This window comes from Elephantulus edwardii, unplaced genomic scaffold, assembly GCF_000299155.1.
Source record: "Elephantulus edwardii isolate Elephantulus edwardi_28Jun2011 unplaced genomic scaffold, EleEdw1.0 scaffold00021, whole genome shotgun sequence".
In the NCBI taxonomy this organism is placed as follows: Eukaryota; Metazoa; Chordata; class Mammalia; order Macroscelidea; family Macroscelididae; genus Elephantulus; species Elephantulus edwardii.
In genome coordinates, this window is record NW_006399771.1 from 5,733,116 (window position 1) to 5,793,165 (window position 60,050).

General features: G+C 36.1%; 1 protein-coding gene across 1 annotated transcript; it reads right to left on the reverse strand.

The window, feature by feature from the left end:
- Positions 1–19,308: 19,308 nt before the first annotated feature.
- Positions 19,309–41,472, reverse strand: ALX1 (ALX homeobox 1). Its single transcript, XM_006882531.1, has 4 exons — positions 41,100–41,472; positions 37,993–38,297; positions 34,619–34,747; positions 19,309–19,931 (listed from the first exon to the last, which is right to left on the reverse strand). The coding sequence occupies exons 1-4, from the start codon at positions 41,323–41,325 to the stop codon at positions 19,611–19,613; spliced, it is 981 nt and encodes a 326-aa protein (XP_006882593.1). The 5' UTR covers positions 41,326–41,472; the 3' UTR covers positions 19,309–19,610.
- Positions 41,473–60,050: the final 18,578 nt, after the last annotated feature.

Sequence of the window (60,050 nt, forward strand, 5' to 3'; positions counted from 1 at the left end):
GTTATGATCTACACAGTCAAATGCCAGTCATACTGTGATTTATTCTTGCCTACGTTGTGCAGGCATTTTGTGGGACTGTCCCCTTCACAATATTATCTTTTCCCATGAAAATTATCATTCCTATTTTTATTGTAAAGGAGCTCTATTGACTTAGTGGTAATAGGTTGCACATACAAACCTAAGGGACACAGTTCGGATCCTCTAGCTGCTCCAGGAGAGAAACAAAGGCAACCCTTCTCATGTTATTTACTGCATCTCAAAACCCTTGCTGGAGGATCAACTATGAGTCACTTCTGACACAATAGTACAAAAAAACAACAGCAACCATAAAAAGTAGGATTTTATGAGCTCATGTGAATTTGGTGTGCCTGCGAGCACACGAGAATAATAGGAATGTGTTCCTTACCAGGAAGAGTTGTGATGTGGTCACAGTTACATTGTTGTTATTATTAAGTACCATCAAGTATAATATGACTTATAGTGTCCCTATGAACAACAGATCAGAACCATGTCCTATTCTGTGTCATCCTCATCATTTCTGATATACTGGAGCCCATTGCCAAAGTCATTACGTCAATTTATCTGGTTGAGGATCTTCCTCTCTTTCATCATCCCTCCATCATTCCAAGCATCTCTCCATATTTCTTTTCCAAGGCATAACCTCTCCTAACAACATGCCCAAAGTATATGAGACATCTTTGCCTCCAAGAAGTATTCTGGCTGAACTTTCTCCAAGATATATCTGTTGTTCTTTTGCCCATCCATGGGATATTCAGTACTCTTCTCTAATTACACAACCCAAAGACACTGTTTATAAGTGTTGTGAAAAAACACCTACATATAGCTCTGAGAGTAATACAAGAAGACAACAGAATAGAGAGCCCTGACAATCATCAACATCATTAGGTGAGAGAGAAGAAGGACAACATAGTAGTTAAAATGCAATGATCAGTAACAGAAATGCCAAATCTTAGAAATTACAAAAAGCTGAAAAGTCATCATTGGGTGTAGGGTATTGATTTTCAAAAGTAAAGCAAGTTCCATGAATTAGTAGGACTCCAAAGTCAATTATATCAATTTGAATTGGAAGTGAATATTTAGAGATATTAACTGGAGGTACAGTATATCAGAAAATTTAAGGACCCTGGGAGAAATAGATTGACAAAGTAACTGGGCAATGGAATTAGGTGTGTCAGAGTCAGTGAGACTGTGTCAGGATAGGGCAGTCATCAGAGCTGTGGTATAAAGGGTCACTATGAGTCATAGGCCACTCAATGGTACATAATAACAACATATGGAATAAAGCGTTCTTCTAGGTGGTATAGCACTGGTCTGTGTGTTGCTGTACAGAGGTAACTCGTGGTTGCTCTGATGCTGAAGCCTGTGAGAGTGATGTGCCAATCGTGGTAGTGGGCACCCATGGTGGACAGTGTTGGCTGGAGCTTCTCGACTAAATCAAGCCTGGAAGCAGGAGCGGCATCCACTTCCAAAATGGCTTGCCTCCGGAAACTCTATGTACGAACAGTGCTCAGGCTGTTCGTTAATAGGGTCGCTATGAGTCGTCTACAACTCGACGGCATCAAACAACAACATGGAATAAAGCAAAAATTTAAACATACAAGGCATGATATAAAAACATCAGAGACGATCTGAGATGGAATACAGAAAACAGAAAAGAAAGAGCATATCTTGTTCACGAAGATAAACCAGAAGTTTAAAACGCACTTGCAAATATAGAAGATGTGTAGAGGTAGTTTCAGGAAATTAATGATTTTGCTTTGGCCATTGAGGTGACTATGAATCATAGCAACACTACGAGGTTGAACAATAGTTTGAAAACTTGCCATAGTCTGCGCCTGTCTCACAGCCTCCCCAATGCTCAAGTCACTGTTTATATTTAAAGTTCTTCCTTTTTTAATTTCCCAGCATGCTCTCTTCTTCCAAGTACTAGTACTTGCTAACAAAATACCCAAAGTATGTAAGATAAAATGTTAACATCTTTGCCTCTAAGGAGCAACCTGGCTTTACTTCTTCCAGACTTATATGTTTATTCTTTTGGCAGTCATTGATATGTTCAATATTCTTCAGTAAACCCACATTGCAAAGATAATAGTTATTCTTAGATCTTCCTTATTAATTCTACAGAATTCACATATAAATAAGGCAGTGAGAAATACTACATCTTGGATCAGATGCACTTTAGTCTTTAAACTGATATCCATGCTCTAAAGCATTTTATAGAGGTTTTTGACAGCAAATTTGTCCAATACGACATATTTTTATTTCTTGATTGCTGCTACCATGTGTGTTAATTGTGGTTCCAAATAAAATTAAATCCTTGACAACTTCAAACTTTTCTTGACCTACTATGATGTTGCCTTTGTATCCAGTTGTAAAAGTTTTTGTTTTCTTGATGTTGAGGTGTAACTCATGTTGAAGTATATAGTCCTTCAGTAAGTACTCCTAACTTTCTTAACTTCCTGAAAGCAAGATTTTGTCAACTGCATAAAGCAAGCTGTTGATGTTGTTAAGTGCCCTTAAGTTACATGCAATTCATAGCAACCCTATGAAAAACTAATCTTAATTGTATCCTATTCTGTGCCATATACACAATCTTTTACTGAGTCCATTGCTGCAGTCATTACATCAACCAACCTAGACGAGGGTCTTTCTCTCCTTCACCACCCCTCAACCTTACCAAGCATGATGTCTCTCTCCAGTGAATAATCTCATGTCCAAAGTATGTGAGACTAAGCTTTATTATCTTTGCCTCTGGCTGCACCTTTTGCAAGACATAATCCGTTTGTTCTTTGAGAAGCCTATGAGATAGTCAGTATTCTTCTCCAACACCACATTTCAAAGGTATCAATTCATCTGTTATCCTTAGTCATTGTCCGGATCTCAGATGGATAGCAAGTGGCTGACAAGACCCTGGCCTAAATCAAGTACACCTTAATCCTCAAACTGGCATCACTGCTCCTCAATAATTTGGAGATGTCCCTGACTTTCCCAGTGCAATATGTTTCTTGATCTCCTGACTTCTGGTACCAAGTGTACTGATTATAGAACCAAGTAATGTGAAGTCATTGACAGAATCAATCCTTTCTCCAAGCATCATGATGTTGCCTATCCATCTAGTGGTAGGATTTTTTTTGTTGTTGTTGTTTTTATGGCTGAGATCATGGAAGGAGGAGTGGCATCCACTTCCATAATAGCTTGCCTCCGGAAACCCTATGAACTTGGAGAGAGGATGAAAGACACCCAAGCGTCAAGGACTCTCCTTCATAGGGTCGCTATGAGTTGCCTGCTACTCGACGGCACTTAACAACGACAACAATTGCTGAGATGTAGTTTATGTTGAAAGCTGCAGTGTTTGACCTTCTTCAGCAAGTGATTCAAGTCATCCTCAATTTCAGTAAGCAAGGTTATGTCATTTATTTAATTAATATAATCCAGGTTCTTGAAATACTTGTTCTGCATATAGATTGAATAAATATGGGGAAAGAATGCAAACCTGATGCACAGCTTTCCTGATTTTAAATCACATATTCATTCTTCTGGTCCTGTTCAGACAGTTGCTTCTTGATCTATGTACAGGTTTTTCATGAGCACAGACAAGTGTTCTGGAATTTCTATTCTTCTCAGTGTTATCAATAACACTGTCAACAACTCCAAGTGCATTTGCCTAGTCAGTAAAAAAGTTAATAAATCTTTGTAGCATTCTCTACTTATAACCAAGATCCACCTCTTCTCAGCAATGATACCATAGTTAATTGACCTCTTCTGAATCCAGTTTGAATTTCTGTCATTTCCCTGTGGAGACACTGCTGCAGTGATCCTCAGCAAGCTTTTATGTGAGTGTGATATTAGTTATATTGTCAGATAATTTCTGCATACTTTAGGATCACCTTCTTGAAAAGGAAACAAATGTAAATCTCCTCCAGACTAATTAGTTCTTTGAGAGCTGCTTTTTTTTTTTTATGAAAGTGTTGTGATTGGTTGGTGGTGGTGATGGTGGTGGCGGTGGTGTACCATTGGTCAAATCATACCTGACCCTCCAGAGGGTTTTCAGAGGCATTCATTCATTTGCACAGGAGGAGATCGCCCATCTTTCTTCCACAGAGCACCTGGTGGATTCAAAACCACTTCTTATCACTAGGTCAGCAGAGGTGAAAGAAAAAAGTGAACAAGTTTGAGAGTGTTTCTAGAAAATAGGAAGGGTGGATAGATTACTGAGTCATGTTCTATTTGGGACAAAATTCTGTGTTTGTACATCCCCACTTTCATTATGTACCCCCCCAGTGACATTTATTAGCCAAATTAGTGAATGTGATCCAATAATAAAAAACCTAACAAACAAAACCACAGTCATTTGAGAGTATTGATCAGAGAATATTGCAAACAATGAGCTGTGACTTTTAGACTAGTCAGAAAATGACACAAATGAGTGAATATATGTACATGTTGTTGATGTTGTGTACCACAGAGTCAAAACTGGCCCATAGTTGACCCTCCGGTGGGTTTGCGAAGGCAGAATTGCATGAAAGGAGATTATCTGTCCTACCATGGAGCTGCTGGTGGCCTGAGCCACATGCCTTTGGGATTACAGTGCAGTGTAAAATAAAACTTATGCACGGGTGAAGGGTTTGGGGGATTTGAAGGGCTCAGACACTAAGCACATAGGAGAAAAAAGGTGAAAAATTTTCAATAGCATATGGAAAATAGCAGAAAATTAAACCCAACCCAAAACCCAAACAAGACTTTTAGATTTCTAAGATGGCACAATTTTGGGTGACCAGGGATAAATTCTAGGATATTAACAGGGTTCCAAATGCCTAATGTCAAGGGGAAGCAAGAGTCATTGAGTTGATGCTAAAAGACACTGAAGTTATAATCTACTTATTAAAGTTTTTTAAAAACATTTTCTAAATCAACCAGAGTATAAAATTGAGTTGGTTCTGACTCACAGCAACCCTCTGTCAAGTTTCTGAAGCTGTAAATCATAATGGCAGGAAACGTTTCATCTTTCTCATCAGAGATGATGGTTTAAGGTCAGTGGCGCAACATCTTGTACAGATCAGGTCATTTAGGTCCTAAAGATGCAGCTAATAAAAATAGAGTGTGTATCTATGCTCTTAGAATTAACTGCAAGTACTGAATTGATGCAGTGTATATGACTTCCTCTCCTATTTTTTAGTCTTTTCCATTACCCTTAGGGAGCTCTTATGGCCTAATGGTTAGGAAATATGCTGTCAACCCATAAGCAAGGGGTTCAAATCTACCGGGTGCTCTTCAGGAAAAAGATGAGCAATCTCTTCCCTCGCAACTTACTGCCTCTAAATGCCTGAAGGAGGATCAACTATGAAAAAGCACCGACTCAAAGGTACATGGCAAGAGACATTTTTCCCTATTATTCCCTCCTTGCGTATTACTGAAGAAGTTCTAATCTATAGAGCCACAGATCCCTTTCCCCTTGAGGACTCCTCCTTTGCTTTTCTCAGTATTTTTCTCAAGCTCCTAAATGTATCTGGTTTTCTGGTCAGACTGATTCAGTTTCAGTATTTTACTACTTCAGGTCAGCTCCATAAAAAATAAAGAGTGTTGAATAGATGAGTGAGTGTTTAATGTGAGTGAATCAAGAAGGAGCAGAGCAGAGAGAGTGAAAACTCTGGATGAAAAGTTTGGTGAAATTCTAACCTGATTACTTTCTGGCAATAAATTCCTTAACCTTTTTTGCTTCATTGTCTTACCTGCAAAGGGACTAAGAAGATAAGAAAACTCACTCATCTTGATGTTTTGAGGATCACATTAAAAACATTCATATTTCTGAAGCATTCAAATGTGCGTTACATATATAGCATCATTTAAGGATTGTCAGTGTTATGTATTGTGTGTTATGTATTGTGTGTTATGCATTTGTGTTTTGCTCACAATCATTGAGACTCCTGGATATACAATTTTATGAGAGAACTCTAGAGGAGGGACTGTTATACTATCAACAACGTTAATGATTGTCTTGTACCCCAGATCATATGTGTGTTCAGGTCTCTTACACCAGTGCAGTGCCATCTACTGGTACTTTCTTTCAAGTGGATTTAGTGTATCTTTCATCAACAAATTTTCAAAAGCTTCTGAATTTTTTTAAAAAATGTATTGACATTTCAGACCTTGCAGTTTTCTGATACCTTTCATCCTTACTTATTTTTGGTTTGCTTATTTTTGCAAAAGTGAACTTGGCAACAGAACAGAAGGCACAAAAATATTTTAAAATAAGAAATGTCTTTTGAAAAATGCTTTGCATTTATTAGATTAATTTGGAGTTTAAAAATATCACTTTAAACCCACAGCTAGTTTTCCAGTTTCCTGAAGAGTTTACAGATTGTGTTAGAAAGGCAAATGAAATCCTAAGGCCAAAGTATTGTGGATTAGTGGAGGCTGAGCAGCCCCCATGTGGTTTATCAGCTGGGTGTACTCAAGATTCTGTCACTCACCTTAATAGTATGGGTTGGTCACTTACTGTAGGGAAAATAAGGAAGCAACTAAAATTTATTGTGCTTACTCAAGATTGACAGCTGTTCTTTTACTTAATGTTGCATAAGACCTTCAAACTGAAGAATGAGGTACAGTTAGGTCTCCTTTAGAATATATATTAAAAACAAACAAAACCCGACACCCCAAAACAAACAAACAAAAAGCCAACAAGGAAATCATAACTGACACACAAACATAGATATGTACACGTATGCTCATAGCAGTTATTCACAAAAGCAAGAAAACAGCCCAAATGCCCATCAGCAAACAAATGGATTGTGAAACTGTGGAATATTCCCACAATGGCATACTATGCAGCACTAAGAAACAACGATTTTGTAAAATACTATATGATTTGGGAGTTTAGAGAGCATTATGCTTAGTAAAATAGTTTAGTCTCATAAGACCAAATACTGTGTAAGATTACTATTGTAAAAACAGAGGGATAACGGAGTAAAATGTAAATAAATGTTCAAATGGAGAAAGGGGAAAGAAGAGGGTGGAGATGGAGGAAGGAGAGAAATCACTAACATACCAGAGGTTACCGTGCAGATGGATACGTGCAGGAAGAGGAAAGATTCAATGGGGACTTGAAAAGGTGGGGTAATGTTGAACTTGGATCAGTAGTAATTAATTACACAAACTATAATGTAAAACTGATTGCATAAAGCACGGTGTAGATGAACAAAGCACAGTGTAGCTGAAAGATTGTCTAAAACACAATATAAATGCATGAAAAATAGTACATATGAATGATTGGATACACACCAATAAAAATATGAAAAAGGGAAAACCCCCACAGTGATAATAAAAAAAATTACAGAAGATGATAAATTTGAAGGTAGGGATACAAAAGAATTTCTGAGGTTGTCAAGCAATTGTTTTCTTCAGTTTTATAAATTACCCTTGAATGGGGATTTTCATCCTTTTACATTAATCAGTTCTAACCCTGATTGTCACACTGAATGATGTCATCAAATTAATTTTATGAGTTACTTGACTCAGTCACTTGATATGATGGTTGAATATGTATGTGTTTGCTTCTCTGCTTGTTTCTTAAGTATTACTGACAGTCTCTCTTTTTGCATATAAAGAACTAAATTGAGATGGTTGGGCTTTTTAATCCCTCGTGTTTTAGACTTTTTCAGATCTTTTAATCAGAGTCAATGATTTTAAAACACAGTTAAAAGTGCTGGGTTTTGTTTTTTTTTTTTAAAAAACAACCACAAAAAAAATGCTTCTATTAAAGCACTAAGATAAAGATTATCTGCCCTGAAGAGGTTTGTTTGTTAATTGTGTTGGTCTACTTTACAAGGTCAAATCCATTTTCATAATGACGAATCTCATCTGTTCTAGCAGAGAAAGAAATGTTTTCTTTCACTTCTACGTGTGGCAAGAGTTCATTCATCTCAGTAAATTCTGAAGAGAAATCTAGCAACATCAGAGAGAGGAGTATTCAAAGGGCAACTGATGGCCAGGAAGATATATGGAATTCACTTTCCTGAGACAGACATTCAAATGGTAACAAGTGATAGAAAACAGCTCTATATTTCACCAGGATGTGTGTTTGCTCCTGATGATTAAACCCCCTGTGAGCCATCTGTGTTTAATGGGTTAGAACTACTTTGTAGCTCCAATTTTTCCTATCACTGCTCTCTTATTTGAGAGCAGAGAAGCTGAGCACCACTTTTTAAAAGTTAAGCATGTAAGAAAGTCTGCCAAGAGAACCAGAAAGAAAAGGTAAATTTATAGCTGAATGTTGTTTTAAGCATTTAGTAGTATAAATAAAAAGTGTAGATAAATGTGTACAAGTAGGCACATAAGCGACCCTCTGTTTATCTCAGTTACATTATTTGCTTAAATTTCAGAGAAGAATTAATCCAATTAGTTTATATAATGGCTAATGCTGTCCCTCAGCTGAGCTATTAAGGATGTGCATACTGAGGCTAGATGAGGGGGTGGTGATGTTTTACTTTTAAGTGAAACCTTGAGGTCTGTGCTTGAGAGGGAGGATATGTTTTCAGTTCATAGTCAAGCAGTGATTTCTTGCAGATAGAAGTCAGAAGCAAGTAGAAATTATTGTACCTGGGAGCAATATGAACTCTTGCAGTTATGAATGCTATTGAGTTGGATTTGGCTTGATTTTAAAATGCCAATGATGAAAGTTATTTTCTGTATGATTGGCTGTCTTATCAAAGCATGCCACATTTTACTAACATCTCATTCTTCTTCTCTGACTTAGAGTAGTCAGCATCCATAAGCACTCAATAAATATTTGCTGAAGTGAGTTGAACTCTGAGAACTGAGAGGTGGGGTGGCACTCATCATCCGTGTCGCATCTGGTGTGATCTCGGCCAAATTCGCGGGAAACAGTGTTGCATGAAGAATTCTTAATCTGAGAAATTGTTGCACAACTTCAAACTTTAACCTGAAGTGAGACTAGTATGTTCTCTCTAGCCATATATTTTCACTTTTAATTCGACAAATTACCATGGCTTCTCTTTCACTTACAGACCTCTCCTCCTCGACCACTACATCTTTTGTCTGACTGCATTTCTCTGTAATAATATCTTACTGGTTGGTCTTTTGAGTCCTCATGTTGAATCAGAAGACGTATCTATAAGCAGATGTTTCTTAGAGATCGAAAGACATCAGTCAGTTTCACATTGAAAGAATAAAAAGATCTAGGTAAGGAAAAGCAAACCCTCAATTAGAGTTCTGTTGATAAAATTTTGGCAAAAGTTTTGTATAAAGTGAGGCAAGCATTAGGCACACAAAGAGTTAAATGAAAAGCTCAAAAACACCACCCAATGGCTACTTTTTCTTCTTGCTTTCATGGAGTAGGGAGTATTTTTCCTGGAGTGACCTCAGCATCTCTGTTGTCTTTTTCTTGGTCAGAGATCAAGGGGTATACCAATGTGAACCCTTCTTCCCATTGAACTTTTCTGCTAGTTTTCTGCAGATGTGTTTGTAGCTACACTTTTCATTTTTCTAGTACTTTTTTTTCCCTCTAGCTGTCCTCAAATTACATATAGCTCTTACCCAAAAAGGGCATGCTGTTTTCTCATACTAGGAAAGTTTCTGTGAATGGCGTATTTTCAGCTAGATTTACTATTCCTTGAGATAAAACAAAATTGAATTTGTTCTTTACTTCCATGACCAGTATAACTCATTATAAAGTCCATATTTATTGGAATTTGTTTGTAATGGAAAACTTGAAAATACATTGAATGAAATACATTAATTATTCTATGTAGAAACTGAAAATCTGAATCAGTTATGTGGGAGAAGAATGGTCAATAAAGGAAAAAATATTTTAAATTCATGAAAAGGCTTGGTAATGAAAGAATGGAAATATTTTCATTAGTATGGCCATAACTTTTCATAACATTTACATTTTCTTGTAGATAACTCTCTTATAGAGGAAAAGCAATAAATTATTCTAGTCACATAAGATCTTATTCATCATTGAAGGTGTGGTACAAATGTCATGTCTTTTCTGTAGCCTTCCATGATCTCTAAACCATTGTAGTAATTGCTTTTACCTTTTTTCTGAGAGCTGGACAGTGAATAAGGATGACAGAAGGTGCTCGACACTTTTGAGCTGTGGTGTTTGAGAAGAACACTGACCATGCTGTGGATGGCGAAGATAATGAACAGCTTTATCTTGGAGAGGATCAAAACAGAGGGCTCTTTGGATACAGGAATGATGAGGCTTTTCTTCACATACTTTGGGCATGTTGCTAGGAAGGGCCAATCCGTGGAGAAGGACATGATGCTGGCAAGGGTGGAGGGTCTGTGAAGGAGAGGAAGATCCTCAAATAGGTGGATTGACACAGTGACTGCTGCAATGGGACCTTGTGTGTTAGAAAATGTGAGGATGGCACAGGACAGAATAGGGTTCAGATCTTTCGCTCATAGGCATCTAACAACAACCTTTTTCTCTAATTGTTTGAATCTCTTCCATAGCATATTAGAATTGTTTGTTTCATCCCTTTACCTCCCAAATAACCCAGTAGAGTGCTGATATTAAGAAGGTTCTCAATAACTATTTGACATATCAGTAAAATCTAATTTAAAAATAAAAAATGGAGAAAATGATAACTCAATAGAAAAGGAAAAATTAGATCCTGTTGGATGACATTGCATCATTATATTCCACAGATTACAAGTATTTTTAATTGCATATTTATTTCTTATTAAGGAGCACTTTATTTCTTATTAAGCATTTCTCTGTAAGGAGAGCCGGTGGATTTGAACCAAAGACCTTTGAGATTGTAGTGTAGCGTCTTACTACTGGGAAATAATTGTGCTTCCAAGCCAAAAGTACACGGTTTGAAACCACCAGGTGCTTTGTAGGAAAAAGATGGACAAACCCTTTATGCAATTTACTGCCTTTGAAAACCCTCTGGAGGGTCAGCTATGGGTCAGTTCTGACGCAACAGTATTCAACAATAGCTTAACTTGAGGACACATAACAGTAGCACTCTCTTTACAGGGAAATGCTGGTGACCCAGTCTGTAGGGAAGTGTGCTGCAAACTAAAGACCAGGCCTCACTGGTGGTTTGAAGCCATGGGAGTAAGACGGGCAATCTTCTCCCCAGCAATCTTCATCGACACCCAATGAAGGAACATCTGTGAGTTGGTCCCAATGCAATAGCAATAAGACACTCTTTAAACACTACTTTCTGTTAGAGAGACAATCTAATAAACTAACATAAACGACTTAGTTATTCATAACTTAAAACCATACTCTACAATGATCACCTAATATGAGAAAATAATTCTGATACAGTATTTTTAGCTCCTTTTGGTCATGGATCCCTCAGGCAGCCTAATGACACCAGTGAACCCTTTGTCAGTTTTCAAACGAATATAAGAAAACTTCCTGTATGCTTTTGTTGTTGGTGTTGTTATGTACCATCAAGTAAATTGCTATTCATCGCAACCCTATGTACAAGAGCCTAAAACCCTGCTCTATCCTGTGCTAACCTCACTGTCTCTGAAACACCTACTCTGATACTCCAATCACTGAATAGATCTCATTGAAAGTCTTCCTCTAGGCGAGCTCTGGTGGCCTACTGGCAAGAAGCTGCACTGAAATCCCAGAGGTGTGCGATTCGAATCCACCAGATGCTCTGCTAGAGAAGGAGGAAGAATCTCCTCCTGTACCAATCAGAGCTGATTTGACAGTACAAGTACACACATGAGAGGGAGGGAGGCAGGGAGAGAGAGAATGAATTTTCCTGTCTTGTGCTGTCCTTCCATGCTCCCAAAAATGATGTCCCTCTCCAAGGACTGGACCCTCCTTGTAATATGTCCAAAGTGTGTCAGATAGCTTCAGAATCTTGACTCCAAGGAGCAGCCTGGTTTCACCCTCTCCAGGACAAACCCATTTGTTCACTTAGCAGTCCATGGCATATTCAATTCTCTTCTCCAGCACCACAGCTCAAAGGCATCAATTCTCTTTCGATCATCCCTAGTCATTATCCAGCTATCTGATGCATAGCACACAGTTGCGAAGACCATGGCCAAGATCATACATACCTTAGTCTCCAAACTGAGGTTGTTGCTCTTCAGTATCTGGAGAGGTCCCTGACAGCTGACTTTCACAATTCAATTTGTCTCTTTATTTCCTGGCTGCTGATACCAAGAGTGCTGACTATGAAACCAAGCAAACTAAAACTGTTAACAATCTCACTCTCTTCACCATCCATAATTATGCTGCCAATTGGCCCAGTGGTGAGAATCTTTGATTTCTTGATGTTGAGCTTCAATCTATATTGAAGGCTGCAGTCCTTGACCTTCTGTTTCAGCAAGCAGGCTTGTGCCATCTGAATAAAGCAGGTTGTTGATGAATCTTCCTCTAATCCTGTTCCCACATTCCTCCTCAGACAGCCCAGCATCTCAAATGTTCTGTTCTGCATACAAATTGAAAAGGTATGGAGACAGAATACATCCCTGGTGGAAACCCTTCCTATTTTGAACCATGTAGTGTCTCCTTGCTCTGTGCTGATGACTGCCTCTTGGTTCAAGCATAGGTTTCGCATAAGCTCAATCAAATGTTCTGGGATTCCCATTCTTCTCAGAGCCAGCCATAGCTCGTTGTGAGCCAAATAGTCAAAAGCCTTTGCATAGTCAACATATTGAAATACTTTCATCATTGTGGAAGCAGAGTTGACTCTTAGCTGACCCCCCCCCCAGAAGAGTCTTGGAGGCTGTAAATCCCACAGGAGGGGAATTAACTTTGTCTTGTGCAGAGCTGCCAGTGTACTGGAACTGACGAAGAGGCCTCCTGCCTGACGACTAGCTCTCTGGAGAGTGCAGCTCTCTACAGGGAGCTCTTGAGGCTTAGTGGTAAGGAATTGTGCTGATAATGCAAATTTAGACAAAGGTATGAGTGTGAATCCACCAGCCGCTCCTCCAGAGAAGATGGGCAATCTCTTCCCTGGCGATCTGTTTACTGCCTCTGAAAATCTGATGTCAGCTCTGACCCAACAGTACTCAATAACAGCTTTCTACAGAGAACGTCACTAGAGCTCCCCCTATTGAAATAGATTCCTTTTTTGTGTTGTTCAGTCTAAATTAACTCAGAGCTGACCCTCCAGTGGGAGTAAATCACTCATCCTTCTCCCATGGAGCAGGGGAGATTTGAAATGCATGCCTTTGGGATTCCAGCACAGCTTCTTACCACTAGGCTACCAGTGCTCCATGAAACTGGTAACTGCTATAAATCAAGGATTTTTCTTGCCCTTCGACTCTTTTTATTGATCTATGTTTACCAACATAGTACTGATTTAAGTAAAACAAACCCATTAAGTACAAAATGCAGCTACATATTAAGACTTTTAAATAGAAGGTCACAAATAAAGTGTTATCTTTTCTTGTGGTGCCATTTTTCATAAGACAGTATTTTTTTCCTTTAAAAAGAAGTGCAATTTTTTAAAAAGATAATAATTCAGGAATTGTACTGTGTGATATTGATACTGTACTATGGATACTGTACTACTGATATTGTACTATGGATATTGATCCACATTTTAAATGTGCATTTTTATGTAGATTAAGTAAAATCAAGCCTAATTTAAAATAAATGGTAAGCTTAAATTATAAAGTTTGACAGGAAAAAGATACAAAAGACTGCTTACATAAAGATTTACAATAAATGTTGTATGGAAATGTGTGTTCTCCCTAAGAAAGACAAATTTTCAGGTACTGTTCTTGCACTGAGATTTGTTTATGAAATAAAAAAAGTACATTTTATTATAAAGGTTAATAAAAATAACTATTTTTCTTTTCTTCATTATTTTTATGTACCATCGAGTCAGAGCTGACCTTCCAAAAAGTTGTCAGAGGCTGTGAATCACTTGGAAGACAGTTTTCCATCTACCCCCACAGAACAGCTGGTGGATTTGAACCCCAAGCCTTTGGGTTAGCAGTGCAACTCCTTACCAGTAGGTTACCATAGTTCCCTGAAACAAAGGTCTAATGATGAATTTCATCTCCACTCATAAAATTCTAAATTGTGTCCACAAATACACTAATTTCTACCATTTGCCTACAAACTTAAAACCTAGTTCCTAGTGATATTGGTATATTTTTAGTATTTGAAGTTTCATAATTCAAAACTGCCCCTAAATAGCCCATAGAGATTTCCTTTTCCTTTTTACTCAAAACTAGACATGCTTTGATAATGTCAATAGTTGTTGTGCATTATCTAATTGAATTATTAAACATATGTGAAGATAAATATGTAAAACTTCATAAGCATATGTATTGTAATCTTGAAAAATATTAACATTTAGTATGTCTTATGATATAGTCAAAGGCATGGTAAAATATAGTTCCCTGACAAAATCGCTGGTTCTGTCTAGAGTTTCAGTAAATCTAGAGAATTAACCAGTCCCAGTCTGAGGCATCCTTTAACATTTCTGTAACACATCAATAAAACTTGTGGTAGTTCATTTAAAAATGGCTTAATAAGACAAGAAATCTTGTTTTCTCTCATATAAAATTATTATTAATATTATATCAATCTTTGAAGTTTCATGCTATAGTACTTTGTGTTTATTCAGATCACAGGTGACTGGCTGGCTTGTATAAAATGGGTTTTCAGCTAAACACAAAATACTACTTAATATATTAATTCATTAAGATAGCCCCAGTGAAAAAGTTTTGCTTTACATAACATTGTTGTATATATTATGTGCCATCAAGTCACTTGCAACTCATGGTGACCCCATGCTTTATATAATGCAAAATTTTAATCATAAGAGCAAATAGGGAGCTCTGGTGGTCTAGAGGGTTAAGAGTTGTGCAGCAAACCCAAATGGCACTGTGGGAGAAGGATGGGCAACCTTTTGCAGTAGGATTTATAGCTTTGGAAAACCCATTACAGGGCCAGCTATGTGTTTGTTCTGATTTGATGGCACAACAACAACAACAAAAATCAAATAATGTTCCTTGTAATTTTAAACGTATGATTTCTTAAAGTAGAGATGAGGTTAAGACAGCAGTAATGGAAGCAGGCGTGGCGTCCACTTCCTAAACAGCATGCATCCAGAAACCCTATGCACTTTGATAAATGCCATTAGTTGTAGAGGGCCTTCAGGCGTTTTGTTCATAGGGTCACTACAAGTCATGCTCGACTTGAAGACGATCAACAACAACAATAACAACGTTTTAATAAGATAGATATAGCTATGTAATCTAATTTGGATTTTTAAGATGGTATTCTTAAATTTTCCTTAAAATATTTGACAGTGTGTTAATTATTTTAAACATTAATTATGTTCTTGTTGTTGTTGTTATGTGCCGTCGAGTCGCCTGCGACTCATAGCGACCCTATGTACAACAGCCCTAAACTCCGCTCTGTCCTGTGCCAATCGCACTGTCTCTGGCACTCCCATCCCAATTACCTCAGTCACTGAATCAATCCACCTCATAGAGGGCCTTCCTCTCCTGCGCTGTCCCTCCACCCTCCCAAGCATGATGTCCCTCTCCAAGGACCGGTCTCTCCTCACAACATGTCCAAAGTATGTTAGACGGAGCCTCAGAATCCTTGCCTCCAAGGAGCCACCCGGTCTAACCCTTTTCAGGACAAATCTGTTTGTTTTCCTAGTAGTCCATGGTATTCTAAGTACTCTTCTCCAGCACCACAGCTCAAAGGCATCAATTCTCCTTCTATCCTCCCTGGTCATTGTCCAACTCTCTGATGCATAGCAAGTGATTGTGAAGACCATGGCCTGTATCAGACGCACCTTAGTCTCCAGAGAGACACCATTGCTCTTCAGTACTTTGGAAAGGTCCCTAACAGCAGACTTTCCCATGGCAATGCGCCTTTTAATTTCCTGGCTGCTGGTGCCAAGACTGTTGACTATGGAGCCAAGCAAACTAAAGCTGTGTACAATCTCAATCTCTTCACCATCCATCCTGATGCTGCCAAATTATCATATATGTTATTACTTTCATTAAATATTTAAAGTGAAAATCCAGGTCCACTGGTCAATTTTTAAAAAAAAATTAAATATTTTGGTCAAAAATCTTTTATAAATTATAATTGGTCTTTTAAATTTTTATCTTACCTAAAGCATTGCCTGCTGTTATGTGCCTTCTAATCAGAACCAACCCATAGCCGACCTATACGTGAGTTTTCAGAGGTAGTAAAACACATGGGAGGAGTATACATCCTATCAAGAAGCAGCTGGTACATTCGAAATGTGTGCCTTGTTTAGTTGCTGTTAAAAGTAAAACCACCAAACTCACTGCCATCATGTCAATTCTGAGGCTGACAAATTAAAACTTCCCAATAGGCTCTCCAAGTCTGAAAATCTTTACTGAAGCAAACAGTTAAACTCAAGTTACTATGTAATTAAAAAAAGCAACCAAACACAAACAATAAAAAAACAAGGGAGATATTTGAAATTATACTACAGAAATTCAATCAGAACACAGTATTTAAGATGTTAAAGGCACAAAATTAAAGTATGGCATGAAAATTTTCATCTATTAAGTGCAGCTATTTGTCCCTCTACCTCCCTTGAACACACAATGAAACAGCACACTCATAATTTATATGCACAATTTCATGAGTTTTCTCAAGGTTATATAGGTTAAGTAACTCTGTTATTTCTTTGAGATGTGTTTTCATGACTTAGGGCTAAGAGTACAATGACTTTGTTTTTTTACTTTCAAAAGACGTTTCTTAGGAAGAAAAGAATCACTATTCAATATTAATAATAAGGGAAATAAATTCTATATACTTTTAAAAATCCATAAACTATTTTCTGACATTTAACTTTATGCTTAATAAACTATAAAACTTTTTAAATTCTCACATACATCTTTTATCATGATCTCCAAACATAAACAGCATCGCTCAGAAAAAAAAATAGAACAAAATCATCTCTTAAACTATATATAGAAGAAAAATCAGTGTGAAGAGCAGTTAGGGGGTGAGACAGTCATTAGTGAAAATGTCCAAATTGATGGAACAACTTAGTGAAGTAGAAGTCCCAGCAATCATCATTTTCTATATAAAATTTAAAGAAATATTCACTAGTTTCCCACTTTTTCAATATATAAAGTCAACTTCTTTTGTAAGATGAATTCTAGTACATGAAATCTGCTTTAATGTAAATTCAGGAAGAGCAAGAAAATGTTTAAGAAGTATATTCTATAGACTCCTTGATTTAGATGTACCTTATTCTAGAATATCTAAAATATATCTCATTATATTTTCATATCTCGAATGTATAATTAAATTTCAGTAAATATAAAAGGAAATTGGGATACTTACACAGAGCGGAGATAAATTATCCCTGCAGTTTCTTAACTACAAAGTGAGATATGCATAAAGGTATTAGCAATTTTTATGGATGTTTCTGTAAAGTTTGAGAGCTCATGGAAAACACAAATCATGGTTTCATCACTCATTTCTCTTATTCCTTCAAACATTGTAGGTCTTAAAAATGTGCTAATTGAGTAATACAGAAAACTAGAGATACAGAACATCAATTAAAATGGTATTATTTGAACTGAAAAAATCCATTTCAGACACTCCAAATATTAGGTATCATAAAGAAAAAAAATCTTAGAGTAGGAAAAGTAAAATATAAAATTTAAATTTGACTGAGTTTTGATTCTCATTTAAAAAGATATGGCCCTCACTGAAAAGGACACCAACATAGTTAATGAACTATGTTAAAATAGTTAAGAAAGTAGAAGAAAAAATATTTCAGAAATTTTTAAAAAGATCATCCTGTATTTTAGATTCAACTTTTAATTCACAAATATATATTAACCACATTTATGGATATCAAAGGGGAGAAGTCAGTCTCTTTTAAAATATGAAGAATATTTAACAGCTGCCTAAACAATCCTTTGAACAAAAGCCCCTGCATGTAAGCATAATTCTCAAGGCTAAAGTTGAACAAGTTTTTCTTGGGAACAAAGCTGAAGAGAGAGAACACAGAAGCAATAAAGAACAAAGTTTATTATGAAGTCAGGGAATGTTTGTTTAGGATCTCACTCATCTCCATCATCTGCTTGATTTAAAATTTTATTACAGAAGATGTTTAATTGTTTAAAATATTCTCCCACTAGGAAGAGATGCTTACTGAATTTATGTTTTTGTGGTTTCTTCCTGAATTCAATTTTTAAATTTAATTTTTTCCCTCACCTTGTCCTTTTACCCTTTAGGGTTTCTAGGCAATTCCCTAAAGGCTCCAAGGACCACAGGAAGATTCAGAGAGAGTACAAAGAGCAGACCCTGCTCTGATTTGAGTCATGGAAGTTGTCTTCATTTCAATTAATTTACTTTGCCTTTATGAATTTAAGAGTCTTTCAAGGAGGCTGACATTTCACTCATCTGAAAAAGCTTGGAATGTGACAGGGGGAAAGGGAGGAGAAGTAAATCAAAGGGGTTAGCCATTTTCCAGATGCAATGTATTTTTCTTCCCTTCTTTGCCATCAGAAATTTTAGAGTCTCCTGACATTTTAATTCCCTGTATACAACCACAGTAGGGGAAAAAATGTTGAAAACACAATATGTCAAGAAACAATCACTTGTGTGCAGACACATATCCATGGAATACATAGATGTTCACATAAGCTGCTCTTACAAGTGATAAAGATCTGTTGTGTAAATTTATTAGATATTTGTGTAAAGTTTTATCAGCACAATTATAAAGACAAGAGAAAAAAAAATTCCTATTTTTGGTTTTGATAACCAGTTCTTGAAGTTCTCAACTCCCTCCTCCCATTTGTTTATTTGTTAAAAAGATGGTACATAAAAATGTTCATGTGACTGTCATGTTTTTAAAATCTCCCTGGAATACTTCACTTATCACCTTTAGCCACATGCTTTCAGGAAATTTTATCTTAAAAAAACCCCATGGGAACACTGGTTATTTTAGCAAAATCCTTTTGTGAGTTTTTTTGTTTTTGTTTTGTTTTGTTTTGTTTTTTTCAGAGTGAAAATTCCGTTAAATATATCAAGGTAAAAAAAAAAAACCAAAACAACAACAATAAAAAACCAAACACCTCTCTAAGGCTTGGAGATAATTTCTCAGTAAAGAAGATATGTGCACTGCATCTCTGAATCGGACAAAAATACAGCGGTAAGCTCCCCAAAACACTCTGCTCAACACTTACCTGCCAGCTTCAGTAATATCTTGGCATTTCTCCCAGTGCATTTCCTCATTTGTCAGGTATTCTTTTACAAGAGATTTCATGTTATACCGAATGAACATAAATCACTCTATCACAAAGGAACTGGTTTAATACATTTATTCTTTTAAGTTGTATGACCATATTTCATCGACTTGTACAATAGGGAAAAATACTACTAAAACAGAATTGGTACCGACTGGTGCATGGTAAACCTATTTAAGTCTTTTTGGAGTTTGTTCTTAAATTTTAATGTTAAATAATAACAACTATTTACTTAAGCTGGTCTCACTGTATATCTTGACCTTTAGCAATTCCACACACAGCAGCATATTGTGGTATCCTTTAAATATGAGAAATAAGAATGTTTTATTTTGCTATTAAACAAGAAAGAAAAAGAGTACTGTATGTTACATGGCCCATGAAATATTGGCGGTGTGCTCCTTGGCTTTCATTCGGAGAACTGCAATACTGGAAGACCTCCTTTCAAATTCTGGCTTTGTTTCAAATGCATGTCCATTGGTTGCCCCGGTAAGAAGAGAGTCAGTGAAAAAATTGTTGAGGGGCACGTGGCTGAACTGGTTCTGGTGGTTAGAAAACCCTGTGTAACTGGAGTCTGTTCGAGGCGAGTGAGAATAGGGTGTCATACAGGAGGAAGTGTCACGTGGTAACATGCATGAAGTAACCACAGAACCACCACTTGCATTTCCTGCCCACAAATTGTTCTGAATCTGGAATATATAAAACAACAAACATTACATTTACACATTCTCACTTTTGTTCTCTTACTTCTGCTAAATTGTATTTAATAAGTTTTGTTAACTACTCAATATCTGTCTCTATTGGGTGGTCTATAATTATTCTAAACACATAAAACAAGGACTGAAAAGTATTTATGTGAAATATTCTTCAATTTTTGTTATACTTTAATAAGACACCAAAAAAAAGAAAAAAAAGGAAAGAAAAACCCACACATTTGACCACATGAAATACTCACAAAACATGTTAATCTCTTGAGTATTCTTTTTACAGTCATGGGTTTTTTTTTAAAATGGATCTGCAAGATTCTGCCATGATTCATGACTACTTTATGTGCTTACAAAAGTGGTTTAAGGCATGGTTTTAAGTTTAAAGAGAGTTTTCATCTTTCTAAATAAAATGACATAGTTGCGTTTTTCTTCTAAATTCGAAAGTTGTATGCTTGGTGTGGTAGTTTTTGTTGAAAGCCATTGCTGACATTTAGCTTTTTGTTCTACCAAGATAGTTTTGATCAAACTCAATTTAGAAAAAAATAACTGTCATTTTTCCTTTTTACTTAATCCCTACAAAGCAGGTATTTCATTGTAATACATATTAACACATAAATATTTTTTCAAATATTTATTCTAAACTTGGTATAATGTGGTCAAAACAAGTATGACATGTCAAGCAAACTTAAAATGCTCAAGCACAGATCATTATCAGATAACAACAGTAGATATAGTAAAATATTAAAATATTTAACAAAGAATACTATATTAGTATAATTAAAACAATATATAATACATGAAATTGTAAAATCTGGGCCATAATTTATAAATAAATTAATCTCTGTCGAAAAATCTTTTTGCAATATTACCAACACACACATACATTTTTCTGAAATTAATATTATTTAAAAGAAGGACTAAGTGAAATTTCAATTTTATGACTTTTATTTAGGAAGTGTCTTAGGCAAGTTATTAAAATAAGGAAAAAAGAGAGCAATAATCCCATGCACTACTGAAAAAGACTGAAAATTGTGACAAACAGGACCTAGAAAATGAAAATATTGCCTATATTAGAGACTCAGAAAATAGAATTAACATACTTCTGCCTTTTTTTGCTACATTATAATCTATTTTAATTAGAACACAATTAGATATATACATATATATGTTTTCACAAGGCTTTTATTTTTATGGCAGGATAATGAAGGAAAAATCAAGAAGCTAACAAGTAATAATTTCTCACATTTATTTTTACATTAAGATTCTAGGATACTGCACATACTTACAACACCTAACCTAATTGATACTTTTAATAACAATTTCTTTTCCATTAATAGCAGGAAATATGGCAAAGAATCTTCCAGAACACATTAGGAAAAACAGTTACTGGGTAAGATCCTGTGACCAGTTTCAAAACAGAAGAGAAAACTTAAACAACTAATTTCCCCTTATTACATATGGCTTCATGGGATTGACAACATCCTCATTTCAGAATTGTTTTCAAAATTCTTTATATATTTACCAACAGTGTTAAATACAGGACATACAGAAAATTATTTGTATTATCTTGTATTCATTTTTAAAGCTTAGAGGGTTGTGTTTTAACATCGGCTCACTCTATGCATTACACTGCAGTCAAATATAAAGGTTGGTGCCAATGATCACTGAGTTATGTATTGCAAACCAAGGAAAGGATTCTTGATGTCATTACCCTGTCAAGCCAGCACTTCTAACTTGACTTTGGTGATTTTCCTCTGACATTCAATCAAACATTGTGCTGCACTCCAAAAACCACAGTCACATGTCTGACAAAAGCTCTTTCAGGAAAGGAAAAGTGAACTTGCTTGCTTATTTTTGAAAAATAAAAGGCAAAATATTGGTAAAGATTATATGCATTTTAATTTACTAAAGGATTTCTCAATTTAAAAGCAATGCTACTGGAATTATTAAAATCATATAACCATTTTCCAAATTCACACACATATACAGATTTAATTAAAACTTAGATCTTTTTCAAATAATAAATTTGTTCATTATATAGCATCAGGAAAGAAATTATTGTTTTTTCCCTTTTTTCCATCAAGAAAAAGAATCTATTTTCATAACTATTAACTATATCATACATAAACACACAGAAAATTCAAGTCTTAGGGGAACTTGGTGATAATGTAAAGACAATAGGGTTAAAAATTAAAATATAAAATGAAGTTAATTCATGAATATAAAAAAAAATCTTCCTAAAGCGATGATATTAATAATATAAATTGCAAGAATTCTCTTGTCTCTATAACATACATCAATACTTCTATTTTGATGAAAATTTATTTGGATATGATCAAACAAGTTAAAGGTACAACTTTGGATGAAAGAATTTCTAGAAAGATAAAGGTTTTTGAACAAGAGAGATGAGTGAGGGAAGATGTTTTTATGTGCCATCTAGTCACCTGCGACTCTTAGCAACCCAGTGTACAATGGCTCTGAATTCCACCCTATCCTGAACCAGTCTCACTATCTCCAACACACCTACCCCCATAGCAGCATTTCTTAGACTTAGAAGACATCCACATATTTGCTGTTTATTCACAAAGACAGAGATATACACTTTATGCAAATTCATTGGTATAGCCTGCATCCATGATGTATATATGTCTCTGTTCTCCTATTTCACTGCCCCCTTCGTTTCCTCCTACTTTTTTAAACATTCTGTTATTCTTTCAGTTGAAGACCTAGTTTATTTCCACATAAAAATTTGAGGTACTTTGATTTTAAACAAAAGAAGAAACAATCCACAGTGAATTGCATTTTTACATCCTCTAAAGCATTTCCTCTGGATGCTTAACCTGATGAGGACAATTAACATTATGGTTTGCAGTCCAGAGGGGAGCAAATGACAGGAAAATATCTTCTAACAGAACAAGAAGGCAAGCAGCCTTAACCCAAGATCACCAGTAAGGTGATAAAGTGTCCTCCCTTTCCCCCTTCACATCAACGCCCCTGTTTAGTATGAAGAAGCCAGAGAGTCGGCATCCAGTTCCCAAATCAATAAGACAGTTGATTTAATTACCATTGGAAAATGCTTGTCATTTTCCTGTAGCATCTGGTCCCCACTGGATCCTTTTCATTTCCTTCACCTGCTCCCCCCACCAACCAATTTCTGCAGCTCTGCAACTGCATCCCTGCCCATCCTCACCCTTCTGCCCCCAACCCTTACCTCCTTGTACCCCCAATATGTTTTTCCCAATTAAAAAAAAATTTATAATGTACTGTTGTAAATATAATGCTTTCTGTGTACAAAAATGTATATGCTCTATGTGCACTTTTCAAAAAGCAAAACTATAGAACAGAGTTTAAAAACTTTACCCAAGATTGCCTAATTTCAATATCAAAACCAAACAAAACCCATTCTGATGTATAGTGACCACCTAGCCTAGGACTACCCCACAGTGTTTCCAGGGCTGTATTCTTCATGGAAGCAAAATGGGACTGTTATTGCAAGTGCTGTAATAACATAAAACCTAATCTTATGAATAAAAATGATTTCTTGATCATAACCCTAACTTTATAAGGGGTTCATATACTTCAGAAAGCCAAATTAATGATTACTGTGAACTATTTCTTCATCCTCAAGCTTATCACAGTACAGGATAAACCCTTAGCATAAAAATGAATGAACAATATCTAATATAAAATTAGGATGAATACATCTTAAAGGTTTTGTAAATATTTTAGAGCTAGCTGAAAATAATATAATTAGCTTCTTTTTATTATGTGAAAGCTAGAATCAACATGTCATATAATCTTTACAAAAATCATGAAAATTACACACCTATACCTTTCTAACTGTATTTTCCTAGGTAGTGTTTCCTTATTTTCTATAAAATACTTAACTGTATTGAAATGATAGATGCATCCCAGTGGAGATTCTGGTTAGCTAAGAATAAAGTGTATTCAGGTTTATCTGAATTAAAATATTAAAATAAATAGTCATAATAATAATGCACAGATGTATTTCAGGAAATTAACTAGAATTTAGTGACCATTATTGAAATCAACTTTCTAACAAATGAGCATTCCTGTTTCTATTCCTTAGTAAGTATGAGTCCTCTTATATGTGAAAAGCTTCAAGATTAGGTAATCATTAGGTTATAATCTCCCCAATGATCTCATCCCCAGCTAAATATCTGTGATCCCTTTAACTAAACTACATGGTATGGTAGACTCTGTAGCCATCTAGTCATGCTTCTCTAAATATGCTAACACGAAAAAAAAAATATGCTAACACGGTCAACACTCTTCACCCATATAAGTATATGTTATCTATAACAAAATATAATCTAGATGTGATCTGATAATTTTAGGAAACACTGCAGATATCATCTTTGCTCTAAGCTAACTACTTCCATTTCTAGTGGAAGACAATATCTGATTAAATAGCAAGATGGTCTGATTTGTGGTTGATTAAGTCTACTGCTGTCTAGGAGCTTGCAGAATAGTACCTTTAAACTTCTACCAATTCTGTTCTTACACAGGTATTGATTTTAACATTTGTGCTTAGAACTTACAAATTATATTGTCTAAAACTGTATATTATATATTTGTCAACAGAAGAGACAGTATGTCCCTCACTGAATCACTGAAAGAAACATCTGTTGTCAGATTCTAAAATGAAAAATATGTACTTTTCCCCCCTAAATATGGTAACTAGTCTTGTTTTGGGCTTATTTCACAGACTTCTAGATTGACAGTCCCCAGAACCAAATAATTTACTGAGCACTTCTTTAGGTCTCTAACTGAATAATAATATTCAAAGACCTCACAGCCAGGAACAACATTGTTAACTAATACCCATATCTGTCTTTCATGTGTTCTTAAAAAGTTGACTGCCTTTACATTTTTTTCTCTTTTACTGTATTTAAAAGTGGAGAACCTAAAGCACATTAGAACCATGTTTTAATGTGCTTCAAGATGTTTTTAAAAGTTCTAGGGGTAAATTTCAGGGAACTTAGCCAACTGCCTCCCATTAACATAAATGGAAATTTAGCTAACTTACTACACTCCACTTTGAACATTTGCCCCTTAATGTTTTTCTAATCAAATAAAAGGTTAACACATAATTATTCCATGTCTTTGGAATTATGGGGCAGAGTTACTTTTTTCCAGTCTCTCGAAAAACTGAAACTAAATTCATTTAACATTTATTTTCATTTCAAAGGATTAAAAGTAGTAAGTATAGGCTTGAGTAAGGGGCAACCTGATGGTAGCAATAGCAAGTTTATATGTTAAGAACTCTTCAGGTAGAAATATATTTGTCATGAATGAAAGTAGTATGGTAAATCCCAGACGTGAAATTATAAATTACATTTATCTTTGAAACTTGATTATCAGTATATGTGACCAAAACTACAATCACAAGTTTAGCATATTAAAACTGATGTATATTTAAAATATAATTGCTGATTTATTTATTCTAATGTTTAATACCTTTAAAGAAAACGTAAAAGAAATGTAGGTTTGCTAGTCTTTGCCTTAGTTATAAAAGTAGTTTTGTTTGGGAGAAAAAAAATCTTAAATATTTCCACATTAGTACCACATATTCTATAGTAAAGTGGTTTAGTAGATATCAGTTCAAGATTAAATCTGAATTTAACAGAAACCCTGAACATTAAAATATATAATTTATATACTTTTCCTTAGTTTTACAGAATCTTCAAATACAGTTAATTAAATTATATTTTTATTGAAATCTATTTATTGAAACTCCTTGTCTTTCTATATACAGAATACTTCTACTTCTCACTGCCACCAACAGAATACACACATACACATTATATACATATTATGTTATACATGCACATATTTATTAGACACACAGATACACTCACATATGATTCTGATCATATGACCCCACACAACTTGCCTGCAGAAGTTAGAGCTTACTTTGAGACAGAAATCAGGAGTTCACAAAGACGTACTTGTTGTGATGATGCTACAGCGATAGTTTTTCTGCTTTATCCAATTTTGTTTCTCTTGGAAAAATGTTAATATTAATTAACTACTCTGTATATTATTTAAAACATAACTATATAAATTTATTAGCACATTATCACCATATAATTTAATTTACCATAATTTTGTATATGTTCTCTCTGAGAAAAATGCAAACATCGCTTTCTTCAAAATCAGAGTTCAATGTTGTAAAGAGACCCATTACATATTTTACTAGCATATCCCTTCCTTTTAAATTTAGAGAGATAAAATATTAATGAGAATCACATGCTAAATTACAGATATCTTTAGCTACTGACTAACTTTAACATTCCATTAATTTTTCACATTACTATGCCAGTCACTGTTACTGGTAAGCAGGAAGACTAAGAGTGCTTCTCTAAATAGCAAATTTGCCATCAGTGTACAATGTATATTGAGGTTTGGTGAACTTGGAAAAAATAATTTTAATTAAGCAATGAAAAGAACAACTTGAGATCGAAATAATGATATCTTTTAATCAATAGCTACTTACTGGATATAACAAAATTTAAAAAAATTTGAAAGATGATACATAAAATATTATGATGTAACAGCATCCATTTATACTTCAAAAATTCCAAAGGTATGGTGTTCAATACTGGAAAACTTGAATTAAAATAAGGAATTATTTGTTCATCAGAAAATGAACACATATATATTGTCTGCTTTGATTTTGTAAAAAATTCTATCTTAGAAATATATACAGATGTTTGGAAAAAGGAAGAAACCCTTTTCTATTAAAGAATTTCATTTTTAGATTTAATAGTTGAAAAGACATATAAGCTGAAGGCAAAAATATTTTGTGGAAAAATCAGAGTGTATATCAGAGTGAAAAAATTAAAAGCATCATATCTTAAAGATCTTAAAATCATAATGACAATAGAAAAATGTGTTTAAATTTTGTATTATTTCAATAAGCTTTGAAAATTCTTCAAGCCAAAGACATAAAAAGCACTAAAAGAATGTTTTAAGCATCTTGCTGGAAGTACTTTTCACTTATAGTAATTATAATCCCAAGAAAGGCATCTTATAGGAAATATCACAGATTATGTTTCTAATAAAATCTTACAAATAATTTTGATAGAAGGTAATAAAATGATAGAATCCAGCTTTTGAGCTTTTCTGAATTATCATGCAACAATGATCCCACTGTACATTTCCTAACCATTTACATATCATATGAATGTATTTCAGGGAATTAATGATATTTAATTTCTGAGTCATCACTACCTAATTAGTATTAATACCACAATCTCCCATTAAAACAAAATGCACAATATTCAGAAAAAAGGTGAAAATAAAAATTTGGTTCTTGGGGATATGAATAGTATAATTCAAATATGAAAAAATTTTCATTCACACATAATTTTAGAGGTTCCTGCTTGCTGTCATACATGTACTCTGAATTTACTCTTAGATTTCCAAGTAAAGCCATCATCATATCAATCTTAGATGTCTAAATAAATATAGAGCTAGAACATCACTTTTCTGATTTTAAAATCACTTAAGAGTTTAAAAGTTTAAAAGTATTTAAAAAATCAATTGTTTAGAATAAAAATAGACAAATCAAAGTTAAGAAACATGTCATTTTGCATACATATATTTTTTACGCTTACATATAAACATGTTTATTTAAAAAACTGTCTATGTCTCATATATTTAAATTAACAACTTTAACTTTTATAAAACTTAGGTATAGGTATATTTGAGTAACAACAGACCATCTCACTATAATTTTCCCTTGACTTTAAATATCTATACTTTATAATAAATGAGTAACCACATCATCAATATAGCTTTTGACATAATGATTGTGACATTTTTGTCCATTCCTAAATCATAGAGAAATTTTACTAAATCAATATATGCCCACCGATTTTTTTCACAGACATAATAATCATTACACAAGGTATCAAGATTATACAATGTATCAGGTATAGTTACATTATAATATTTTCAAGGGTTTTGGTATATTTGTGTCTTCAGATACTAGGGAAAAAAACAGTAGAAATAAAAATGTAATACTTTCTGCAAAGGTAAAAGTATTCTAAATACTTTTAAATTGCTAACTTATGATGGTTGAAGGAGATAGAGACTCACATTTTTCATTAGCTTAAAAATAAAGACAAACTAAAATTAGCACAGAAGCTGTTTATGGAATGAAGGGCATGGTAAGTAATATACTCAATATTTACTGAATTATAGAAATGTTAAAGGTAAGAATCATTTTTAAAACCTTCATGCTATATTATTTGGATTAAAATATGTCAAACTCTTAAAGACATATAGATTTCATCTGTTCTTAAGTTATTCCACTGATGGTAATTTATCTATACCTGGTAACGTGAGTACAGCTGTTGGTATTTTCCAATTCCAATGAACATGTAGCTATAAGGTAATTAACAAAGCAATAGAAAGCAAAATAGTTTGTCCTTTTCTATATTGGTAAACACTGGTTAAGTTATGACTTTCACTGTATATCAAGTATAACCTTATTCAGAATTTTGGTGGGAGAAAACAACATTTTCTGTGAAATTTTTATCATCATCTTTTCTTCATGAGAAAATAATTATGTGGGAGGGATTGAAAACACCCTGTAATAATGTTGCTATATATGTGGTTGTTTAAATTTAAAAAGTCTACTTAATGTAATTTTTCTTTAGTTATAATGGCCAAGACATATCCTTAAAAAGTAAATTAACTCAGATTGGATTCATTTAAATGTCACTATACAAGAGACTACCCAAGCCATTCAGCTACTGGTACAATGCAGATGAAAATGAAAGTTTGATGGCTGTGATTGAAATTGCTATTATTTAATCGGAGTTCTGGTAGCCTAGTGTCAAGAAGCTGTGCTATAATCTCAAAAGGTATGCTGTTCAAATCCACCAGTTGCTCCTGGAAAAGGATGGACAAACTCGTCCCATGTGGATTACTTCCTCTGAAAATCCACTAGAGGGTCATCTATGCATTTGAAGGCAGAAAATAACAACAACAAACAGTATGTACTAGGAAACACTGGTAGTCTATTTGGGAAGGACATGCGCTGCAATCCCAAAGACACAAGGTTCAAATTCACCATCTGGTCTTCAGGGGGGATGGGCAATCTCCTCCCATGTGATTAACTGCCTCTAAAAACCCCTGAAAGCTCGGGATGAGTCAGTTCTGACTCAACAACATACAATAACACACTACGTATGAAGTGATGCATTATTTTGTTTAATCCTCACAAACAGATTAATTTCCATCTCTATTTTGGAAACTCAAAATTCAAAATTTGTTGGTAAGGGGGTTTTCAGAAACAGTAATTCCACATGAGAATACTACTCATCATTTTCTTACAGAATAGTTGGTGGATCTGAACAGCTTGCCTTTGGATTGGGAGTACAACTACCTACCTCCTAGGCCACGAGAAACCCCTCCACTTTAGAAGGGAAAATGTTCCAAGACATTAATAAATTTCAGTTACAATTTGAACTCACAAATCCTGGAAACCCTCAAACTCTAAGATTCATCTCCATAGATTATAAAATTAATGCTCAACCATTTAAAAATCAATGTTACCTTCACAATAATAGAAACTGATAAAAATTAACCAGTTTATAGTAATACCCTAGCACCATAAACTCTAGTTTATAAATGGAGAATCTGACAATCAAAGTATTAAAGGGGCATAATAAAAAGTATTCAGCTAGTAAATAGTAACCTTAATGCTGTTGTGATATAACCCAAGCCTAAAAGTAAAGCAAGTCTACTGCTGTTTAATCAATTTTGATTCCCAGAGGCCCTACAGAACAGAGAATATCTGACCTTTATAGTTTCCTAGGCCATAATCTTTAACTAGACTGTTGCAGTTTCCTCCCATGGAGCAACTAGTGGATTTGAACTTCTAGTCTTTCTGCTATCAGCCAAGTACCTAACCACTGTGCCACCAATTCCTCTTGAACCAAGTCACCTGAAAAATGTTTCCTGGCAGTTAATTATTTTATTCACCAAAACTATTCTTTTTAAAGTGTTCTAGTTTCACCATAGTCAAAAAACATTAAAAAAAATAATATATATATATATATATATATATATATATATATATATATAAAATCCTGACAGACAGCTCATTATTTGGTAGTCTGGTTTGGTAGGTCTAGTTTGTCCCAAAAAGTGTGTGGAATTTACTACAAGTACCAGAACTGACTAGACAACAAACAAACAGAACATCACAAAGCAAGGAATTTAGTCTGTCTGGATCAGTCATGTATATCCAGTGCTAAGAAAATATTATTTGGATAAAATGCAAATCATTCTATAATTGAAATAAAAAAAAGTGAAAGGAGTTTTTCTAGTTTGTTCCTTATAAGAGTGAGGGGAAATATTAATTGCAAATGATCATAGAGCCCGTTCACAGCAGAGACTCAGAAACCAGCTGAGTTAGTGAAAATGGATTAGGTTTTGTTTCCTAATGTACTCCTTAATAAATATTTAAGTTAAGCTGTCCTTTTATTCCCATCTATTTAGCATATAATGTGCTTACCACTTGGGGATAAAAAGATGAGTTAGAAGTATATCACTATTTTAAATACATTGCAATGTGCCTGGGGAAGAGGACTTTTCTAGCTCACCTCAAAGTAAGAAAGAAAGATTTTTGATGAGTAAAGGAAGATTCCGAGAACAGTTCTTAAAAGGGATAAGGATTGGCTGAGGACAAGTGTGTTCAACATAAAGGGAACCAACTCAACCCAAGTACTGAGTTGTTGTTGTTTTTTTTCCTAAAATATCATGCATTTTAAACACCCAGTAGTTTCATTAAGCTAAACTATATGTTGCCAAATGACACTTGATAGTGTGGACTAAGAGAACTTTAAAAGGATACAATGACTCAGTGTTATAAAATGTAAAAATACACTGTCTTCAAGTATTTTACTATTGACATTAACCTTCACAGGATTTCATTTACAAGTAGCACACTGCTCACTTCCTTGTTTGCTTATTATAGAGTACAAGTAAGCTTAAAAAAAGTAGTATTTTAAATCTAAGAGTGGATTTTTTAAATATTCTATATCATTGTTTCATAACTTTATATGAAAAGGAATCATTTTCACCTTACAAAGAAGTGTGAAGTTTTAGTGCAAAATGTAAGTAATTTTTTAAAAAAATTAATTACTATTTCTATATATTACAAATATATGCAGGTGACAATGCTATCTACACGAAACAGACTTGAGGGAATTAGCTTCTAAATCATTTCTGGATTTCATGTGTTTTTCTTCCTGCCAAACTGTCAATCCGTTATTTCTAACCTGCCTGTAACATATTATAATATTCAACTATTTTATAATTATGTTTTCTATAATTAATACCAGTAATCAAATGCACTGAGTTATTAGGTTCTATTTTGGACTTTATTTCCCCATTTTTTATTTCAAGTCCCATGATAAAAGCAGTTTCCTTCAGGCTTAAATGTGGGAATCATGATATTGGCATGATTTTCTTTTTCAAAGAAATGGAAAAAAATTCATCAAAGTCACATTTTTAAAAGTTAAAATGCAATTTCTCCCCTTGACATTATTCAATACTTGCTGTGGAAAGAGACATTTGATTTTACCACTTTTTGGCAACTAATCATTAAAAGATCCACCAATATAGAAATATACTATGGATTTTACATTATTGTTTTTAATTACTTTTAATGCAATGTACAATCACAATGAACTTTGACATATGTTTTTAATGCTGTCATACTTAAATTATAAGGTAGAATAACCAATGCACAAATTATGAAAAATTCATTGGGAGTATTAATGCTAAATTCTCACTATTTGTACAGCAAAGCTTTAAATTAATCCAACTTCATTAAAGTATAACAATGCTTGTAAATGTGTAAGTTAACTGTATCATTTCTTTTTTCCCCCCTTTAACTATTATAGCACCTTATTCTGTTAATCAATAATACTTAAAACTCTAAGGCATAATAACACAAAGGCAAAACAACTATGGAGGGGGCAGGGTAAGGCTGTGTAATTGGAATGCATTCAGACATTTTAAGCCCTTACATAGACCTGCATTGGGATCAGGCACTATTCTAAATATGTTATGTGCTATTTTGAAGAACAAAGAGGTGTTTGATATAAGATAGGCAATAGCAAGAATTAGAGAATAGAGAATAGCACTAAAGTTTTAAAAGATAGTAATATACACTAAAAAGTATTTTTTAATAAAGATATACCAAAATAAAGTGTTATGGGATAAGCTTATATATAATACTGTCTAAATTCAGCTTGGAAAAAGTTAATATTCATGACTGTATAATTTATAAAGTCATACCAGTCAAGCAGCTCAAAATTATGTAAAACATATGGAGACCTACACATATTTTGTATTTTTACTTTGCTTATTCCATGTAAGTTTCCAGTTTCCTTGAACTTAACTACTGTCTTGAATAGTACCACTCAAGTAGTATGTTTCTCAGTAGCTAACTCTTAAACATTCAAAATATACTTACTACACTTGGGAACTAGATTACCTGTGGTGAAATCTAAACTTTACCAACGGTGAAAACAGGGGAAAAAAACTGCTCTGTGCTGAAGTTTCCTCATCTTGGAAACAGGGATAGTTAATAGCCTACTGTAAAAAGTTGCTGTAAGGATTGAATGAGTTCATATACATAACTTCTTAGGATAATATCTGGGAACATTAAAGGGTAGAACTATGCTACAATATTGCTGGTTCCTTGCCCAACAGTATGAAGGCATTTTATAAGCCTACAGAGGAAACATTATCATAGTACTTTGTTTAGAAATGAACTGGTTCACTCAAAAAATATTTACTGAATTAAATTAGACTATCTTCATGATATTGAGAAATGATAGTCTTCTTATAGTAGGTATGTACATTTACTCAGGAGACACCCATAATCTTGGTTTTCCAGAAAACTATCAAAAGACGTAGCTACAACCTTTTTATACACTGATATACGAGGGACTATTCAAGCTATGTTAGACCCACTCCTTAACGCACTAGGCATGGCTAGTTACCTCACTTTCAAAATGAAGAAGCTGAACAGGATGATCTTTAGGGCACTTTGAAACACAGAACATTATACATATTACTACAGTACACAAAATGAGTTGGGTGAATTTATCCAAAAGAGTGAAAGCTTCTCAAGTATCATAAAAGGCAAAATAGACAACGCTTGTTAAAAAAAACAAACAACAACAACAACAAAAAAAAACACAACAAAACACACACACACACCACCAACAAAAAACCAAAAAAAAAACAAACCCAAACTGGATTCAAACTCCCAGGATATGATTTTACAGTTGACAAAAAATGAGTACCCTTAAGGTGGAAGCCTCAGTGCATTAGTCGATAAACTACTAAAGTATTGGACTTCAAGTACAGAATTCCTTCTCTTCAGCATGTCTTTTACATATGTTATCAAAGTGGTCTCTTAAAATGCCTATCATTACACAATCAAAAAGAAATAAGCAGACAATTTCACTGGCAGCTCAAGTTCACCTAGAGGTACTGTTGGGGGGTGTGGCGGGGGGAAGCCTAGCTATCTGTTTATGGAACATCACACATAACGACTGAAAACTCTCCAGAACATAGTCCTACCTTCACATGCATGGGATCGCCATAAATGTGAACTAACTCAATTACAACTGATTTGGGGGGGAGGTGTTGTTCCTTATTTGACACATATTCCTTTACTATGGTATGAAATACAGTTCTGAACAAAAATTGTCAGAAAAAAATTATAAAGAAACACCTTGTATAACTGCATGACAAAATATGAAAGGGGAAAAAGTATCATACAAAAATTATAAGAAACAGAATACGCCTTTCTAAATTGAGTACTAGTGGTCCCATTATGAAAACTCAAACATTTCACACTTGCTGCTGTCAAGTCTGAATGAGCACATATTTTTTGGGAACGTCATAAATTGTATGAAAGGAGATGCCTACCTTTCTCTCATGATGCTGCTGGTGGATTTGAATCGACAAAAGGAACCATCTTTGGGTTAATAGTGCAACTCCATACAGACTAAACCACCAGAGTTCTCTCATTATGAGAAGGAAATATTTCCCTTTTTTTAAATAACAATATTTATTTTATGCAGAAAAAAATTTTATTTTTATGTAGAAGTTGGTATACATTGTTTTCACACTAGATCTTTCCCCTTATTTCATGGATTTTTAAATATATTTTTAACATTAATTCTATCTGCATCTAAAATGAAAACACAGGAAAATAAGAGATATTTTTCTACCTAAATGAATACTTCCAGGGACTACTTTAGACTCTGGGTTATGTCCCATAAAACAATAGCAGCAGATATAATATGCCGATAAATGCTGCATTTACCTTTAAAGGTAACAAAAGGAAAGATTATAAATTATTAAAATGTGGGATAACTGAAAAACATACTACATATTAATGCTATTTCTTTAATAGCAGCAACCAAAGAAGAAAAATTCTAACACTTTTAAGTCTATTAAACTGAAAGCATTGACTATGTTCTCTAGTGGTTAATATATCATTCAATATTAACTATAACATTAGACATAATAAACTATATGTCAACCCTTTTAAGAATATCCAAGTTCCATCTCCTTTCCTCAGTCTTTTCAGGTTACCATACCTGTGGGTAGCTGTCAGTCCTCGGCAAAACAGATATATCATAGGTGGCGGCAAAATGGCTCTTTGCTTGCTGTATTTGTCCATAACGTTCCCTCTTTCTCCATTTGGCCCTTCGATTTTGAAACCAAACCTAATTTTTTGAAAAAAAGATTAGAATTTTAGCAAAGGGACAGCTGACAAAGCTAATGTGAGATTAAAAAATTTCAACCCAGAAAGGTAGACTAGGTCAACAAAATTACATGTAAAAAAGTTTCTTTTTCTTGTATCCTGACATGATAAAAGACATGCCCATAGGACAACACAAGTTACTAGGAAAAAAACATGAGGCCTTTGATGAATGTACTTAATATATCTGTGTCTAATTTTTTTTCATTTATTAAAAACTAAAAGGAATTAAAATATATAATCTGAAAACTGCTTATATCTCCTCCTAAAATATTATGGATATCATTTTCCAAGAATATGCTGAGAGTGTGGGAGCTATTTATAACTTGTAAATTCAAAGCTATCAATCCCATCAATCTAACCTAAATGGCATCTGAGAGTCAGATTGTGTGTGTGTGTGTGTGTGTGTGTGTATAAAAGTAAGAGAGGCATCCACTTTCTAAACAACATGTCTCTGGAAGCTCTATGAACTTTGATAAATGATGATAGTTATAGAAAGGCTGCAGGCCTTTTGGGTGTGTGTGTGTGTGTGTGTGTGTGTGTGTGTATGTATGTATGCATACACACACACACAGAGTTGCTGTTATGTACTGTGGAGTAAGAACCAACTCATAGCTAACCTTCAAGCAGCTTTTCAGAAGTTATAAATCACATGTGTGCCTATCAGTTGGCAAGGCAGTTATTATTAAGCCACTACATACATGCATATACATATATATATAATATATATACACACATATATATACACACACATATATATAACACACACATAGAAAATATATATGCATATACTTACTGATGTAAAATACATATAATTATCTTTAAAACACACTAACCATGGGATTCTTCTGAGCTGTTCTCATATGTAGAAAAATTTATAAAATATGATCATAAAGACTTTATACATCAGAATCAAGAGAGCAAGGCAAATATAATTATTTAGCAAAAGAGGTTAAAAAATATGTATTTTACTGAGTATGGGAAGATCTACAGGCAAATTGGCATCAATCATGTCAAAGGGAAACATCCAAAGGTCTTATGTAAATTACATCACTAAAAACATGTCTTCTCCTTTATGAAAATATACTCAGATGTCTGTACAATCACTTCTCAAACTTTAAATTCTTACAGGTAATATAAATAATAAGGTCAAAATAAGCAAGTGTCAAGAAAGTCTGTGAGTTGGTATGGCCCTTACTGGGTTGTTATCTTCCACAATTTCCCTAATTACATGCTTTAAATATTTGTCATAACAACCACCTTCTTCAGAAAGCTAAATATCTATTAACTCACACTTGGAACTCCTCAAAAACTCCTTTCTCATAATATGTTAATGTGTTAAAAGATGACAAGGGATATAATAATTATTATGTATGATTGGTACCTTTTGAATAGGCATTATTAGATAACTGGCTTTGAAGAAGCAAGCTCTCTTATGTTCTTTATATAACCAGGCTCAGAACATAAAATATTTAAATCAAGTTAAAATTCAAAGTGTGAAAAGTGCTTGAAATGTCCACTTGTTTTGATATAAGATTCTGTTCTATTCCTTTACCTTTACAATATGGCTACACATTAATGCTCCATTTGATATTTTAGCATGTGCTGTAAATTCAGGACGGCGCTCGAATCCTCAGCAATCGAAACAAGGCATCATTTCTTAGCACACTATTGGTAAATGTGTATCAATCTATATTCTAGGGCTCAAGACAACAACCACAAAATACAATTTCCTGCAGTCTCTACCACCAGGTACCATTGCACGTAAACGGAATGTAAAAGTAAGTAGGTTTTCTTATTTACAAAAAGATTTTGACAGTCTTCTCAAAATGGATGTCAATTATCATAATTATGTGAAAAGCAGAAAAGAGAACCACCTGAGTAAATCAGGTTTAGGTTGATCTCTGTGCCAGTTTCTAAGACAAAAATTAATCAGGACTTGACAAAAATAGTAAAGGAAAACAAGCAAAGTGCAGAGCTGATCACTTGGTCCATAAACATGTTTTTCTATGGTTACAAGTATAACTAATTTAAATGTATGGTCACAAGACAAAAATACACATGGAAGTCTCATGCTTTTATGTGACAATTCTGAAAACCTTTATTAGCATCAACTTCCTATATATTTACTCCCTGAACTAAGATAATGTAACCATTTGCCTCTACCAACTAAAGCAGAAATCTGCTGCTTGTTATCCCTGCACTGCCAGATGTTGTCTTTAATGATGTAAGGGTCTTACAATGGTTTAATTTTAAGAAGGAATACTGTTACTTCACTCAGAAGAAAAATTTTCACTACTTTTTCTTTTTCTATTGAAGTGGTTTATTATAAGAATTTCAAAATGCCATATTAAAATTAAGAAAGCACAAAGAAAAGGTCCATTTTCTTGAGTGAGTGTTGCACTTTAAATTTGGGTATTGCTTGGCAAGGAATCATAGATAAATAATAATTTCAATTTTAGTAAAAATAAAACAAGGTGAAGCAGAATAATTTTGGCCATTGTGCGTTTTGCTTTTCAAATTATTAAGAATTTAAGTATAGTGACTCATTCTATTTTATAAATTGAACTGGATCATTTATAATAAGACTAATATGATTACTATTTTCTCTGCTAAACCTTTATAATTTATCTAGATTTGAGAAATAATGAAATAAGCACATATTGACAATATATACAAGGGCTAGAAAATTATAAACTAATCTTTCTTTAGTTAGGTATATCGAAAAGAGTATAGTATACATAACAATTAGAAGTTAGGGGGATTGTTTCAATTTATTACAATTCCAAAGCTAATAAAATTAGAGATTTATAGACTATTGGAGAATCATTAAAAATGCATAATATCTAATATAAAAAGAACTTCAAGGTCTAATAAAGCAGAAAAATACATACCAATTACTATATTAACAGCTATAAATCTGGAGAAAAACAGAAATATAATTACATTCTGCTCTATTTAAATATTTGTCAGTGTTTACAGCTCTTTGGAATTACTCATATTGTTTAATTTTATGCTTCTGCAAGACTTGTCAGATCCTCTGCAAGTTATTAAAATGAAAAGTAAATTTAGTAGACTAACGTGCACGTATTGTATTGTTATAATAATCTTCAGTCCTAGAATTCATTTTTTATTTTATGGGAAGTTGCAAGTGTTTGCTTATTGCTGAGAACACTATTTTACCCCCCAAGACCTCCAATGGTTTCCTACCTGGACTCTGGCCTCAGTAAGCTCTGTCCTCAGAGCAAGTTGTTCTCTGACATACACATCCGGGTAATGGGTTTTCTGAAAGACCTTTTCCAGTTCTTCCAACTGTAAGCTCGTGAAGGTGGTTCGGTGTCTCCGCTTCTTACTGCTAGACACATTACTATCACACTTATCCCCAAGTTCATCCAATTCTCCCTTCTCTGCCATTCCTTTCACAGGAGACATTCTGAGACTGTTGCAGTTGTCCATGGCTCTGTTCAGTTCCGTGTGGAGAGGCTGTCCTTCGACTTTCGTGATCCCATAGTTCACTGTACCCAGGGGGAAAGAAGAGCTCTCAGGACTGAGAAACATCTCCATGGAGAAAATAGGTTGGAGTAATTTAGAGCATCAGGAAGGCAGCCTGTTAATGATTTACTGTGCTGCTATTAATTCATTATCACATTAGACACAATGGCCATTTTACTGAGAGACCAGTTTAAAAATTATTTTTAAATGTTTACATGGAACTCATTATAATTTGCCAAAATTTACGGATTCATTTTACAAGGTCGTAGTAACATTTATGCACATAATTTATAATCAAACTAATGTAGTCAAACTGAAAGATGCTACACTTACACTGTAAATAAGCAATAATTTTTGCAAAGTGACACAAATTTAATATTTATTCACGGTAGGCAAAAATAGCTCAAGATAGGAAATTTTAAATATACATTTTAAAATCTTGTCAAAAGTAATCTTCCTTTCATCTCCATGCAGATTTATGATGTCAAATTACATCCACTACATTTTTATTTTGAGTCTACATTTTTAAATTCTTTTTAAAAGTAATCTAATACATCAAAAAAAAATTTGCCATTAGTTTCTGGAAGTGCCTTCTATAGAAAAGAGTTAGATTTAAATAGATTTCTTTACTTTTAAAATTAATTTTGTACCACTTTCTAACTATGTCATTTCTGATTAACTCATAAAAGGTTTCTTAGGATGGAAAGCTTTATTTTCCCATTAAGTAAAGCATAGACATTCAAATATATTTTTATACACTACAATAGATGGCATCTGGCATTCTATCCTAATTTCTGAAATTTCCCTCAAGCCAGACTGCATACCTGCAGTATGATTTAAAACCAAAAAAAGTATTCTAAAATGCCACATATACACACTACACATATCATGAAGAGGGAAGCATTTTTTTTAAAGTAAATAAAGACGATTCATATAGCAACATAATTTCCAATGGAGTGTCACACTTGTCTGTTTATTTCTACTTCTGAAGTATCCCTCACGATATATATATATAATAACTGCACTAATCATTATAAAAACATATAAATATTTAATGCCTTAAATACCAGTTTTAATGGAAATGAATTTTGGTATAAAGGAAGATGCTGCATAAAACCAGATATAAAGACGTCTGACTGGTTAAAATAATGGCTTGTTTCCCTCGCAGAAAGTTAAAGGGGGAACCGCAGCAATTACCCAAGATGGGGGAGGGGAAGCACTGGGAGGCAGAGGCGTCTCAGCTAAAAAGATGGCATCTTTTGAAATTAAGCGCATTTCTGTCTATATTCATACTTAGTGGAGAAGCACTATCTAAACGCAAAAGCAAATGGTTCTCCGTTAAAATCACATCTTAATAGAATGATGTTCAAAAGTTGAGAAAGCATCATTTAAAATCACATGGAATCGACTATTTATCTTACACGGGATTTCTGACAATTTAAAACATTGTCACCTTAGTAAATGTAGCCTAAAGCCACTTAAAAAAAAAAATCCTCACAACCATGACAACTGAATTAACTTTATGCATATATAAAATTCAAAACAATACCGATAATGCAGTCTCAAATACACAGCCACGAAACCAAAATTTCCGTGTGATTTAAAAATTAAAGAGATAATGTGACTGTATGCCTTTCTAAATAAACTATCAAAATTATTTAGTTGAATGTTTAATGTATCGTTTGCGCTCTCTAAAACTCGAAGATAACTCGCAACACTAATAAGTAAACTATAAAACGTGGTTTTAAATTGTGTATAAAAACATTTAGAAAATTAACTAAGAGTCAGTACCTTGCCAGATTGGAAACTTTCATTAAAATAGGGAGTTGAAGGCTTGTTGTAAATATTGCACACTTAATTCGTTTGTTATTTTAAAGCAACGGGCTCCTTACAGATTAACTGTGGGATATACACAATGATAAGGAAAAGTCCTCTTGGAATTGGAAACTTGCTTTAGCTGTTGCGATCTGAAATAATAGGTATGTATTGGGTTACAAGATAGAAAAGATAGATGGTTTGTTTTGATAACATTTTGGCTTTGAGACACTCAGTCACTCAAAGAAGATTTCATCCAAAGACATTCCAAAAAGACTACTGAGGTGACTTTTAACTTCGATTCAGAAAAGCAGACCATCTGCGGGTTGACTGCATTTATTGGCGATTTCTTTGCCGGAAGCTATTTATAGAGACTTGGCATTTAACAAACATTTATGTGAGTTTTATGGCAAAAGCAAAGAAGTAAAACTCACAAACTCTTAAGAACTAATCTAGCACTCCTTGGATATCAGAAAGAAAAAGATCACCCCGTCGTTGAGCACTTGAGGGGGAAAGGGGGGAAAAAAACCAAACCACCCCCAAACAGAACAAAGCAAAAAGAAGGTTTTTTCCACCTCAAAGGGCTCCAAGGTTTCTTACTGCTGATGGCAGTGACGTCCTCTAAAGAGCCTTGATGGATTTCAGCTCCGCCCGCCCCAGAGCGAGCGCGCTGTCTCCACTCCACTCCACTTTAGTAAGTGCGCTTAGGTTTACGCCCTGGTCCTGTACAAGGAGACTCAGGGATTCCTAAGAAGATGGGACCCAGAGAGGGATGAAAACCATCCTCAGAGACAATCCTCAGCGGGCAACTAGTGCGCGCAAGATCCTCGCGTTGCCTACGGGGCCAAAACAGCGCTTCCTAAAATGCTCTGGGTTCCCACTTTTTCTCCACCCTCCTCCTCTAACTCCCCCTCTTCCTTCCAACCCCCTCCTGCTGGTCCACAACAGTCACGGCCCCTCGGGTTTGCTGCAAGGTGGCCGCGGCGGGGGCGCGGATGCGGGTGACTCACCGCTGCTGTCCTGACAGGGCGAGGTCCTCTCCAGGCGCACGTGATGCTCGGCGCGCGGCAGCGGCCCGAAGGCCTGCACGCATTTGCCAGCCGATGCTTTGCTGTAAAAGGACTCATTGTCCAGCGTCTCCATAACGTGCTCCAATGCGCCGCCCGCGCCCATGTAAAAGTCACTGTTTTTGCTCGGCGGGCTCTTGAGGGCAAACTTCTCGCTCAGAAACTCCATAATCTTGGAAGGCAGGAGTGGAGTTCCCGGGCTCCGAGGCTGGAGGGCGCAGGGGGAGGAAGCGGGTGGGCGGGAGGAGGGAGGGCCACAGAGGAGGGAAAGGGAAGCGAACGCTGCGGCGCGGGGAGCCGCCCGGCTCCGAGCCCTTAATACGTCCCGGCTGGAGAGGGGGCACCCGAAGTTGCTTTTATATCTTGAAACTCAGTTAGGCTCCTAGGGAAACCTCCCAGTTCTAATGAATATGAAAATAGGCAACCGACTAACTCCACCCCGGGTCCCCCTCCGCCCCCACCCCATCCCTCCACTCCCCACTTACCCGGTCAGGGCGCGCCCAGGCCTAGGTTAGACAGACAGACAGCTCCATTTCAAATGCCAAGAAGGACGAGGCCCCAGCACCCTGAAATCTAGTCGCCGCGACCCGACCGTCGACTGGCATTTCAGAAGAGCTTGGTGAGACCGCAAAGCAGTTAACCCTCTACTCCCCGCTCTCCGCGCCATCAGGCCTCCCGCCCGGCACCCCGGAGTCCCAACCCCGCCCTCATGCCGGCCATTCATTATCAGAGAGATTTAGAGGCGTTTTAAGAACTTGAAAGGAAGTATTGCGCTAAAGATCTTTTATTTCGTCCGTAAATCGTTTACGTTGAAGATCCACATTAATCCGAAGCTCCAGAAGCCGGATACACTGGCATCTATTAAGTCGAACTGGGACTGCCACGGTCTGCGTCTGCAGCGAACCCGGGGGACGCGCTCCGCGCTTCTCCAGGCCCGCGGAAGCCTTTCCTCTCCGAAATGCAGGGCGTGAAGACGTGGTGGCGGAGGGTGAGAGAGGGGAGCCCAGGAAGAGGCACTGAAACGTCTGACACCAGTACCAACCTATTTCTCCACCCTCCTCCCCACCCCTCCCCTTCATGGTTTTATCATTAGATGCAGATTATTTCAAGAAAGCGCATTAGGAAATGTGCCTCCAAAGGGTCTTTCATCTAAGCCAGAGGAGGCGCTTGTCTAGACCAGAGGGAAGTTTACGGGGAAGAGCAAGAAGGCCCTCTGCATGTTTGTTTGTTTTTTTTAAAGTTTCTTCTTAGAGCACCGCGGATGCGGTATTTCAAGGGTGTGCAGGGAACGAGTGGCGCGAGCGCGGGGTTGGGCGCACTCGGGGGTAGTATCCCGGGCACTGGAAGCGCATAGGTCTGTCCATCTTTCTGGAGGGGACCTCAGGGCGGGCAGGGAGCTAGTCGCTCCCTGGGAGAAGGAGCACTGCTGGGTTAAAAGCTCTTCTGTGAGTCTTTGAGTCCGACTTTGGCTTCCAAGGAAGCCTTAGCGTTTGTGGCTGATGCCTTCAGAACCTTGAGCATGAAAAGACCTTTTTGCAGAAGGCTTCCTAAAGTGGCAGGTTTGATGAATTGTACCCACAAGATGGGGGCGAGGTTGCTTCTTGTCAGATAGGCCTCTACTCCTGACTCCTCACAACGCCCATGGCTTCCGCCTACACCAGTCCCACAACTAGGCCATGGCTTTGGGCTCTCAGATCATCCGGGCCTTTGGGAGTGGTGAGAGACCTTGGGATCATCAGTGAGACCAGCCCCAAATCTATTTGGCATCTGATGGGTCCCATGGTTCCCACTCTAGTCTTGGGTAACCCATGCCTCATTGTCAAACCTCTTCGTGGCCCAGCCAGGGCACAGCTCCAGAGCAACAACCTGTAGTGCTTCACCTCCTACCCAAAGAGCCTGGCACTTCCCCAGCTGCTCCTTTGCATTACCCTCAGGCGAGGTCTTCCCTGAAGACCCATGTTGAGCTGAACGCCCCTGGCTGACATGCCCACCTTGATGGTTTTCCTGAAGAGGGACGCAAAAACCTTGCACGTGGCATCAAGCTTGGCGTGACACTCGTGTTTTGGCGAGTGGAGACAATTTCCGGATGAAATCGTTTAGTCCTATCTCCTGAACAGTGCTGCTAGCACCTAGAAGGAGTTGTTAAATTTAAAGGGGGGAGTCTCTAAAGGAAAGCGCTTGGCAACTGTGCACCCTGAGAAAGCCAGGCAGAAGTGTGCTGCAGGAGCACCCAAACCGGGCTTTGTGGATGTTCTGGGTTGAAGGGACTGCAGCACGGTGCCTGGCGGCGCTCGGACCCTGCCTTAGGCGGAGGAACAATTGTTTGTCTCCCGCACACATTCTAGAATATTCGGGACTGGCCCAGTCTGGATCTTTGAGTGGTTCCGTGATTTTTCAACTGTCCTTACCATTAGATATTCTAACAAGAAAATGGTTATTTAATGTTTCTAAGCTTCACAGCTGGAAGATAGCATCTACTACTGATTAGCAATATAAACCCTAGTATGTTGTAGAACTGTCAGTTTTTTTATACATATGCATCTTTAACCAAGCCTTCTGCCACGGAGCTGACTTCTAGGATCCTAGGAGATAGAGTCAAACTGTACCACAGCGTTTTCAAGACTGCAAATCTAGGGAACTGATCTGACACATCTTTCTCCCCACATCGCATCCAGGTGGTCTCCAACAATGGATATTTTGCTTAGCAATAGCGCTTTTAAGCACTGCGCCACTAGAGCTCTCTAAATTAATATTCATTAAATGGGAAGGTTGTAAGAAGGGGGACGAAATTAAATTGAGGTCATTTTACCCTACCTGAGATCCACCTGGGCTATTTCTGTCTGTCTGTAGGCTTGGGCGTAACCTTCTTGGAAATTGACCACAGCACTTTGATAAATGATCTAGGCTAATCCCCTGCTAGTCCAAGTGGGCTTTGAAAACTAGCTCTGTATTCCCACCCCCATTCCAACTCTTCCTAATTCCTTACAGTCGACTTGGCTTGAACCCCAAGGACTAGTATTCTGTGGGGTTACAAGCCAGTAAGAAACAGCCATTGGAATGGAGTTGATCTCTCTAGTTGGTTTGGTATTTTGTTTTGTTTTGTTTTGTTTTGTTTTGTTCCCTTCCCCACTTATTTCAATCAAATCAGCTTTCCCAGTGGGTACCCACACTTTAAGGGGTGAGAAAGTAAGATGAGAATGGGCAAGGGACAAAGGTGGAGGGACATCAATTTCTTTCAAAACCTGACAAAATTTAGGACATTCTTGGATGCCAGATTTGTTTTTATCAGTTTGTTGTTGTTGTTGTTTTCATATCTCTGTGTGCTGCACTGGGGCTTGCTCACCACCTGTGGGTGGGAAGGAGGCAAGAACCTATGAAGTGCCCAAGGAAAAGAGTGGAACCAAGGAGGCAAGTGTTTGACCTATTTCAGGTTTGAGACACAAATCTCTTGGAAAGTAAACAAATACTAACTTTTGCTCTAGTAATGAAGATGTTTTGGAGTAAATTATAGAATACTTTTATGACATTACCAGATGCTACAAATGCAAAGCATATTTTGCAGAGATTAACCTGATGCTCCAACTTGACATTACACCTAAGTTTCCTACACCTAGTTTGTTAGTTTTTTTGTTTTTATTAAATATCAGCTATCCCAAACTCTGGTTTATTGTGCTTTTAAACATGTAATTTAATTCCATTTAGAAAGTAATATCCTAAAACTGTCAGAAAAAGCCCACTGAAAGGACCATTTGGAGTCCTCCAATCCCAGGTAGTAAAGTTTGGATAATGGATTGTGAGAAATTGGATGTCCTAAGGCAGTTTGACATACTTTGCTTAATAGGAGAAAATTCTCACAGACTGTAAGTTGCCTTCAATGCCCTCCTTCAATATATTTTAGGAAAAGGAAAACATTTCTATGTGCATACATCAAAACAGCAGTAGAAGCACTGTGCAGACAGTTATACCACAAGTGGAGATGTCAAGGTAAGATAGCAAAATGTCAATCTTGGCATTTTCTTATTTTAGTGGAATTTAAAGCATATTATTCCATAAAGCACACATGCCCACACTGAAGATCTGTGCCAAATGAAGAAAAGCAAAGGTATGGAGAAGTGGGCAGGAGAAAGCTGGAAGTCAAGGGAGACTCATGAAAAAGTACTAGAATAATTGAATGTCATGTATCATGGCAAGAAGCCAAGTGGCTACATGTTTGTGTATGCTCCACTGCTATTTTCCTTTGCTGACTTCATCTTCAGCCTTTCCACAGTTCCATAGACATAACAGATAAAGAAATGTATTTTGCATTAAAATAGATCGAGAATTTTCATCAAACTAAAAATGTCTTCACAGACAAATATTTAGGCATTCCCATAAAATATATGGCCCAATGCCTTCCTTATCTACCGTATAAGACACATTTATAGACCCCTAGACAACTATGTCATCTCTAGAAGCAGCTTCCTTTTGGGAAAAAAAAAATTACCTGCATGCTAATCAACCCTGTTAGTCTTACAAAGCTGTTTGGTTCTGATGCAAAGGCCAAACTAACTAGATTGGATTTATTCAGGATTATATTTATCTATGACTTATTTGTGTTAAAGAGTTTGGTAGTTCAGAAACTCACATGATTTTTTTTTTTCACCCAAAAACTATCCAGGCTTAATTTTAACTTCAGCTTATGTCAGTAATAGCTTTTTAAACAGTAATCCCTTTCTTTAGTCTTATTAATTTGCTTTCTCTCCTGAATGATCCAATTTTGTTATATAAATCCAAGATGTTTCCCCCTCCTATATGCATATATTTCGTCTCCTTTAGTGTGTGTGGGTTTTCTATTTACTAGGAAAATTGGTTCTATTTACTACAAAATATTTTATTGGGGTTATTAAAAAAATCATATTTCCACCATGATAATTTCTTTCTCTCAATGGCTTTCATAATTATACCATAAAGTTATGAATATGATGAAAGTTCAGTTAGTTTTCTCCTATAACATATACCTTTAAATAAAACCCAATTAGACTTTTTTCTTCATAAACCCAGAGTTAATTAATATTTTTAGTTATAATATACTGTTTATAAACATATTGTTTCCACTGTTTGAGATCTGAATTATTTAGAGTTTATATCAGAAATATTTTAAATATAACTTAATTTTCCTAGTAAGCTACCAGCTACATCTTTAATTCAGACTGCTTATTTTCAAGAAACCATTTTTTAATACACTTCCACATATTGAGCTCTTTCATGTTTTAAAGAAGAATTTTTAAAAGAAAATCTCAGTAGACTGAGGCAAAGCAATGAGCATGTTCCTCCTTTATATTGGAATGGAAAATTCTGAATTTAAAGTTTATGGTCATCAAGCAATGATGACCAGGGTATCCTCATTAAATAGTCAAATGGGCGAGGTAGTTTCCCCTCCCCTAAGGACTCCACCTATTAGAGCTCTGCTCCCCTAAACACCCTTTACCTGGGGGACTAGGACAGGATTCAGATCCAGGAGCAAATACTTGGAAGGAACTCTTTTGTAAACAGCTGAAATCTGCTTTCCTGCTAACTTAACCACTTTGCAGCGGTGACTTTTAACATTCAAGAGAGAAGGAAAATGCAAACCTGTTTATCACATCAAAGTGTAATTCAGGGGGATGGAAGGATTACAAATCCTTTATCTCAAAAATCTACATGAACTTTATAAAGAGAAGATTAATATTCATATTCACTCCTTGGTTCTCCTTTCTCCCTTACACACGCTCCCAGGAACACAGATTCCTGATGTGAATTCTGGTAAGTAAACTTGAATTTGCGAAGTGTCCTAAGTAGAGTTCAGGAACAAAAAGCTCTCTGTAGCTCTCAGAAGGCAAATCAAACTGGTGGGTCGCCCCTTGGCGAGGTGCAGGGCCAGCCTATGAGGCCAGACTTGCGCTGCGAGCCCTCGCACTCGCTCCTCGCTGCTGCGCCAATAGCACCGGTTCCCTCTCAGCAGAAAAGTGAAGACTGTGTGCGGAGCAGCGACGCACGTCCAAGCGCCCTCTCATTCCCTTGGACCTTCATCAGGTGCGCGTCTTAGCGCAAGACCACTCTCCCCGCTGGGCTCAGGGGCTCTCCATAGCTCCTGCTGAGCCTCAGAGGGCCTAGTCTCGCTCCTGAAACCACCCCGATTTGACCTGAAAGCAGTGGACAAAGTCCCCTACCAACTGAAAAAGATCAGTGGTTCAGGCGCTCAAGCAGATGATTCTCCATTTTGAGCAAAGAGAAAAAGTTTTCCCTTCGCAGGCCAACCTCAAAGAGCCTCCACGAATACAGAAGAAGTTGGTGGTTAACCAATTTGCTGCTAATATTTCATCGTTGGTATTTTCTCCCCTTTAAAGTCTAACTCTTGGAAAAACAACGTATTTTAAGCTTTCCATCCAAATATTGGTACTGGCAATTAGATCCTATGGTGAGGATAGTGCCCTTTTTGTTTCACAGGTTGGCAATCAAAATTAATCTGTGATATTATCACGCACTGTTTCTTGGAGTAAAGCACAAGACTTAACCCCTTTGGCAGTAGTATGTGCAGGTATGTGTGTGTTTTGATAATAGTAGTAGCAGCAGCAGCACCTATGTCACTCTTCTCTCCAGGTCCACTCTTCTAGGGTCCCTAATGAACACGGTAAATGTCAGGCAACCGTCCTGATTAAAACCCTGTTCTATAAGGACAGCTTAACCAGTAACTGGATTTCTGACGCCTCTATGCCTCTAATGGCGTCAGAGTCAGCCCAAAGGAGTGTTCTAAAGCATGAAATCCTCAGGACTTCAGCAGATTCCATCCTCAGTTCCTTACATCAGATGTCACCTAAATCATAGACAAATTGAACACCTTCTTACCTCTCATTCTTGCTCTAGACGATTAAAAAACCTCCTGCATATACAACGGATGAGTAAAATTCAAGCCTAAGAAATAACTTAATTACTCTACATACCTTCAAGGGTATTTTTAAAGGATTACCAAAAAGGGGCAGGGGAAGGTGGGTGAGGGTTTTGGGTTTTTTTGGGTTTTTTAGAGTGCATATTTAGAGTTGGCTCTTTGGGAAGTTTCTAAGATATATGCAGTATCTAATGCAGTTACTTATAATTCCAATAAAATGCATTGGTTCTTAATATTAATGAAATTCTTTATTTTCTCATTTACATATGCCACTTTGGGGATAAGTTTAAAATAATTCTTTGCTGTAATTAAGAATGTAATCAATAATTTAATTAAATGAAATAGAATGTAAATAACTAGCTTTTAAAGTAAGATTGTCTATTAATCTTGCATTTATAATGCTAATAAAATGTAAAGATTTCTCTTAGAGTATATAGAGAAAGCAATGTATATCTTGAAAAATGAAGGAAAAATTATTACAGTATAATTATTTTTATGAAATAAAATAGAACTAGGATAAATGTCTCATATGAGCTATATAACTTCTTTGGGTAACTTATGAATCCCAATTGACTCAAACGACTTAGTATATAATTGTATCTGTACTACTTCTTGCAAATCTTTGCTTTTGAAGTGGACACTATGGGATACTGTAAATCAAATTTCCTAAAATTCTATAATTATCATCATTAAATGTAAACCTTTATTCTTTTCACTATTACATTTGTAAAATTTTGCGATAGTTTTACACTTAAGACAGTGAGTTATATCTTTAGAAAATGGGGAAAAAATTAGATGCAAATATACCTAGAGAATTTAGAATAATGTAGTTAAAACAAAAAGATATGTTAAAGCCAGAATTTGAGATTGAAAGAATTAAGCAAAAAAGAGGGGAAATAACTTTTATAAGGTATCATTTGAAAAAAGGAAAACAATAACAACAAAAATCTGAGACTATTTTAAGATTGTAGCATGTACCTGATTCAAAAGAAGCTAAAATAAATTTAGGTTATATTACATTAACCAAAATGAGGTAGTCACAAATAGGAAAAAAACAAGTAATATCGATACATTTTACTATAAGGAAACTAAGAAGTGCTCTGGAAACTATATATATAAATGGAAAAAAAAACCAAGTCTGAGCTTTCTATTACACAGGAACTCAGACAAAAGGACTGACCCTGTCATATGAAGGAAAATGGCTAAAGGAATAAGAAAACTGACAGTTGTAGCTAAAAAGCAAATATTTAAGATGACAGAAGTGGACTGATTCCAAAGCTACATAATGCTGGACAGGAGAGATATTACAAAGTGTCATGCTGGACACTGTCTCTTTGAAACCAAACCATTTAAATTATGTTATTACTAGAGCTTAAAAAAGTCTTCCTATTTCTGAACTTTCCTTCACAAGAAATCTACAGATATTAAAAATTAGAATTTATTTTCTCCAAAGAGAAAAAAAAAATTTACATTCACAAGCTAGAACTGAAGGTTACTTTTAGAAAGCAAATGTGTGGGGTTTTTTTTCAAATTTGTCACTACCATTCTGACCTGCTCATACTTAACCATATAAATAAATTTGATATTATTATCTATTGACAACAACTTTGACTAGATGGTTTTATATAAATTTTATCAATGTATGTATGCAGTGGGCATCAATTTAATTGATAACTTTAAAAATGTAATAAAGATTATGGGTCTAGATTTTCTAGGCTTAGTTCCAGTCCTGCCCCCTGCTGTGTAATGGTAGGAAAATTATTGAACCTTTCCAGGATTCAGTGCCAACAACTGTAAATTAGGTTTTAGGAACAGTACTTACATCACAGAATCAAAGCAGGTATAAAATGAAGTAGCATATCTTAAAACATTTGAGAAAATGTATAGTCATAAAAAGGACTATGTTTGAATTTTGTTCTTAAGTATGCTTGCACCAAATGTTAGTTTGTAAATGTAGGTATTATCTATAACAAAGAAAAAAAGTCTAAATGTTTTCTGAACTGGGAGTAGATTGTCTACTCCCAGTTTTGTCATTCTCTTACACAACTGTTTGTTTAATGTAAAAACATTTACCTCTTTAGGAGCCACCTTCTCCTTTCAAAATAGTTTTATTGTTATTGTTATGAGGTGCTGTCAAGTTGTTTCTGACTCATAGCAAACCTATGTACAAAAAAAAAATGAGACATTGCCAGCCCTACACCACACTCATAATCATTGCCATGTTTGAGCATTTATTGTAGTAACCAGTGTGTCCATTCACCTTGTTGGGACTCTGCTTTTCTTTCTGACCCTTTCCTTTACCAAGCATAATGCTCTTCTCCAAGTAATGGTCTCTCTTGATGCTATGTCTAAAATACATGAGACGAAGTCTCACCATCCTTGCCTCTACGGAACACTGAATGAAAGTCTGTGGGATACTCAATATTTCTCACAAGCACAATAATTGACAACACACATACATGAATTCCTCTTTGGTATTCCTTTCTCATTTTAACCCCATGTATTTAAAAATATTATACTGAGAAATCAATTAAAATAAATTACCAGTTAAATATTTTCTTTACTTAGAAGCCTTCTAATTCTTTGGTTCTAACATTCGCCAGGAAAATATTAGAAACCCTACTTATTTTCTAGCCATGACTAGATTTAGAAGATTTCCTAGTCCCACTGAATTCCAGAGGGAAGAAGTTTACACAGGAAATTGTTGTATTTATCAATAGTTTACTGAGACACCTAGCAACAACAACAACCAGTCAATCAATAGTCTTGTGAGGAAAGTCTTCACAAGCAATTATGCTAGTTGTCTATGAAAATAGCTTCATTCAGATTTGTGAACTATCAGTGTACGTAAAAAACCCTGAAAAAACAAAGGAAGGCTAATACCACGGTAAGCCAATCAAATTTTGTCTTTCACTACATAAATAAACAAATCAGGGTGCTGTAACATTTGGCTCAAGCATGAAAGAGATTGTGAGGATTGCACAGGATCAGAAAAAGCTTCAATCTGTTGTTTTTAGGGTCCTAATGAGTTGTGGTCTACTGGAGGGTGTCTAACAAGTATACTTACATAATAATAGGGACTTTGCTTTAAGGAACTGTACTGTTATCTTGAAAAGTCCTTGAGCGATGCAAATGTTTAATTATTCAACATTTTTTAAAATTATTCCTTCCTTCTTTTCATTCAAAACTAACCCTTCCATAGGAACATTTTTATTTATTTCCTCTCTTTTTGTTGGTAGGTGCCACCTAATCCACGAGGATTCACAGCAATTCCAGGAACCAAACATTTGAACATTGCCCTATCCTATGCCATCCTCATGATCTCTGATATGCTCAAGCCCATTGGTAGTCACTGTGTCAGTCTGTCCTACTGAGGGTCTTCCTCTCTTTGATCCTCCACACTCCCCAGCATGTTGTCTTTTCCCAAACACTGGCCTTTCCAGACAACATGCCCAAAGTATGTGATGGCACCTGTTCTCATATCTTAGAGGCATCATTCTTGCCTTTCTGAAGGAGTATCCTCTTTGCACTTCCTCTAAGCACAATTTGTTATTTGGGGAGTTGATGGGATATTCAGTAGTCTTCTCCAACACTACAATTCAAAGCCATCAGTTCTCCCATCACCCTTATTCATTGTCCAAATTTTAATTGCATAGGAAATAAATAAGAAAGGTTGGATCAGGCATACCTTGGTTTTTAACTGACATCTGTGTTCTTAAACATTTTGAAGCAGTCTTTGAAAGCAGATTTTCCCAAAGGAACACATCTTTTGATTTATTTTAATTGCTACTACCAAGGGCATTAATTGTGGAAGTAATTAAATTTACATCATTGACAACTTTGAGCTTTTTTCTGTCTCTTAAAACGTTGCCCATTGGTCCAGGGTTTAGGATTTTGTTTTCTTGATGTAGAGATATAATCTATATTAAAGGCAGAATTGATCTTTAGTAAGTGCTTCAAGTCTACTTTCTGCAAGCAAAGTTATATAATGCGTATAATGCTGGTTGTTGATGAATCTTCCTTCAATTCTGATGCCATAGTCTTCTTTATATAGTCCAACTTCTCCAATTATTTGCTTAGCATACAGATTGACCAGGTACGTAGAAAGGATCCAACTCTGATTCACACCTTTCCTGATTCTAAAACTGTGCAATGTTTCCTTGTTCTGTTTGGACTACCGCTTCTTGGTCTAAGTTTCACTTGAGCATGGTTACAAGTTTTGGGAGTCCCATTTTTCTAAATGTGACCCATAGTTTGTTACTACACACACAGTACACAGTAGAATGCCTTTGCGCAATCAATAAAACACAGGCAAACAGGATTCTGATATCCATGTGACATCTACAATGATATCTCTGTGCCATAGTCTCTTATGACTCCAACCTGTATGTCTGTCAGTTCCCTACCAATGACCTTTTCTAGCCACCTTTTAACGATTTCAGAAATATTTTAATGGTATGTGATATTAATGGTATTGTTTTCACATAATAATTTTCACATTCTTTTTGAACACCTTTTTTGGAAATGGGAAAAAATATGGGTAGCTCTCTTCCAATTTTTTGGCAGAGACTAATGATCGTATCTGAGGTTGCATCTTCTTGTTAAAACATGTTGAGCTGGCATTCTATTAATTCCTTGTGCCTTATTTTTTTGGACAATGCCATCAGTGAAGCATTGAATTCTTCCTTTATTACTATTCGTTCTTAATCATATGCTACGTCTTGAAATGGTTTAGTGTTGATCAATTCTTTATGACACAATGACTCTATTACTTTAGGATACTGAAAGTTTCTTGAAGTGTTATGTTTAGGAAAGGTTAAAAGTAAATTTTAAGATACTAAGTATGTTTTTGAAGATAATGAAATAAATGAAGCATTGTACCCAACAAGAAAGATAGCCCTAAATTTTACATATTAAACAATCTGAGAAAAAAATTGCCATTTTCTTGAGAAATAATTAGCCACCTTTCCCGTTTACAGGAGGTTTAGAAGCAGTGACCAAGAAACATTTTAGCAAATTAGTAATTTTAAATATTGCTGCTAATTGTTGCTATGTACCATCAAGTAAGAACTAGTTCAGAGCTGCTACTTCAACAGGTTTTTCAAAGGCTATTAATTACACAAGAGGAGATTTCTTATCTCCTGTTTGATTTAAACCTCATGCCTTTGACAGCACAACTCTTTATCACTAAGTCATCAGAGATGTCTTTTGAAGGATAGTAGCTAGACAATGTTTATGGGCCTAGCTTAGGCTCCTGTGAAGTGGCTGGGTTCTGGGAGATGGTTTCTCGTGTCTTGGTGATGAGAATTGGGTATGGAATGTTTAGTTGTTTTTGGTTTTTTCATCCACAATTAGTTGATTAGACTTGCCAGGTTTAGCTAACAATGAGCTGTGAGCTGGAAGTCTCTTGGTTTCCAGTCACCCAGCACCTGGTGTGTATGCCTATATTTTAAAAAGTGGTATGGCTCGAGGGCCTAGTGTTAGTTGATTTTGGAATGGACATTCTTTTAAGAGGTACAGCAGTGGTCTGTCCATTTGCTATAGTGAGGTAACTTGGGGTTGCTGTGATGCCGAATGCTCTGACATAGGTGTGTCAAACACCATAATGGATACCCATCCTGGATAGTGTTTAGTGGAGCTCCCAGATTGATTCAGGTTTGGAAGCAGAAGTAGCATCCACTTCCTAAACCATATGCCTCTGGGAACTCTATTAACACAGAGAAACTATGATGTTTCTAGAGCAGGGTTCAGGTTTTTTTCATTGGGTTGCTATGAGTCATACTTGACTCAAAGACAGTTAATAATAATAATAACAACAACAAAAACAACAACAGTTTAAACTATATAACACTGTTGATAGATCATACCCAAGCAAGAATGAGAAACAAATGACAGTATTGCTGTTAAAATGGACTCCACAGAAGTGGGTCTTTCTTCGTTTTGTTTTTTTTTTGTTTGTTTGTTTTTGTTTTTTTAGGAAACATCATTTCTGGAACTCTTATGCTAACAGTAGATTTTCTAAAAAATCTATCTTTCACTTGATCCTATTTATTGTCTTGGATTGAATTATTTCCCACAAAATGGGTCAAGCTAACTGGGTCATGATTCTCAGTGACTTGGTAATCATTTAAAGATATAATTTAGCAGTTACGTAAAGATATAATCATCCTCCATGATATGATCATGTTGTAAGATGATTAACCTGGGGTATAAACCTCTAACTTAAGTCAAATCCCTGATCCCATATCAGGGGAGTATTCCTGGATTGTGGTCTGTTGTTGTTGTTAAGTGCCAATCGAGTCATTGGCGACTCATAGGGACCCTATGAACAAAAGTCCTCAATACCTGTGTAACTTTCATCCTTTATCCAGGTTCATAGGGTTTCTGGAGGCAAACTATTTACAGAAGTGTATGCCTCTCCTGCTTCCAAGCTTGTTTTAACCAGGGAACGCCACCAAACACTGTCCACAATGGGTAACCATTATTGCATTTGACACATCAGTGTCACAGTGTTCAGCTTCACAGCGAGGATTGTGGGCTACAAAAGTTTTTGGTTTTGGGGGTTTTTTATTAATCTTAAAAGCTATTAAAGAACAAAGAAATGAGCAGATAAAGAGGAACTCGATGAGTAAGTAGATAGATCCAGAAATGTGGCACATTCTTTAGACCTAAGGTTCTTGTTCTGAGAAACTCCTAGACTAGGGGAGATAGATACCATGACACACATAGATCTCCAAGAAATATCACACATAGATGTTAAAAAGAGATAAATATCTTCTTCTAGGACCAACAAACACAGAGGATCTTTCCCCTGAATCATAGCCCTGAGTTTCAACTTCTAATATCCTAAGCTAGAAAAATAAATTGTTAAAGATATGCACACGTGATATATATTTTGTAGCATGCAGTAGAAGATAACTAAGACAATTTGGTACCAGAAGAGTGAAGTGCTGCTCTGAAAAACAAAACAAAATAAACCAACAACTGCAAAAACCCTCCACTGCATCAACTTGGAGTTGACTCATAATTGCAGCATTATACATACCCTGTTCCTGTTTGCTAATTGCAGTAGCCAAATTGTCTTTTAATCAATAGTTCCCAGGTTCATCCTCCCTTGCCCTGATCCTTTACAGTGTTTATTAATTGTAGTTGTGGTTGTTATTAAGTGCCGTCGAGTCACGGACGACTCATAGCGACCCTATGAACAGAAGACGTGAACATTTGCATAACTTTCATCATTTCTAAAAGTCCATAGGGTTTCTGGAGGCAAGCTATTTCGGAAGTGGACACCACTCCTCCACTCCTGCTGCCAAGCTTGTTCAATCGGGGAGCTCCACGAAACATTGTCCACCATGGGTAACCATTCTCACATTTGACTCATCAGTGTCACATTGTTCAGCATCACAGCAACCACAAGTTACCTCTGTACAGCAAATGAACAGACCAGTGCTATACCACTTAGAAGAATGTTTGACCAAAAACAAATAAAACCAGGCCAGAGGGCCCAAACAAATTTAAGAACGAAGGCAAGGTTCAAACACCATAAGCTCCATAATTCTGCATTCCTCCATAATCAAGCATTCCCATTGGCTCTTACCACCAAAAACCGCCCATCTGGGTGTACCATTTCTTTGAGCAGGAAAGAAACTTGAACAGTTCAAGAAACCCAAGGGGCTTAGGGATAGAGAAGCCTAGGAACTAGGAAACACACAGTAAAGAGACAAAGGACATGAGAAGTAGAGTTGCCTCAGTCTTAAAGGGTAAGACTATAAACCAGTAAGTCCTCAAAAATGAAACTAAAACCTGTTGAATTTCAAAGAGTGGGGTTATGATTCTACTTTCAAAGACTCAGATTCTCTCCAACTTAATTCTAAAGTGTAGGGCTCTAGTTCATGAGTTCCAGGGTAGATGAAACCAGAGCAAGTGACCAAAGCTGAAGAAGCAGGGTGCTTTGCTCAAGGGACAAATGAGTTAAGCTGAGAAGATAGGATTGCCATTGAATTGGAGTAGGAGAATGAGACTACCCAAAACCAAAAGAGCCTAACACTATGCTAGTGGTCATATGGAAATAGAGCAGAAGCCCAGAACTGAATGCCCTCCACCCAGAATTCAGACAGTGCGGCCAGTTCCAAGAGTATGGTGAGAGAATAGAGCATTCTTTTTTAGATTTGAGAACGAATGTAAAATTTTCTCTTTGGTCTTTGCTTGTTTGGTGCCAGTTATCCCTTCCTTCCCTCCAGTTTCTCTCATTAGTAGAGGAATTGTCTACCTTTTGCCTGGCTCACCACTGCACTTTGAGTAACTTGTATTTTATATTCAAAGATGAAGAATTTTTCCACAGGATGCAATTTGGATTTGGAGTAAAGCCTCTGGGGATGCTGTACAAGAGTGAAAGATTTATTTTCATGTGGCAAGGACATGAATTTGAGAGGCCAAAGGGTGGAAGGTTATGGAATTAATTGTATAGCCCTCAAAAATGTCAACCTGGATGGGATCTAATTCTCAGTGGTTTGGTAATTATTTAATGATGTAATCTGGAAATTATGCAGTGTGATGTTAGGATTTTCAAGAATAATCAAGGGAGAATGTGTAAGTAAAATGACTCTTTGAGGTTCCATCCACCATCACTCGCTCCCCCGAGGACACGGTTTCCAGCTGCTTCAATTGCAGACATGTGGTTTCCCATATCAGGGTCTTTAACATCATTGCTGGCTGCAAGGGCAACACAAGAGAGAGAGTAAACCACACTGTGGAGTGATTGTGGCAAGCCACAGCCAGATGAAGTCAGGGCCAGAGCACTTGAGACAGGAACCTCAACATCAGGAAAGAAGAAGAAGAAACGAAAGCCGTGTGTGTCCTTTTGAGGCCAGGTGTTCTAGTGCCCAATCTATCTTGCTGTTGACTAAGAAGCTGCCAGGATTGGTTGAGAGACCATATCTTGCCAATGACTGAGAAGCTGTCTTAGCTAAGGGATTGTGCCTTGCTATTAACCTGGTTGAGGATTGCTATTTGCTGAACCTGAATTTACACTGTGTGATATCCATTGCCTCACCACTTCCTCCCATCCCTCTGTAAGGTGTTTCCCTAAAAATCTCCAGAACTGAAAGTAAAAAAGAGGTCTTACAAAGGCTGTGTGCTCATTTGCAATGAATTTCAGAGTAATCAGAAGTAGATGCAGCAGAGTGGGGGACATGACTGACCTTATAGGAATCAGTATTTCACTCTAGATGCTTTTGGTGGGGGCAGGTTCCTTTTGTGGAATTAAGAGCGACTGGACTTGGATATTGCCATCCTGTCTGATGTGACCAATGAAACAGTTGTAAGGTGTACAGGATGGGATGCAACAGTCTAACTGGGGTTAATATCAAGGGAATAGATCTTGTTAATTGAATTGGAACATACCATGTTCTCAAGAAGTTTTATATAAGGGTTGTGCAACATGGCTCTAATTAGTATGATGGTTTTTCTGCAGCACTTGGGTAATATTCATGCAGCTGTGATTAGTTTTCAAGTGTTGTCTGAATTAAGACTGAATTTGTGCATGATACAGTGTTGCTGAGTTGACTACAACAAACCCACACCCTTTTAATTCTGAATCATCTTTGCAATTTCTGCTGTACTATGCAGTGCAATCACTGGGTCAAACCATCTAATTGACGGCCTTCCTCCTCTCCTTAACTGTTCGTTTTTCAAAGCATGATTTCCATGCCCAAGGACTAGGCTTTCCTGATAGCATGCCTAAAAATATGTGATTGAGTTTCTTGTGTTTGAGTAGCACTCTGGCCCCTTTCTTCCAAAATAGATGTTTGTTCTTTGGTATGCATGATATATTCGATATCTTTGCCAATACTAAAATTTAAAGGTATCAATTCTTCATTGCTCTTCCTTCATTATGCAACTTTCTTATGCATACAAAACTATTGAAAATACCATGATTTTGTGTCCTCTTAGTCTTTAAAATGACATTCATGCTCTTTAGTACTTTAAAGAAGTCCTTAGCAGAAGACTTTGTCAATGCAGTATGTTGCTTGATTCCCCCCACCCCCGCCCCGCTGCATGCAATGGGAATTGACTGCAGAGTCAAATAAAATTAAAATGTAGACACCTTAAAAAATTTTCCCTCTTTGCCATGATATTGCTGAAAGGGCAGTTAGGAAGATTTTTATTTTCTGTATGTTTAAGTGTAATTCATATTGAAGATGACAATCTTCAGCAAGTGCTTCGAGTCCTCTTAAATATTGATAAGCATTGTTGTTTCATGTACGTATAACAAGTTGATGACTTTTCCTCCAATCTTGATGCCACATTCTTCTCCATATAGTCCAAATTTTCAGATTATTTTCTCACCATACAGATGGAATAGGTACTGTGAAATTATACAAACTTGATATATAAATTTCCTCAACTTTGGTGTGTTTTTAATTTTTCCTTTCAGGCATTTATTTTTGTTCATAGTTTGTTTTCATTGAAAATCAAAGAAATTAATAAGCTAAGAAATTAGGCTTTATGTGGAGGAATATGGCATCACGATAACAGGAAAATTTATCCACAACTTGCATTGCAGATGACACAAGCTTGTGAAGCGCTTGCTGCAGAAGATCAAGGACTGTAATCTTCGTCAATATGGATTGAAACTCAATATCAAGAAGACAAAGATTCTCATCACTGGGCCAATTGGCAGCACCGTACTAGACAGAGACAAGATTTAGGTTGCTAACAATTATAATTAACTCAATTCCCCAAACAAAACTCTTGGCACCACAGTCAGGATATCAAAAGATGAAGTGCATTGGGAAAATCTGTTGTCATGGACCTCTCCAGAGTACTGAAAAGCACCAATGCCATTCTAGAGACTAAAGTGTGTCTGTCTGATCCAGGCCATGCATCAGAGAGCTAGACAATGACTAAGAATGACAGAAGAATAATTGATGTCTTTGAGTTGTCGTGGTGGATGAATCTTGAACATATCATGGCCTATCCAGAAAACAAGTAGGTCTATCTAGAAGAGGGTGAAACCAATTTTCTCCTTGGAGCCTAGGATTTTGAAGCTCTGTCTGAAATACTTTGGGCATGTGGACAGGAGGGACCAGTGCATGGAGAATGACATCATGCTTGGAAGGTGGATGGAGGACCAGCACAGGAGAAGAAGATCTAAAATGAAATGTATTGATACAGTAACTTGAGCACTGGGGTTAGGTATGTTGGAGCCAATGAGACTGGCTCAGGAGCAGACTTCAGAGTTGTCGTACACAGAGTTGCTATGAGTCACAGAAGACTCGACAGCACATATCATCATCAAGAAGTTATTATGAATCAAAGCATAAATACACAAACACAATATATAATCCAAAGAGACGCAGCATTCAGATATGAAGCAAAAGGAAGTGTTCATTCACACACACAGTAGCTTGAGATTTATTGGATCTCATTGTTTCTGTATGCAGGTTTCTAACCATGGGGGCCAAATTACTTTGGTTATAAAAACTATTATCTTCATATTATTGTTGTTGTTGTTAGGTGCCATGGAGTTGAGTACAAGTGACCTTATGAACCAAAGATCTGAAATCAGTCCTGTCCTGCACCATCCTCACACTTCCTGACACACAACAGTCCATTGTAGCAGTCACCTTGTCAACACCCCTCCACCATTTCCAACACCATGTCTCTCTCCTAGGAATAGCATCTCCTATCAGTATGTCCAAAGTATGTTAGGTGAAGTCTCATAATTTTTGCCTCCAAAGAGCACTCTGGCTGCACCCTCTCTATATCTATTCCTTTTCTTGACTGTCCATGGGATGTTCAGTGCTTTTCTCCGATACCACAATTCAAAGGCATCAATTATTTTTCTGGCATCCTTATTCATTGTCCAGGTCTTGGATGCAAAGGTAGTAATTGGAAAGACCATGGCCTGAATCAGATGTGCCTTAGCCCTCAAACTGACATCACTACTCCTCATTAATTTAGAAAGGTCCCTAACTTCAGATTTTTTT

What these genes read in the sequence shown, in the direction of transcription:
- ALX1 (XM_006882531.1), bottom strand. Translation starts at nt 41,325, where the DNA reads ATGGAGTTTCTGAGCGAGAAGTTTGCCCTCAAGAGCCCGCCGAGCAAA. An exon ending in GCCCTGTCAGGACAGCAGCG is followed by an intron (nt 38,298 to 41,099) that starts GTGAGTCACCCG and finishes CCCTGGGTACAG; the next exon opens with TGAACTATGGGATCACGAAA. An exon ending in TTACTGAGGCCAGAGTCCAG is followed by an intron (nt 34,748 to 37,992) that starts GTAGGAAACCAT and finishes TCAAAAAATTAG; the next exon opens with GTTTGGTTTCAAAATCGAAG.